Below are 72089 nucleotides of genomic sequence, written 5' to 3' on the forward strand. Positions count from 1 at the left end.
TGAATGGCATTATGGTTAACTAGTCACCAAGCTAGCATAATGGCCTACATTTTGACATTACATTCCCTAAGTATACACAGCGGATCATGGTTCCTTGGGTTAAAACAACTCTGCCAAGGTTATGGACACCTGTCGGCAGCAGAGCACTGTTAATGGTATTGAAGTCACATTATTTACACCAATAGGTGAGTTATTAACACCCTTTTGTTTCTTATACCTTAAATAATTAATCATATATCATTCTCCGAATTATATAATGCATGTAAATTTATTATCACCAACCATGGCAGAACAATTGACAATGACCGCAGGGGATTTAGAAAGTACGACAGATGTCTTATCCTCCCAGCCTCGCATCATATCACAACAGCCTCTTACGTAATACGCGATCTAACTATATGCCTCGATTTCGGTAATTTGTTGTTTTTCTAAACATGGCATATTTTTATACGCTATTCCTTTATGACTCTGTTTCAGAACAGGCGCTGCTCCTTTATTTAATGGCTGGTATAGCCTATCACATTGCGGGGGGGGGAGGTTAAGCTCATTATTCCCTGGATTACGTGTTAGCTCACTATTCGGGAAAGTTGTGTACTAGGGTATGGCATGGCTTAACGACATGCTATTTTTATTTTTTTGCACGAATTGCTGTTCATAAGCCATTTCTATGGTATACTCTGTTTTTTTGAACAAGTCTTGTGTCCATTAGCCTCTCTGTGTTTCAAACAGCACGAACAGTTGCAGTTCCATTGAGAATTCACAGTGAAACCATGGGAGGAAGAGCGATCCGGAGGGAACCGCAGGTGTGGACAGTCTCTGCTGCTGCCCGGGAAATCTTGGCAAAAGCAGGGTGGTTGACTTATCTCAACCGCTTGCAGGAGTCTAGTGAGACGGTGGCAATGGAATTCTTGTAGAATTTGCAAGAGGATTACTCCACAGTGAGGGGGAGACATATAGCAGTCACCGATAACATAATCGCAGAAGTCTCGGGACTACCAGCCACTGGACCCGTATGGACGTTAAAAAAGGAGAGATTACAGAAGATTATAGAAATCTTCCAGGACAAAGGCCAGAGCTTGGCAATTAAAGGAAAGGGAGTTCTGCGAGCAACGTTAGGAGAGCCCTGGGTAGAATTGGCAAGGACCGTTCAAAGCTACATCACCTGTGAAGGCAGAAAAGACATGGTAAGACCACGACATCTTAAACTCTTAGCTGTTCTAAAGCAGAAATTCTTTGTAAATTTACCTTCACTTTTGAATTCGTTAGTTCATGACGTTGCACGGAGCTTAAAAAAGGCACAACATGTAGAGTCAGTTGTTAGTCATCATGGGTTAATTCGGTTAATTGTCAGTCATAGCCTCACCCAACAGCAGAGCAGCTGGGAAGAGCTAATTGCAATGATAAATGGGGGGTTGACAACACCATCCCCAAAACGTAAGCATGCCACTAGTACACCTGAGCGTCCAGAAAAACGCAGAGAATTAGCAAAACAAAAACATGTCACCAGTACATTCAAGCGTCCAGAAAAACGCGAGGAATCGGCAAAGCGTAAGCATGGTCATAGCCTCACCCAGCAGCAGAGTAGCTGGGAAGAGCTAATTGCAATGATAAATGGGGGGTTGATAGCACCATCCCCAAAACGTAAGCATGCCACTAGTACACCTGAGCGTCTAGAAAAACATAGAGAATTAGCAAAACAAAAACATGTCACCAGTACATTCGAGCGTCCAGAAAAACGCAAGGAATCGGCAAAGCGTAAGCATCCCACCGGTACACCCAAACAACCAGAAAAATGTAGGAAATCGGTCCGGTTAGCACGAATACGAGGGATGCTGGAAAAGCTCCAGGAAAACACCAGCCGGCCAGTAGAAATTGAAGATGAGCAACCCTCACGTGCAGAAGAAGAGGCTGAGCAATCTAAAGGAGAAGAGAAAGAACAGGCCGAGCAATCTGAAGAGGAGGCCGAGCAATCCGAAGAAGAAAATGAGGAAGGAGCCGAGTAGTCTGAAACAGAAGCTGAGCATTCTGAAACAGAAGCCGACTAATCTGAGCAGGAGGAGGAAATGGAACAGTAGGAAGGTAGCCCATTGCAGGACCCAGTGGGAGAAGACGAATTGGCCGTAGTCTTGGCCAATATGGGCGAATATGGCCAACCTTCCAGCCCATCAAACCTCCATGACGAAACAAAACCCCAGGAGGAAAATGCACCTGAAAAACCACATGCAAAGGAGGAAGAAAATCTGCCTGTTCATGATAAAGAAACAATAGGAGATACTGAACAGGAATAATCCGTTCCTAACCAGAAGACACCGGAAGAAATTCTGGAGGAAGCAGGGGCAGAAAAAGAAGTTGCCCAAAAATTGACAGAACCAGTTAGGGTTCCTACCCTAGAATAGCCAGAGTAGAGTAATGAAGAAACACCCCAGAAGGAGGATCTAGGGACTAGTCACAGTCCAGGCCATAGTGAACAGCCTGCTGTTCCTTCTAAGGAAATTTTGGAAATTAAAGAATTGCGAAAGGAACAACAGAGATTATTGAACATAATAGTCCAACTCCACCAGCAGATTAGGATCCTGAAAGCAAGACAGAGGGTAAAAAGGACTTCAGGAAGGAAAAAGGTGACCACTTCAGCAAAACCCCGCAAGGCAAAAGGGCGGAGGATCAGAATTCGTCCTGTTGTTCAAAACCCTGTCGAAAACCAAGCTGCTGTTCCAAATGATGCTGAGGGACAGACTGTTGTTCCATTTGAAAAGGAACAGCAACAGACTGATATTCACGTTAAAATAGAAATGGACGACATGATCACCTGTGATAAGAAAATTCAGACGGAGGCACCATTTTCAGGAGTGATAAGGGTTTTGAACTCAAAGCAACACAATAGGAAAGTTCAGGTAAAACTCTCAGCCTCCACTGCTGCATGGAGAAGAGATCCAAAAATAGTAACCCTGCGAAAAGGGTTGAAGCAAGCTCAGTGAGAAGCAAAAAATCTTAGAGAGCAAACGATCCCTCGCGAAAAGTATGAAGAGCTATAGCAGCAGCTTAGGAATGTCAATCAGTCCGAAAGCTAGGCTTTTGAAGGTTGGCAGAAGGAACAAGAGAAAGTTGCAAAGGTAACTCGTAGGCTAGATATTGTTATCAAGCAGATGAATACCTTGTGTTCTTTATACAATGACGTCTTAGCATGTAGAGCCCCTGCCAAAAATTACACCCTGTTTTTACTGGAACGGTATTTGCAATTAAAAATAAAAGTTGTTAAAGCAGGTGCTCCCATACAAATTAACACTATCAATGATTTTATAGAATGTTGTAAGCACTACGGGGTAAAAGTCCAGAGACTGCTGTGTGAGTTCTATTTACATAACCTTCTACTAGACCATTAGACTGAGCTGAACCCTGGCCCCTTTGTTGGAGACATCCAATTGCAGGCATTCATCTCATTTGGGGTTAATCAGATTAAATGGCCTAAAGCCTATAATACTTTCCAGAGGCAAGAAAACGGCTTAGATCTGTGGGTAAGGGCTGAGCCTAGGAACCCAATACGGTTGTGGAAAGAACAAAGAAACCTCATGAAGACTCCGGGTGTCATTGAAACATTAGGACCCATGCATGAGGCACTCATTCGACAGGGATTAGAATAATTTCTTTCTATCAAAGACCTTGCCATTGATGCAGCTAAATTTCGGTATCAAATCTCTAATCCAAATATCCAGCTCAGGGAACGTTCAAGTATGAAAATTTTAAATTAGCTGCCAATCATTTGCACCTTTATGGCGAAAGCATTTTGAGAGCAGGGCCATCCTGGTTAGGATATAGGTTCCGGAGTCCAATTATTTGGCACCCTGAACCCGGATACCAAGCCCTTTATGAGATGCCCGAGAGTCAGACAGGCCATTTCTTTGACTACCTAGTTACTCATCATGGCTGTAGTCCTCCGCATGAGATTCCATTTCTAGCCTATTCTCTCACTGCCTTGCATGTCAACTACAACGTTTTCATGAGGGCATGAAACAGGGTAAGCAGGGGGGTGTGTGGAGTACTAAAAGAGGTATGTTTTTTATGATCATTTCAGTATCTTTTCAGTAGAACTTGCAAACCCTTTTGCATCATGAACTTGGAAAATGATAAAGAATTATAACAAAACATGTGAGATTAATATGCAAGACTAAAACGCTGACAATTGTCATTTCCTCATGCAGGAAGGAGTGAAAATGAGAAGTTGTCATTCCAAAGGAAAGGACAAGGACGAAATAACCGTTGTCCCTTTGACAGGAGACCAAATGCAAACGAGGCAAAGCAAATCAAAGCGAATCGGCCCAGAAAAGGAGGTGGAGATACCAGCTCGGCGCAGGAGAGAAAAGAAATGATTAAGGATTAACGGTTCGGCGAATCCCTCAGGATCCTTGATCCTGAGGGATCGTTGTTTTATCTATTTTTATACTTAGACATCTTCGCCATCACCCTTATAAAAGGGACAACACTATTAGCTCGAGAAAGAGTTAGATATGATTATGTTTTTATGTAATTTCTGTTAAGATCAAAACTTTGATCATCGAGTCTCGATAACAACTAGTTCATTGTAATCTTACTTCATGCATTAATACAAACTTGGTGATTACTTCATCTCTGAGTCTGGATTAACCTCAAGCGGTGTACCCCTGGAGGCTAATGGCCCAACCCTCGAGGACACTTGCTCTTGTATTATTACATTTGCCTTTTGCGTGGTTTGCTTATCGTCGTTATTTGGTAATCTGATGTGTTTTATAAGTTTACTTCACATGCTCTGTTATGTTTAATTCATTAAGGTTTCCACAAACAGAACTATTATATTAACTCTGCATCATATGATTGTTCCTTTCAGAGTTGATCTAATATCACTGGTCTTGATAGAATATTGTTACTATTCCATTTCAGAGCTGTTGTGTTGTACATTCACGTCACATAATTCATCTTGGGAGTTATGTTCTTCACGATTCTTAAATTGATGAACAATGCTGTTCTATTTTGAAATGTAGTCGTATTCCTTGTAACTGAGATTGATGCTTAGATCGGATTACTATTTAAGAGTGTTGTATATATATATGGCTTTCAAGCGTTGTTCCATAACCTATCAGTAATCAGTGTTGTTCCATTGGTGTGTGCTGTTTGACCTGCCTTAAGAGTGAAAGATTGTCGTTTGATTATGATTAATGCATTTTATTTGATAGCTTATGTTTGTTACTGCTTGTAAGACTTGGTTGTTATTCTATTTCTTAGCTGCTGTTCCATTTAAGAGATTGCTGTTCCATTTCGGATTTGTTGTTCCATTGTAGACTTGCTGTTCGATTTCTTATTTGTTGTTCCATTTTCTTATCTGCCGTTCCATTTACAGGCATTTGTTATTTTGGTGTGGGAGACGATCTAAGGCTGTAGTGAGCCGTGGCATTTACTATCTGGCTCCCAGATCCACGGTCTATTCTCTGATTTCCTTTTCCTTCAGTTTCCAAAGGGATGAGTTACCGCTATTGAACCCTTGACTAATAAAGTTGCTTAGTCTTTTGAATGTGTGATTTCCTCTTTTGAAGTAGTTAAGCTGTAGACAAGCATCCATTTACTCTTATATTTCTGAATGTTGTACTACTAGCATTACTCTGACAGATGATAACCTCAGACTGAGACACTCTTTCAAATAAAAAAATGCTCCCAGATTGACATATTAATGTGAGGTAATTAGAGGTGAAAGAGACCCTTTTTATAGCTCTACAACAGGCATCTGAATCGAAGTTTGAATTGTACGTCCAGACTGAGGTAAAGATGCTTGAGGAGTTGATGCAGGGACCATAGAAACCGGAGCTGCCGATACTCCAAAAGTAGGTGGGGTAGATTGAACAGATGTTGCAACAGTTGCAGCAGCCGTTTGAGGTGGAGTACGAGGTGTACTTGGCCCAGGCTGAGAAACTACACCAGGGGCAGAAGTTTGAGTAGTAGGCTGGACAGGTTGCTGGGGTGAACCAGAAACCAAAGGTTGTCCAGATTGAGATGACAACTGCACGTTCGGTTGCAAGATCTGTTGACATTGAGATGGATCCCACACTACATTCATTCTGGGGTATGGACCCATAGAAGTTTGAGCATATGAAGGACCATAACCAGGTTGAGGGTAGGGTTGGTAATTCAAAGGCACATTTCCAGCTCCTTGGACGAATGATTGACCTGAAGGTGGTTGGAAACCTTGGGTTGGGTACTGACCTTGAGGTTGATAAGCTTGAGGCATGTACTGATACTGGGGTTGACCTTGAGGTACATATTGATACTGGGGTTGACCTTGAGGTACATACTGAGTATGGGGTTGACCTTGAGGAATGTACTGTGTCTGGGGTTGACCTTGAGGAATGTACTGTCTCGTAGTATGTACTGTCCTTGAGGTTTCCCCCCAGGCGGTAATTGGGTACCTTGAGGTTTCCCCCCAGGTGATAATTGAGGACCTTGAGGCTGCCCCCCAGGCAGTAACTAGCCACCTTGAGGTTACGGATTTGGAATGGTACCTAACATCATAAGAATATCTTCTACACTCAATGGCTTAGTTCCGTTATTACCAGTTAATAATCCTTGTTCAACAGGTTGAGGAGATGCTCCCGAAAAAGTACCAGTAAGTGACTGATACCCAAAGGGAGCAGAAGGACCGTCATATAAAAATGTTTCTAGAGATTGAGAAAACATGGATGACTGTCTCGACATATTCAGAGGAGGATAATAACCCCTAGGTGTTGGATGAAAAGGAATGCGAGGTGGTGAAAAACTTAGTCCCAGGTTTTCCAAAAAATTCGTCAATGAAAGATACCAAGCGTCCCTCCTAGGTGGACTGTAAAAGATCGATTCATGCTCCCTAAGTTCTACATCTGGTTGATTTTCAGGGATAGGTTACCTTCTTTCGGAGTAACAAGTTATTCAATAGCAATAAGTCCAGAAGGAAGATTTTGGATAATGACTCTCTCTACCCTGGGTGAACCAGGACCACTGGAAGTTAGAGAGGAAAATCCTGATGATGGAGTAGCAGCAGGTTCAGATATTTCAGGTTCTTTGGCTAATTTACTAGTAGAAGAAAAACTACTAGTACCTTCGGAAAAAGAAACAGGTTCAATAATATACTTTGGTGCTTTCACTTGAAAATCAGAATGTATAACTAAAGAAGACTCTCCTTCTTCAGGCGACCCAAATCTATTGTCACTAGGAGTTACAAGGGCTCGTAGCCCTTCAAGCTGGCTTGGTGAAAACACAGGAGGTTGGCCCTGAAGTGTACGGGACTGCCTCGGTAATTCAGCCACGATTAAAAAATTTTAATTACTTCACACACAAACAAAGAAAAATCTCAAAGAAAACCACCTAAAGTCTCTAAAGAACCAAACAATTTTGAATCACATGCCTAAAGAATCTAGGAGGTCAAACCACACACAAACAATAACTTTCCGTACCGAAAACACTAGTTGGTGATGAAATCCAACGTCGAAGAATTCAATATAGAAATGGCAGTTGGAACAGTTACCCCAGCAACCTGCTTAATGAATAGACTGGCACAAGTTTCTCCACTAAACCGTCTCGAGTGAAGAGAACCCCCCAGAAAATCCAAGTGAGTCTAGCCGACGTCTACTCCAGGTACAGTGGGATCTTCCCTCCACTGTCACCTTAGGAAAGAATCCTATAGATTATGCTCACTATGGTTACGAACAGAAACAAATATACCTAGGGGAACATTATGTGATCCAATACACATGCAAGGGCAGAGTAGCAAGCTCAATCCCCTTGAAGGCTTCTTGACATAATCCAAGGTTTACCAACAAGTGACCCCAGGCTCCTCGACAATGGTTAATCCGAGGTTTACCATTTTTAATACGCGTATATCTGCTATCGTTCCCAATGAGGAAGGATTGGTTACCCCACTGGTTCGAATATGACCTCGTGCTTGACTCCTTTAAGAGGAGCTTCCCAGAGCATAGATGTAACAATTGGAATTTATCTCCTACCGCAAGATACAACTACTTGTTTGTTTTACTATCTTGGAGAGTTAATTACTCCCTACTCCAAGATACTAGCCTAAGCAATGTTGGTAATAAAGAGCCCTAGAATTAAAAAGATTACTAGATAGATTTTACTTTAAGCATTATTTTTATTGGCTTTTCTTAAGTCAAAAGGTGCAGAGATGAAACTTTATGGTGTGAAGACTCAACTCCAAAACACTAAAAATGCACTTAAGATGATAAACAATCCTTTTTCTTCAATGAACTTCTAGGTAAAGAAAAAGTTGAGAATGCAATTGCTTGAAAAACAAATCTTTCCTTAACAAACAAATAAAAAGAAGAACTTTTTTTGTCTTTTTCAATTAACTCAAAAACGAGACTGCTAATTATGCTCACGAAAAAATCCTTTTCTTTTCAAACACTCAAATACTACAAAAACAAACTTTTCAAAAGAGATTTTTTTTTCTAAATTTTATAAAACACTCAAAACTATTAAAAAATCTAATCTTGAGATCTATAAATTCTAAAAAACTAATTGAAGTAAAATCTTACAAAATTTCTTTTAAAGGATGTTTTACTTAGTTATGAAGAAACTAAGGACTAATTTTTCCAAAATCACAAATTAATCAAAAAACAACCAGCTTTTGTTTTCTTTTTTAAAAATAAAATCCAAAACTTTCAAAACAAGTTCTTTCAAAGCTTCACAAAGAGAAAAACAAGATGTATTCCTCAACAAAGGCAAATTTTACAAATCGGTCAGACTCATAAGAAAACTAGCAAAAACCAGGGTGATCTGAGGTTTCTAAGGCCTCTAAGCTCTGAGTTACTACAAAGACCAAACAAAAATCAAGCCAGGCACACAAAGCTTCTAGAAATTCACCTAAAACCTAAATGCCAATGGAATTAACCTACGAAAAATTTCTGACAAGACATGTGTAGATCTGGGCAGAGGCTAACACACATAAACAAATCCTAGGCTTAACTGAATGAAAAGATTTTAAGTTTTTCAAAATTTTGACAGGATCCGCAGGCCCCCAGTATACCCAGGTGTGGTACCGCTCTGTGTGTAAAGCAAAAGTGCGGGGATGTCGACACTGTACTACAAATAGAGGGTGCAGTCCCCTTCCAAAAGCGTGAAAAACAAAAAATAATTAAAAATCTAATGAACCTACCCAATCCCACACACATCAAGAAAAAACCAGAAACAAAGAAATAGTTTCTCATGTCAAAGTAAAAGCAAAGGCAAAAAACCAAAAAATTCAAGTCCCCAGTATGGTCGCCATTTTGTCGGGCGGATGAATCGTTCTTGCGAACAAGACCGATCTCCCTAGTATCTAATGATATCTAGCGACAAGCAAACCAAACAAATTCTATCTTTCTCTAAATATGCAATTTATAAATAAGGGCCAACAGGTGTTTTAGGCCTACCTCAGGTCCAGTGCTAGTTTGTGTAAGCCATGCTCCGTTGATCCAAATGAGCTCCCTTTTAAACAATCTGCAAACACAAACAAGCACATATATTAAATAGCACCTGCATAGCCAATATAATAAACCATACTTATCCTGATGATCAAGGAATTCATGAAATAAACGATAGAACACAATTTATTGAGAAAAATGAATCTGATTGTATTAACTTTAATCAAAGAATAACTTTACAACCTTGGTGCATTGATGCTGTACAAGCTCCTCCCAGGGTCCAGCAAGAATCTCCTCTACTTTGACAAGTTTCACTCTCTTCCCAAAGAAGCCAAAAGGTATGTAATCTCTCCTCTCAAGCTTAACTAGGAAGTCTCAATTCCAATAGCATTTACCCTAAAAAATGTTCAGCTTTCAAACTCCCTAGCAACTAGCCCAATGCCTCAATTTATAGTGCAGAGGAGGGAAGTTACTAGGTCCACCTTCAAGGGGATAGAGTCCTCCTTCAAAGGGATAAGCTCCTCTCATCAAGGGGTTAGCTCCTTTAGTTATGGGATGCATGAACCACCTAGGAGCGAACCAACCACGTCAAGATTCCTTCTAGAAGCATCCAGAATTAACCCAAAGTGAGTTTTTAAGAATAAACTTGCGCCTTTTTGACTTTCACAGGGGTCCACACCCACTGCTTTAGAGACAGAGCGAGTAGTTCCGCAGGTAACATGACCAAGGGATGTGGGACTGCAGGTAATGGTAAGAGAAAGTGCGGAACCAGAGTTTTATAGATTTTCAAAGACTTTCTCTCATTTTTAAAGCCTGACATGAAGAGATGCGGTTTGAGACTTGCAAAGGAGGATAGTATGAGTGGTGATAGACTCACACTGACTGCAGAAAGTCATGGTGACAATATTTTGTGTAACATGTACTTTCTTTAGTGTTGGGACATCTGTGACAGATCTAATTTTCTTTCTAAAATGGGTTTGTTTTTTTCACAGAGGATTCACTTAATGAACCATATCACGTGTGTTCATGGCATATTCAAAAATACCATAAATTTGACTAAATATTGGAAAATATCTCTAAAAATCAAATTATTTAACCCCTCCCAATATTAACCCAATACACCTTCCCAATTTAAAAACCCCTACTTTCACTACATATTGTAGATATCCAATTTTTCATTAACAATTTTTATGCCCCTTTATATTTTTTCATGAACTTTGGGCTCCATTTTTTATACCTACCAATATAAAAACCATCTACCCCCTATATATCCCCGAATATATTATGTCATTTTTTCCTCAATAACTATCCCCCAATATGAACCCACGTGATATGGTATTTCTCCCCCAATGAAGCCCCCATGGTTTTCTTGTTTGATTAGAAAACAAGTCTATCTTTTAGTTGGATATGGATATCTCAATGTGGTTACCAAGGCTATGATGTGTTTGACACATACACACTTGAATATAAACACAATTTTGTTTTGTCTTTTTAGGCATTAATGTGTTTGCAAAGGAGATCTATTCTTCTTCCTTGCTATAAGAATATGATTTTCTTCAAAATGGATGCCATGCATATTATTATTTCTTGAAATTTGGGAATCCTCCCATGTTCCTATTTCAAAGAGGCTTCAAACTTGTCTTGTTATTTTTTATGTCCTCCTTAAGTCTAATGCATCACGTTAAAACCTACATTTGATTGTTTATCTTCAAGATATATTATAATTTATGGGTTGGCCAAGCTACATGAAAAAATTTCAAGAATGGTTTGCTACAATTTGTAAAAACTTTGAAGATACATAAACAATGACTATGGATAGTTGGACCCAATCATTGGCTAGTTTGGTAGTAAGAATGAACCCTAAAGTAAACTTCTAACTACCACAACCAATTATTTGATTGTATATCATCAAACTCACCTTCATATGACTTTATGTATAGCTTTTCTTCCATATTAAAGAGGAAATGTGATTTATTCCTGATACTTGATATTGGTTTCTCCTTTTTGTGTCTTTTCTCAATCCCTTCTCAAGATCTTGTTCATCCCCTAATTTTACCTCCTATTTTACCTCTAGGTTGGAACCTTTGTCTCCTCCAATAAACCTGAAATTTTTGTTTAGGAGTAGCATGAGCCTATTCACATTATGTTTTATATCCATGACTTTCTCTCCCAACCATGTAAATCTCATTTATTCAAAATATTCTGGGTTACTTTGAATATAATCATTACCTATGGATGAGGTTTTACAACTTCATACTTAAAACTTATTTCTATATCCCATGAAACATCCAACAAAGGTCCCATAAGAAAACATTCTTTGGTACCAATATGATGTGCAAACTATTGTGGATATTCCATTGGATAGCTCATCACAACAAATTGATAAAGTAACAGTAAAATGTATACTATGAGGAAATTTTTTATTAGATTCTAAAATTTTCAATTCTTGTTTTTATACTCATGTATATGTAGTAGATAAAAAGTAGAAAATCTAAAACAATAAAATGCAAGCGCACACCAAACACAATGAACACAAAATATTCTCTATTAAATCCTTCTAATAGAGAGCCCAACTAGAATATGAGGGTGCTCTATTGTTTATCTCTCTGGAATGGAAATAAAGGAAATATTGAGGAGAAGGCATTGTTTCTAGTGTTTCCCAAGGCTTGTAGCCTTCTATGTTACTATAAAACACTAAACTCCCTCTACTATGCTCTCTCAATCCCAATCCGAAATTAATCTGATATCCTACATAACTAGCTACAATCGAATATAATGAAATCCCTTTTCCTCCTAGTGGCCTAGTTATAGCATATCTTTATAGCCAAGTAGGGGTTAGGTTTCACTCATTAAATTCTAAACTATATTCATAACTTTTCAATTCTAGAGTGCTCTTCACATTCCACATTTATCTAATTGTTATTGCATGAGAAGTGGGGGGTGATGTTGCATCCTTTCCAACCATCATGGTCAAACATGGTATTTCATTTTTTTGGGAATAAATTTTTCATCCAAACATTGATTAGAGAAAGTCTTACATGAGAGAAACAATATATGAGTGTAGAATAATGTCATAAGGTCCAACACTTAAGAAACAAAGGTTTATCACCAAAAGAACATCGTTTAAGGCCTAAAAAAGGTTCCAAAAGTTTTCATAATCCAATTTCTAAAAGTGAGACCCACTGATAAATCGACTCTTGCAAGATGATTCCTCCACTTTTTCCACTATAAAAGCATGAATATAAGTAAAAAATAATATAATTATCCAATACAAATTGTCTTTGTGTAATGGATTTCATTTAAATATTTTTGTTTTATTATGTTTAATTTAACTTAATAAATTTACCTAAACTAAGGAGATACGATCTTGGAGGAGCGAGACGGAGCAAAGCGAAGATCTTCAACAGTTAGGGTTAGGGTTTTCCATAGGGTTTTCCTCTAGCAGACCTGAGATTGGGGAAGGGTGTAGGTAAAGACTGTAACCACCTACATCAGATTAGGATAAGATAGAGTCACGGGCTGTTGGGGCAAGAGGACAGGCCTCAGGCTGGGCTGATAAAGAAATGATGGAACCGGTTGGGGGGGGGGAGCGATCCCCTCTACAAAAACGTAATGGTGGGCAAGGCAAGCAGGAATGGAATGACCGGATTAATAGGAAAACGAAGCAAGGATGCCCTAGTCATGGGGGCTCAATGGAAAGCTAGGTTGGGAAACAAACGTCCACCCCGAGCAATGAAAAAACCCAGGTTTGTAGTCCCAAACAACAAACTCGAAGAATATAGAGGATATATGAAAGACCATTCTCTGATTTGCAAGTTTATAGGGGTGTAGCCGTCAGAGAAAGAACTGACAAAATGGATACAACAGAGATGGCAACCTAAAGGACATATTGACCTAAAATTAGGCGCTAAAGGTTTCTTCTCGATCATTTTCTCTAACCTAGATGATAAGGAGAGGGTTTTCGATGACAGACCATATTTATTTAGCGATGCAAGTCTCTTTATGAGTCATTGGGAAGAATGCTACAACCCAGATATGGAGAAAATGTTGGCGGCACTAATATGGGTCTGGCTTTTCGGACTCCCAATTGAGTTTTGGGATCCAAAAATCCTGGAAGTTATTGGGAATTCAGTTGGGACCTTTGTCAAAGTAGCAGACAACACCAGGAAAGGCAGATACACCTCTTATGCAAGGATCTACATATACATGAACATCACAGAACCGCTCCCTTACTGTATTGAGGTGGAATACCATGGTGATGTATGACAGCAACCAGTGGATTATGAGCACATTCCATTCCGCTGCAGAAGATGTCACGAATACGACCACCTCTTCAGATCCTACCCATTGAATGGTGCTGGGTCACCACCGGAAACAGGGAAGGAGGAAGAAACGAGCAAGGATAGAGAGGATGTTTTTCAAAAGTGCACCGACAAAAAAATCTCGAAGAGGACCGACCAGTTTTAAAACACCTTCCAAGGAATCAGTCCAGGTAAATCAAAATAAGTTTGAGGCTCTACAGGAAGAGGAAATGGATGAAGAAGGGGAAGAAAGTGGTGAAAAACCAATAGAACCTAAAAATATAGATAAAGGGAAAAGTAAGGCACAAGATACGATAGGGCAGGAAAATGAAGGGGAAGAGATAGAAACCCAATAAGAGCAGATCCAAATGGAGATCGACCCTCAGAAAGACAATGGAAGTGAAGAAGAACAGGTCATGGAAAGACTACGACAATAATGGAGGCATCTGGATGAGAGGTTAATCCTAGAAGATCAGAAGTAATTATACAAAGACATGTTCCAATGATACTAGGAGAAATGTGGATCAATCATAGTTAGTCAGCCAGAGCACCTAGGATTGCAAGGGGGACAAGGCACAGAAACAGGAACTACAAGGAAAGGAGGAAGAAAACGGGGAAGAAGAACCATGAGCGAATCCATTCAGATGGTAGGAGAAATGCTGGTGAATTCAGGAAGAGTCATGCCTCTGTCAGAGGTATTCCAACAACCCATCAAATTGTTGAAATGATTATTACAACTTGGAATATTAGAGGGCTGAATAGTAAGGGGAAACAGAGATACCTGAAGGAGAGACTTAGGAAGGATAAACAGAATATAATGACAATCCATGAAATGAAGATCAGTGAACAGAAACTGAAAGAAATCATGGGAAAATTTAAACTGTATTACAAATTAGTAGCCCAAGATGCCACAGGAAGTGTTTGGGGCTTGGAAATACTCTGGAACCCCAAGGAGGTTCACTTTGAAGATTGGCTAAGTTTACCTAGAATTCTATCGGGGAAATTTAGGAACATTGGATCCCAGGAATGGGTCCTCATCACAGGAGTGTATGGGCTGCCTATACCCGGGGAGCATAGGATTTTCCTCCAGAACTTGGAGAAAACCCAGAGTCTTTTCTTAGATAACCCATGGATTGTAGGAGGAGACTTCAACATGTCACATCACTGAGTGAGAAAAGAGGAGGTCCCAGAAGGCTAGACATGAATATGGAAGCCTTCTGAGATATGATCAATGAACAAAAGTTGGTGGACATCTCAACGATAAATGGGACTCACACATGGAACAGCAAAAGAGGAGGCACCCATCAAATTGCTTCGCGGTTAGATAGATTCCTCATACCTGAATAGGTAATAAACCAGGACATTTTCATAGAATCCATTTCTCCTGGGAATGGGTTCCGATCACTGGCTGATCAAACTTGAATTTGACCTCAAATCTAGCCCCAAAAAGTGCCCTTTTAGGTTTGAGGCCTTCTGGCTTAGAGATTCGAAGTTCATGACGAAAGTAGAGGAATGGTGGAGACAAATTCAGCAGAGGGGTAGAAGCATAATGCAAACCTTCCAATTGAAATTAAAGGAAATGAAAGAGAAAATTAAAAAATGGAACAAAGAGGAATTAGGGAATATCTTCAAAGATCAGCAACAAATAGCCAAGAGAATGATGGGAATTCAACAAGAAGTCATAACAGCAGGAAGGAGCGAAGGACTAGCTAGAGAGGAAGGGGTCCTGATTAGCCAAATTGAAGGAAGAAGGATACAAGAAAAGATTCTATGAAGACAAAAATCAAGAGTGAATTGCTTAAAAGAGGGAGAAAGGAATACAAAGTTCTTCCATCAGGCTATGATCCAGCAGAGACAGAGAAACATAATCTTCTCTTTAAAGAATGCAGAAGGAAATCGCCTAACTCAGCATGAAGAGATGGAACACACCCTGGTCAACCACTTTAAAGACCTCCTTACTGAACCCCAAGAGGAACGAAAAGTAGCTATCAGTAGAGTCTGCAACAAGATTTCAAGCTTGATTACCAGAGATCAAAACCTTGCTCTAATGAGGGCAGCTATCCTGGAGGAAGTCAAAGAGATTGTGAAAGGGATGAAGAAGAATAAAGCCCCAGGACCTAATGGTTTCACAACGGAATTCTATCAAGAGGGTTGGAAATTCATGGGGCGAGACATTCTAGACGTGGTCGAAGAATCACAAAGAAACCAAAGGGTATGTCCTAGCTTAAACGCTACTCTTTTGTCTCTTATTCCTAAAACTATTAAATCTAAAGATCCCCAAGGTTTTAGACCTATTGCCCTCTGTAATGTGATTTATAAAATTATTGCAACCCTTTTGGCCAAAATACTTAAGCCCATTCTTTCCTTTATTATTTTTCCTGAGCAAACAGGATTTGTGGAAGGGCATCAAATTCTTGATGGTTTGATAACGTCAGAAGAAGTGGTGAACTCTTTGAAATAAAATAAAAAAACAGGGATGATGATCAAACTGGACCTTTCTAAGGCCTATGACCGTCTGAACTGGAAATACCTTAAATCAGTACTCGCTGCCTTTGGTTTCTATAACAGATGGATCGCTTGGGTATCAGATATGATCTCCACCTTGATTTTCTTCGTTCTCTTAAATGCAACTCCATCTACCACCTTCAATGCCTCTAGATTCTTGAGACAAGGGGATCCCCTATCTCCCTTCCTTTTCATCATTGCAGTGGAAGGGCTAGGGAGATATATTAAAGAGGAATTGTAGGAGGGCAAAATCAAAGGGCTCTAGATTTGGGGGAATGATCTACGGATCACCCACCAACAATTTGTAGACGACATTATGTTGTTCTACGTAGTATCCTTCACGAAAGTAAAAAGAGTGAAAGGTATCCTAGATCTCTTCATGGAAGCATCGGGTACTCAAATCAATAGGGAGAAATATTGCACCTACTCCTTTAACACAACTGGAAATGTCAAAACTTATCTGAAGGGGGATTAGGCTTAAGGTGTCCCTACACTGCAAACCAAATAATGGGGGCAAAGCTCTGGTGGAGATGTATGGCAGGAGGGGGTGACTTATGGAAAAGAATCTGGACGAAGAAATACAACATGCCAATAAACATAGCAGATATCTTAAGACAAAGGGAAATTCCAAGGGGCTCCTTAATTTGGAACCTGGCCACTCAGGACAGAGACATAATATCCAAGCATGCCTTCTTGGAAATAAGGGATGGAAGATCAGATAAATTCTAGGAAGAAGCCTGGCAACAGAGGGAGAAACCGAATGGAATACAGGGTCTAGGAAACACCTTTTAGATGTCAAAAGAGGTGAGTTCAAATTATGTAAGAGAGTTCTGGAAAGAAGAACACATGGAGGAGTATTGGAGAATATGGAAAAGCCTGGAAGAATGGGACCAGAAAATAGATGGGGAACAGAGGGAGCTGTATATGAAAGAAATGAAGACAAGGAAAATAGTTATTAGAAAGGGCCCAGATATGCTGAGATGGGGACATTCAACGAAAGGAACATTCACGATCAAGGAAGCCTATAACCTTACCATGGAGCAGGAACAAGATGACCTGAAACCCCTCTGGAAACAAATTTGGAAAGGAAATTGGTGGCTAAAAGTTGCCCACTTCCTCTGGCTAATGTGTAAGGGTCGAATTTTGACTTGAGACCAACTACAAAAACGAGGAATTCAGGCACCACCCTGCTGCAGTCTTTGTAAATGGGACCAGGAAACTACTGAACACCTTATGAACTCATGCCATTTTGCCCACAAACAATGGGAAGATATGCGGTGGGTCTTTGGAAGGATGAACAAAGATCCTCAGAACATCAAAGAAATAATCCATCAATGGGGACGCGGTCAATTCACCTGCCTAGTGGTGAATAGAGCATGGAGTCTAGCTGTTGGTTTGAATATGTGGATGATATGGAAGGAAAGAAACTGTAGAATCTTTCAAAACAAAGAACTAACTCAAGCACAGGTTTGGAGAAGAACCCTGGACCATATAAGAGAGACCATTATAGCGAAAACATGGAGTGAAGAGGACTGGAAGACAATTCCCAGTGAAGAACGGGCCTTGGCCAAACTAAACCTCGATCAAGGAATGGTAGCCCTCCAGAAATGGAAACCTTCAAACACAAACAGAGCAAGTCCTCACCATTTTTCATGCCCTATTTCTAGTTTTATTAAACTAAATTTCGATCGGTCCTCCAAAGGTAACCCGGGGTTGGTGGGGCTTAGAGGCATCTTCCGGGATGATCAAGGCAGAACAAGATGGGTATACTCAGCTCAGGGAGGGGTTATGAGCAATAACGAAGCAAAGCTTATGGCAGTTCGACAAGGTTTGGGAACAATGATAAGACTTGGATATAACCACCTAGAGGTGGAAGGAGACTCCCAACTAGTCATAGAAATGATGAGGAAACTAAATAACAGAAAGACCTGGGATAAGATTGCGAAAAGCTGGAGAACGGAAAGTCTGGTCCGAGACCTAGAATGCATGATAAAGCGATTCAAATATACATCATAAATCATGTAAAAAGGCAAGGTAACAGAGCGACAGATTTCCTAGCCAACTGGGGAAGCAATGAGCAAAGAGGCAATCTGGATAGTATCTAGCCATTACAAATTGAGGACCCCCGATTGGACCCCCTCAAGGCCATCCTAAACCAAGATAACCAAGATGCCATGAACTCAATATAGCAGGCATAGGGGACCCCTGATCAGGGTGATGAAGTGGGTTGGCATAGGCATAATGACTGACAAGGAGAGAGGATGTCCAGGACTGCCGACCATTGCCCACATGCTTGTACAGCAGGGCATGATGGCGTCCTACATGATCATGGGACAACCCAGCGAGAGAAGTGGCACAAGGCAGGCTATTATGAGGAGAGAGGGTGGCGAGAATAGTGGCGGCAGAAGGATGAGACGTAAGGTAGGTGTGAAGGGATATGTGAGGGTGGTAAGAGTTAGGAGAATGAATAGATCACAGAACAGGGAAGTCTGGAGTAGGGCAGCACAGATGTGGGGAGCTTCTTTGACTGAACATATTGAATCTAGGTATGTTTCCTCTCATTTCTTTCCTATAATTCCCACTGAGATTTATAGTATGTCGAGCGAGGATGGCGAGCTCGGGCACTTTGGGAAGGGGTTGCCAAAGGATAGGCCAGAGGATAGGGATGAGGGGTAAAGTGATAGCCTAGAACCATTGCATATTAGGAGTCAAGGCATAGGTGCGACCAGGGTGGGCAAATCTATGATAGAGGGTTCGCCCTAAGAAGCTAAGGATGGGAATTCTTAGGAGGAATGGAGGATAGACTGCATGGCCTCTTTCCTCAGACTATGGTGGGAGTGGGCCATGACATTCCAGAGCGATAGGGATGGGCTAAGTAGGGTGGGAATTCTTAGAACGAAAGAGATGCTGAAGGAATGGAAGGGTGAAGACTTTCCTGATCTAATGTTTTATGTTGATAACTATAAACAGGAGTTTGATAATGACACAATGGATCGCCTAGGCAAAGGCAAGGGCCATGGGGGTCGAGAGCGCTCGAGGCAGACAGCAAAAGAACCTAGCACCTCGGAGACCTCAAAGCCCAGAAAGGGTAGGAAACCCATCGTGGTGCTAGTCAATGTGGCGGCTAGAGCATATAAAGTTGGAACGGATGCCGACATCTGTAAGTTGATTTAGGAGATGGAAGATAGCTTAATGGAGGAAGACTGTGAACTGGAAATGGAAGAATGGGGGGAACTCGTCCATGACCCTGGGTCTACTAGGGGTAGGATGTCTCAATTTAAACAAACCTTGCACATATATTGGGTCATGAAGCGACTGCTAGCCAGAGCTCTGGAACAGGTGGCAGGGGAGATGGTGGAAATTTCCCGAGGCATGCCCAACCTCAAAAAAGATATGAAGAACATGCAAATTTTACTTTTCATGCAGGACAGAAAGCTGGATAGGATCCAGAACAGAATTATGGAGTTGTCTTCAGTGTCGGGCGACTCTGCTGCATCACCGGCCATCGTGGATTCTGAGAAAGATGATAACATGAGCTAGTATTTTACTTTCCAAGTTTTCCCAAACTATTTAGCAGATAGCCTTTACCTTTCTTGTCTTAATATTTATTTTCAAAACTTAAACTATGTTTCTAGTTGTGAAGTGTATCTAGCTTGATAGAAAGACTTGTTAAATTTTGCTACTTGATGGCATATAATAGTTTCAGGTGACCAACAAACTTGGTTTCCCATTTGGGCAAGTTGAGGCCACCCAGATTTTGTATATGGAACAACTTGCTTTATAAATAGAAAAAAGGATCCATCGTAGCTTACAAAAAAAAAAATTAGGTAAACTATTCTTAAAATGGTTTGTATTTAAATATATTTGGAAGATATTATATATGTATATGCTAGGGATTATTACATATATTATTTTAATTAAGGAGATTTCACACATCACTAAACATAAAGTTGTAGAATAATTTCTTTTGTTTGTTTACATAAAATAATCCTAGAAAAAAATCAAGTGAAATTTCACTACTCTTGGTTATTGATGGACATCATTTCTCTTGGATCAATGAATTTACTGATAGAAGATGTGTATTGTATAACTCATTATGCCAATTTTAATTATATGTAAGTAAACTATAATAATTTTATGTATATATATATATATATATATATATATATATATATATATATATATATATATATATATATATATATTTGTGTGTGTCTCTCTCTCTTAGTGTAATGACTATTATTAATGTTTGAAAATTTAACTAAGTGATTAAAATACATTTGTATAAGTGATCAAAAACTCCAATCATGTTAGGGTTTATATGACCAAATGCCTAAGCATATTAATTAAATGAGCAAGCTACCTAAGGATTCTTTATATGATACATGATTAATTAATAGAATTAAATGACATTTTTATGTATAATCTATTTTGTAATGAAATGCATAAGATAGTTGTATATGTCTATATATATACATATTATTTAAGATAATATATCATTAGTGTATATTCATCTTAATTTAGTATTTATTTATTTATTTTATTGTTTTGTAAACTAGGTTGAGCTTAGGCTAGGGAACACCCTAATGTTGTATGGAAGAAAGATCTTCCCTCCAATGAGATTCAGGATCAACTGAGCTTGGATGCCCCTTCGGATAATTTAATTTCCAAAATGATGACTCCCATTCTCAACCCATTCCCATGACAATTGAACCTAAGACATGGTGGGAACTAAACCCCACACAAACCAATTGGTCTATAGATCATAGATCCAATCTTGTATTTATAGTAGTATAAAGAGGGATCCAAATTAAAATTGAGATGGAAATATGTAGATATTTAAAACATCAAAAGTTAAGTAACGTTTATGATATAATGCTTTATAGATGAATAAATAAATACTAATATTGATGTCAAATATTTCTCTTTTAATGGTTTACAACATTCATCTGTGTGTGTGTTTGAATGAGTATTATTTTACTTAGATTATATTTGTTATTTTCATATTTTAGTCTTGTATAATATATTATATTATGTCAATTTATGTTGGCATTGACATCATGGATATCAACTAGACATTATAATCATTTAAATACTAGGATATAGAATATACCTTGCTTCTGGTAATGTAATGATAGTAACTAATTGATTGAATTTCATTAATGTTTTATATGAAACCTATTATACAATGAAATATGACTTATCTCAATGCAATAATAAGATACAAAAAGAATTAACTTAATAATTTGAGTGGTAAAAGCCAAGTTCATATAGAAATTCAATGGGGTCCAATCTTTATTCTACGTTGAGAACACCTACTTGAACGCATACAAATAATTTAAATCTCATCCATATATAAAATTCTTTTGCAATGAAAGCATCAAAATTTTGGAAGCATCTCAATGGAAATTATAGTATAAAGTTTTACAAAATATAGAGATTTTATAGATTACTCTAGAGTCTAAATAAGTTAGGGAAGTTAGATAGGGTAAAAAAATTCCAAAAAAAAATAATGGTTTTTATCCATATTGTGGCCTTTGAATTATTGCTAGTATTCTAATGAATTTTTTATTGCTTTAGCTTTTGCAAAATTTATATTTTTTTCTTTATAATTTATGATAATAAAATCATGAAAGAATTGTGGTTTGTAAATTTGATCACGCTTATGTTTTTTAACCTTTGAACAACCATGAAACATATTTAACTTAACACAATTTATGCTTCGAATTTTATAAAAACACTGAATAAAGATTTGGGAATGTGTATGTACAGATAAGATATATAAATCAATTCCTACCCATATTTTCTAATGTGTGGTGTGCTTCCTCATTTAGATGTGGAAAAAAATTGTAAATATATTTTTGTATAGAAAAGATAAAACTTTAGTAAAATTAAGAGGCTCCAATTCTAAATTTTAATCCTCAAACATGAAGCTACTTAAAGTATAGTGGCCTTCGCAGTAATGGTAATAGAGATCATAACTTTGAAGCTACCTTAGAGTGGCCTTAGCACTAATGGTAATATAGATCATAAATTTGGAACATTACAATTGAACCACGCAAAAACTATTAATGCCTCTTTGAATGAACGGCCATCCGTGTTTTTATTTTATAATGAAATGGTGAATTTCCTTCTAGTATTGGTTTTATCCTCAAAGAAGGGGTTCATTCCTTCTAAAGTAATAACAAATGAATACTAACATTCTATTGGTTGACTTGAGCTACTAGATCCCTTAAGGCCATAGCTCATAAAGATGTATGTTATCATGGAAATATATATTATATACCTTGTATCACTCTACAAACATATTTACAACCCATGTCATACATTATTGGGAGTTTACATTATTCAATTAAACTCATAATGTTACCTTAAGCTCGGACTATATTTACATTCTCAAAATAAATCCAATTTGTGTCATGTTAAGTTGTGCGTCTACTTTATTCAACCCGATTTTTAATAAAAACTTCAATTAATGATATCATTCCATTCTTAAAACCATTTTAATATAATTATTAGGGAAGGAATTAAGTCCATTATACAAAACCATGCATTCATCTTTGAAAATAAAAAATTCAAGTAGCATCTAAAAATAATATTTTTTTCTTAGTTATGCTAATTCTATTACTAAAAAAATATCGTACATTGATGCGTTAGCTTGTACCTATCCATGCCTGAGTAATGGAAAAAAATAGTAAAGTCTAGATCTAGACTACCAAAAAAGGGGAACGAGTCCATATCAAAAGTGATTTCAAAAATTAGCTTGCTACCCACACAGGGGAAACCAGCAAAGCACACATTTTGTTATCAGTTTTCATAATGAAACAAAATCCAGCTGAGGAGTCTAAAACCAGCAGTATTTTCCCTGGAACCCCATTGAAACAAAAACTAGAAAGCAAAGTTCCAAAAACCTGAGAGTAAAGACACGTGGCATGGTGAGTGACAAACATGTGGCAGACTGTGTGGCGGACACGCGACAATCAAAGTGGTTGACTAGGAGCAAGGTGAAGATGATGGGTGTTCCTCCACGATGAAACACCTATGCTCCTCTATGTCGTCAACTGCCCGTTGCGAGGTCTGCGTGTTCCCTGCCTGCTGCACTGGATTTTCTTCCTCAATGAAACAGCAATAAGCATCCATAACCTCGTCTGCGTGATGGTCCTTGTACACCTCCTTCCCTGCATGTCTCATCTCCTGCTCAGTGTTCCTCTTGCTTGCCTTGTGGGTGCTTCTCTGAGCAATGTCTAGTTCGGCTTTGGTGTGGCTGCATCCTTCTGTGGTGTGTCCACCACCCACAATGTCCTGTTCCCCCATTACTCTGGTGCTACCACCACCTATAGTGTCCTGCTCTGCAATTGCTCTGGTGTAACCAGCACCCTCTGTGGCCTATCCCTCAATGACCTACTTTGCCTCATGAAAGAAAATGGAGATAGTGGCTGTGCTAATGCGCTTGTTCAAGGAAAAACGAAAAGTGAATTGGGCATTCTAGGGTTGCAGTTGTGGATGAGGTGGAGTGCCTCTAGGAAACAAAGCAGAAATGGAAGGAAAGATACTGGGAGGCGAGGCAAGGGGCACCGAATGGAGGCAACCCCTTCCACTACGGGTATTTGGGTAACACCCGGGAGCCTGCTCGGCTAAGGAGGAAGTGGTGTCCGAGATTGGAGAATGCTAGGGGCGAATCAGGCTTCCTCTACTTCCACCCCTGTGGCTGCACATACGGTGTCGCATTCTTGGCATGTGGTCTACAAGAGTATGAGAATTCCTTCCGAAATTGGGCTCATTGTGATGTAGAGACACAATTGAACTTGCAGACTGCTCAGTGGAGGGATTAACAGCAAAGGCAGAAAGGAAGACAAAGTGGCAATCCAAGCTCTCGGTGAAGTGAATTCTGGGGCCGAAGTAAATGCATCATAGGAGGTGGCAGCATCTCCTAATGGTTGTGCAGGAGCTGGGTGCTATAGCGGCTTGAGGGTAGAGGCATTGCAGTGGAAGAGGTTGATAGACATGTGGAGAGGTGAAATTATCCCGGGGATTAATGTTTGCACAGAGCCGAAGTGGGTGGCGGTTAACGGGTTGGAGATGGCACCCTCTTAAAGTGCATTTATGGCTGTTGTGAATGCCTATTTTAGACCATTGTGGCAGTCTACGAAAGTCCATGTGGTCTAGCCACACGCCAAACCAATCAATCGCCACCTCATTGTCCTTGTTGATCACCCGCATCCGAGAGATGTGCTTCCTTGTGCACTAGGTCAGTGCATGGTTTTAATTGAGCTTGGTCATGTAAAATATTGGTTGTGCCAGATTGTAGGACCTGATCATGTTCAACTCCTAAATTTGCCAAGAGATCAACTATCTTATTGTTTTCCATTTTGACGTGAATGAATGTGGTAGCTCGTCTATTTTTCATCCATTGCTCTATTAGTTCAAGCTTGGCCGCTAGTTTCCAGCTGGTAGCGACTCTCGAAGCTATGATTCCTGATTGTATTTGGGTAACCATATGTATCACAATTTGGGAGTCCCCTTCTATGATAATAGGATGCAAATTATGTTGGTGCGCTAAGTTCATACCTTGCCAGAGTCCTTCCATTTTAGTAGAATTATTCGTGTCCCATCAAATTGAGCCAAAGTATATTAGCAGAGATCGACCTTCATGATCTCTGAAGATTCCACCATGTCCTGCTTTGCCTGGGTTGCCCTTTGAGGCCCCATCAAAATTTAGCTTCATCACATTTTTTGGAGGGGGACTCCAATGTGAGGGCTGCTTGTTGATAGTGCTTACTCTGTTGGGATCAATTTGTACCTGTGGGAGCTTTAATTTCCAGTTGTCCCATATGCTCTATTCTTGTGCCTGGGTGGGAAAGTCCTCAACACTCCACTATTGGAGAGCTAGGGTTTCTTGTATATTCTGACATAAAATGGTCCAGATGATCTCCAAATTAGTGCTTTGATTTTTGAAAATTCTTTTGTTTCTTTCCTTCCAGATTGTCCAGAAAAGGAAGCCCGATAGAATTGTCCATAGCGCATTTAGAATTTTTCTATTATATGGCTCAGGAGTCCAATTGCAAATGGTGCCTTTTATATCCCCTAAGATTCTGCAGGGTCACTGACATCTGAAAGTAAGTTTTCCCATAATTGGTTAGCCATGTGGCAGGAGTCCATGAGGTGCTGAATAGTTTCTTCATGTTTTTGACAATTAGGACAGTAGGAGGGTCCCTGGAATCCTCTTTTAATTAAGTTGTCCCAAGTGAGAATTCTTTGATGATAGAGCAACCATGTGAAAGTAGAGATTTTGGGCCATATTCCTGTAGTCCATATACGATTCCAAGTAGGATCAACTGGTTCCCGCATTTGGAGCATCAGCTTATATGCTTCTTTTGTTGGGTAAGTTCCTCTAGGAGTATATCCCCATCTCAGAACATCTTTTCCAGTGGCACATCTAATTTTCCTACTGGTGAGCTCTTTGTGTAGCTCTGAGTTATAGGCTTCAGTTCTAGAAGTATTATCTGTGTAGTAGGTTTCCATTGCCTGAAGCCTTGACTGGTACTTTGAGTCTAGTATTGTGCTACATGGTCAGTCTGGTTGATGTTGTTTCTATTATGATTTGTAAAGGGCAAGATTTCTATAATTTTTGGCCTCTGTGGCCGAGAATCCATCCAGAAACGCACAATTCTCCCTTCGCGTATCTCCCAGAAGCTATGCTTTTGTATTAGCTCTCTATGTTGTTTTGTTGCATTCCAGATTAGAGATCCTATGTCCGTGGTGGTGATTCTTATCAACTCTTCCTACGGATGATTGTTCGCATATTTTGTAGTCCATATTTGTGCCCATGGCTTCTATGGGCTTGAAACCCACTGCCACCATATTCGTGCTCCCATTAATGTGTTGTTGTGTTATGGGTCTCACAATCCTAAACCTCCTTGCTTTTTTGGTGCACAGACCATGTCCCATCTTACTAATGCCCATCTACGCTTTTGCCCTGTCGAGCCCCATAAAAAGTTGCGTTGCAAATTTTTGATCTTTTTGAGCACCCATTTCGGAGCTGCAAGAATAGAGAAAAGATAGAGAGGCATGGATTGTAAAACTGCATTTATCAAAATGAGCCTTCTTGCCATGTTGAGAGTTCTGTAAGTCCAGGACGATAGGCGGCTTTCAATTTTCTTAATGAGTTGTTGCGAGGATGCATGTTTTAAAGTTGAATCTATCACTGGAGTGCCCAAATATTTAGATAGAAGTTTAGCCTATGAGAATCCTATGATTCTAGTGATTATTCTTTGAGTGGCTGGAGGAGTGTGGAAAAAGAAAATTTGAGATTTGGCAGTATTAATAGTGGTTCCTGAGGCTCTTGAAAAGGTTTCTAGCAGAGCTTTGAAGGTGCGGGCTTCACTGACAGAAGGGTGTCCGAATAGCATATTGTCATCAACAAATTGTTGATGCGTTATCACAGAGGTTCCATGGGCAGAGATGCCTCTAAGGTCATGAGATTGAACAACATTCTTTATAAGGCGACCCAGACCTTCTGCCATAATAATAAAGAGGAAGGGGGATAAAGGGTCACCTTGACGAATTCCTCTGGATGGGTAGTAGGGATTGGAGGGGATTCCATTAACTAGGATGGAGCAGAAGGGGGAGGATATGAGATTCATAAGCCATCCAGCCCAGGTCGGGCTAAATCCTGTTGTGTGTGGAGCATGATTGTTCAGAGGTATTTGTTTCAGCCGGATGTATACCCCAGGAAGTTTGTACACCCCTCCACGTGGGGGGGTGCGGGGGGGACTTTTCCACCCTGCGGGGGTCCGGGGGGCCGATCCCCCCCGGCTGGGGGGTCCAGGGGCCAGCGGTCCCCCGGAAGGGGCTCGGGGGTAGCGCCCCCGAAGCTAAAAACAAATGTAAAATTGCCTTGTAAAAGTATATTAATTTCTAGTCAATCTGGGCCGTTCATTAGGCAGATGATCTGACGGTAGAACTTATGTTTAGTTTAGGGTTTTTTTGCCCTAGAAGGCAACCCCCTCTCTTTGTATGAGGGCATTGTATTTGAGGTTGAGATATAGATGTGTATTCTGTGAGCAAGAAACTGAGAGGTGAGACTGTGAGAGAAAGCAGAGGATATTACAGCGGATTTGCTATAGGTTGTGTCTGTTCATTTTGCTGGATAATAGAAAGGAAGGACTGGCTATTCAGGGTGGACGTAGCCCAAACTGGGTGAACCACGTATATCTGTGTCTCTCTTGTTTTATGTGTTCTCTGTGTTTATATTTCCGCAATATTTTATCTGTTCCATTGCTCCGTAATATATAATTTTCTAACAAAGCCAAAGGCACTCAGCATGTGTTTTATATAGGGCTAGCTAAGTTTGTCAAAAGCTTTAGAAAGTTTGATTTTCAGAAGCATACCGGCCTGTTTGTTTCTCTTTGAGTGAATGATTTCATGAGTCAAAATGATGCCGTCAAAGATTTGACGTCCTTCAACATATCCATATTGTTTCAGTGAAATGAGAAGAGGAAGGAGCGGTTTGAGGCGATTGGCAATGACTTTCGAAATAATTGTGTATATGACATTGCATAGAGCAATGGGCCTGAACTTCTCCAGAGTACTCAGCTGAGCTTCTTTGGGGATGAGAGCTATGAATGTCGCATTGAGAGATGGAAGTAGCCAATGCATAGCTCGTGATTCTTCTACCACATTCTAAAGTTCTTCTTTGATTAAATCCGAAAAGTGATGGTAGAAGTTGGAGGTGAAGCCATCAGGTCCTAGAGCTTTCCCATCTTTCAATTGATTTGAAGCTGCTTCTACTTCCATCAAAGCAACCAATCGCAGCAAGAGCTGATTGTGCTCCTCTATTATAATTCTAGGAATATGTTGGAGTATTTCGTTTATTGCAGGCTATTTATCTGTAGCCGTCTCTTAATGTACTGTTTTGAAGTGATTAGTGAGCTCTTTCTCAATATCTTCCTATTTCTCCATTCTGTCTCCCTGTGGATTTTGAATATGCAAGATGGTATTATTCATTCTTCTTTGGATAGTTGTGCGGTGAAAGAATTTCATATTTCTTTCCCCTTCTTTTAGCCATCTGATTCTTGACTTTTGTTTCCAGAGCATTTCCTCTTGTTTCCTTCTTTCTTCCAATTGTGTGAGAAGTGCTTGTTCTTGACTTTCTAGGTTCTCAGTTCTACCTTCTGTAATGATCTTCTGTTGTAGCTCTCTCATACTTTGCTCGAGCACTTTTTTATCTTGAAAGATATCATCTAATGTGGTGTGATTCCAGGTCTTGATTTTCCTTTTGATATGCTTCAATCTCTACTGGAATTTATACATAGTTGAGCCGCCATTGGGAATAAATCTCTCCCACACTGATTTGACCATATTTTTGAACTCAGGGTGAGTGAGCCAAAAATTCTCAAATTTAAATGGTTTCATGTTTGAATTTCTAGGATCCTTCTATCCAACCTGGATGAGATTTGTTGAGAGCCCATCCTTTTATTGTTCCATGTGAAAGTACCATTATCAAATGGTAAGCCAATTATCCAGTTGCTTTGAATGTATTCTTTCAAGTTATTGCTTTCACTGTCCAGCTTCCTTCTGCCTCCTAGTTTTTCCTCCAGTGGAATGATCATATTGAAGTCACTGCCTGTGATCCAGAGTGGATGTGTTCTTGTAGAATAAGGAATTTCCAATGATTTTAGCAACGTATTCTTTTGCATATTATCTTGGGGGAAGTATACATTTGTCAAGTGATCATGTATATTGGTTCCAATGAGGTGGAAAGTGGCTTGGATAAAATGATGAAAAGCATGGAAATCTGTAAGAGAGACATGTTGCATATTACACGCTATTGCAAGCCCCCCCAAAGCTCTTGTTGCATCTACCATAATAGTCTGGCAACCCAACCAGGCTTTGGATAAGATGGAATCTAAAGTGCTAGTATTACATTTTATTTCCTGCATAAATAAAATATGTGGTCGTTCTTGTTGAATCATGTTCTTTATCATCCTGTATTTCCCGGGACTATTAAGTCCTCGAACATTCCATGAGATGAGCTTCATGGTTGACCAGTAGGTAAGGAACTGTAGTATTTAGTCAACTTGGAGCACCTTCCGGACTCCACTAGCATTTCCCCATTAAGGATGGTGCATTGTAGATTTGTCTTTCTGCCTCTTTTCTTCACATATTTGGTAATGTGTTTCCCATCCCATCTACTTCCTTGTTGTATGCTCAATGTGTTGTGCTGATGCACTCTTGAGAGTACTACTTCTAGATTTTCAAGTTGCCTGTCTGGTATTTTGTCGAACTCTTTCCTCTTGCATGCTTGTTCTACACTGAAAATGTCTTGGTCCCCTAGATCAAAGCTTTCAGGTTCTTCTTCCATTAGAATCTGTTGACTTCCCTCATCCATGTGGTGTGTTGAATTGAGAGGGTCTGTCAATAAATTATCAATGTCCACTCCTTTTGCGGACCAAAGGTCTTTGTGGTGATCTTGAAGGGGAAGGGGTTGCGAGGTTGTTGGTTGTGGATCAGAGTTATTTGCTAATGATGGTTGACTAGCCTCATGATGGTTAGGTACAACAAAAAGTTTTTTGGATGGCACAGAGGTTGTCTTAGCTATCTTGGAAGGATCTGATTCGGGCATGTCTAGGTTTGATAGAATGTCAAAACTGTTGCTTGAGGATGGCGCATTAGAGGATGGTATTAACTTTTTTGGTTCTGTAGGAGGTTTTTTATTATGCTTCTTTCAACTAGCAACTTTGGTAAACCCTTCTGCATTAGATTTTCCCCCATTGTCAGTAGATTTAGCAGGGGAATTTAAAGGATAGTCACGGAATAGATGTCCATGGGCGTGGCATTTCCTGCATCTAAAAGGCACATGTTCATAGTCTATGGGTTGAATCCATTCAAAATCATCGTGAAGGAGACTTATCGAGTTTGTGAGTGCCTTGCCAAGTTTCATGTAAACACAGATGCCAGTATGTGAGGTGTACTGGCGAAGCTTTGTTTCCTCTATAGTGTTTATGAATTCTCCTAACCCATTGCCAATAACTTTAAGTGATTCTTCATCCCAGTATTCCAGAGGTAAGGAATACATGTAAATCCATACTGGTGCCCATCTGAAGTCTTCCTTGTCTAGATTGAATCCTTCTATCTAGTCTCATAGATATAGACCCGCTGCATTAAAGAAATAGGATCCTCCATCTACGACGCGATTTCTGTCTTCAATGCAGTTGAAGATGGCCGTAAAAAAGCTTTTGGGGCCTAGCTGTAGGGTAACATGTCCCTTCGGCTTCCACTTTGAGGTTATCCGTCCTTGCAGAGCTTTTTCAGTGGGCCAATAGCATGTAAATTTACCTATTAGTGCATGGTCTTTCATATATTGTATTTGTGCATTGATTCTGTGACTGGGTAACTCAATCTTGGGTCGTTTTGTTGCAATGGGCTTGCAGGTGGATAACGATGCCTTCTTTGGTTGCTCAGATGCTACAGGGTTATTTCCTGTTTCATTATTCAGATCTGCCTATTCGTTCTTCTCCTGCTACTGCTCAGGCTGTACTGTTGGCCGCTCTGTGCTTCGAGTTGAGGTCTTCTCATTTCCGTCTTCAAGTGGCTGGTCTCCATTGTTAAAAGCTTTAGAAGAAGTCTCTTTCTCAGTGAGTGAACTAAAAAAATTTGAAGGCACTTGATCTAAATGTCAATGTGATTGGTCTCATTTATCTATGTCTTCAACCTCAAAGGACTTCAAAACTCTCTCTCTCTCTCTCTCTCTCTCTCTCTCTCTCTCTCTCTATATATATATATATATATATATATATATATATATTACTAGAGGGAGGATGTTGATGAGATTAAGACATTTTTTAGATGGATATTTCTTGTGTTTCCTTGAAGTCAATGGAAAGAGGAAAGGAGGAGAGTTGTAGAAATAAAAAGACTATCTTCTCCTCCACGAACAAGAAGATTAAAACAGCAAAGTAAAAGACCCTCAAAATTTTGTAGTTCTTGCGGTCTTTAAGGGTCATTACCTACAAAATCTTAGAACTATTTTGGGTTTGTATCATCTTGTGTAAGCAATTTGTAACAATCTATTTCTACCCTAAAGAAGCAATAGGCTCAAGTCTCATGCTCTTCTTCTTTTGTCGAGAAAAAGATAATTCTATGAGATCATTAATAAAAATTCCTTATAATTTTTATAGTATTATAACTTATATAAATTTTAAAACCACAAATTTTTACATAATACCAAATTATTTTTCACTTAAAAAAAATAAATAATATTTTCTGAACTTTCTTTACTTTAATATAAAATTAATTCTGATAATAAAAATTCTATACTTAAAATATTTAATGTTTTTCCAAAAACAAACAACTATATTAAAAAATATTTCTTTAATTGTGTTTGATAATACATACATTTTGAATATATCCATCTAGATTCGTTGGTAGATTTTATTCTACTGTCAATGTTCTTTCACAATAAGCCTTAAGCCCTTTGAATGTACATGCTCCCACACCTATAATTAAAATTTAAGTTATCCATATAAAAGTAAAAAATTCCTGCCAAACACTCATAAAGTGGGAATATAATAATATGCCAACATTGTTTTCTTCTACTAAAATAAAATAACAGCACACCATTGAGATGAATATAAGGCTAACTATCTCATGTGCTTTCTTTCGTGACATGATTTGTTTCAATAATTTCTTCCTAAACGAGGTATTCATTATTGACATTTTCCGAACTCCTTTCTCTGATTTTAGGAAATGCATATAAACAAATTAATTAGTCAGACCAATTCATTCGATTATTTTCTTTCTTTCTTAACCCCTTAATTCTCAAAATTATATGACCAGGTTCTACTACTATTAAATTTCTGTGGTGGATATCGAATGCCCACTATGCGGATTTCAAATGAGACATTCATTAAATTGGAAGTTGTCAGTTGGAATATACTTTTTATTTTTATTATATATAAATATCTTTAATTTGTTTTCAAATTTTCATTAATAGGAGTTTTTCCCTTTGAAATTTATGTGTGTATATATAAACAAAATGAGACCAGAGAAAAGGTCAAATGTGGGCCTTTACCTTTTTCATTTTAGTATTATATATACCTCATTCAATGTGGGCCATTTATAACATGAAGGCACGTCGCCTGTTCAATGTGGGCCATTTATACCTCATTCATGCCATTTATAACATGGCACGTCGCCTGTTAAACGCCAAGTCTCGCTGGAAATGACTATTAATATGGTAAGTTCAATTTTAATCACTATCATTTATAAAATAACAAAAAAAATTTAGAATAAAAAATTTAAAAAACACTTTATCACTCAATAATTATTTTAGATAATAAGGTTTGCCAAATAAACTATCGTAAACAAGGAAAAGAATTAGTTTGATATAACTGTCAACCCACCTAATATTTATTGATAAAATAATTCGTATTATAAAACTTTAAAATCAATATAAAATCAACCATTAACGTAAAAAGTTTAAATAAAATAAATTAAAAATGATTAATTAAATAAAAATCTAAACAATAATTGAAATTGGATACAACATTATTTTTAAATTATTTAATAAATACATTTATAAATAAATCATAATAACTTTAGATAATAAAGCTGGCCAAATAAATCATTTCAAAGAAGAAAGAAAATGAGTTTGATATAAATTTCAATCTACCTAACTTTTATTAATAAAATAATTTATATACAACGTTATTTTTAAATTATTTAATAAATACATTTATAAACAAATGATAATAACTTTAGATAATAAAGCTGGCCAAATAAATCATTTCAAAGAAGAAAGAAAATGAGTTTGATATAAATTTCAATCCACTTAACTTTTATTAATAAAATAATTTATATTTTGAAATTTCAATATCAATATAAAATCAACGATTAACATAAAAAATTTAAATAAAATAAATTAAAAATATTAATTAATTAAAAGTTCAAACAATGGTTGAAATTGAACATTATTATTATTCTTTTTAGATATTATATATATATAAGATAATAATTATAAATAATAAGACCGGTAAAATAAACTATCTCAAAAAAAGAAAATTAGTTTTAATTCACCTAATTTTTATTAATAAAATAATTTATACTATCAAATTTCAAAATCAATATAAAATCGACTATTAACAATTTTTTAAATAAAATAAATTAAAAATGATTAATTAAATAAAACTCCAAACAACCATTGAAATTGAACATTATTATTATTTAATAAATAAATATATTTATAAATAAATAATAATAATTTTAGATAATAAGACTGGCCAAATAAACTAGGCTAAAAAAGAAAGAAAATTAGTTTGATATAAGTGTCAATCTACCTAATTTTTATTAATAAAATAATTTATATTATGAAATTTCAAAATCAATATAAAATTAACCATTAACATAAAAAATTTAAATAAAATAAATTAAAAATAATTAATTAAATAAAAGTCTAAATACCCTGCGTATTATTATTATTTTTATAGGTATTTAATAAATAAATAATAATAAAATCAAATCTATCTATTTCTAACTTCTTATTTATAAAATACTTAGAAAGATAAAGAAAGTATAAATTAAAACACTAATTGACTATTTCGCGAGCTTTTTTCACTGACTCACCTTGATGGTTTTCGCTAAAATTTTAAACGTGAGATCATTCACTCCTTTCACTCAAATACATAACATATATTTGTCTGAGGGTCTAGGTTTCAAAAAGAAAAAATAACTATCCGTGTCTTTACATATCATTCTCATACAATCTACGGGCCAGGTTTCCTAAGGAAAAAGTATTAAATTATAAAAATAGAAAGTGGAATAGGATGATGAAAATTTGATTTTACAGACTAACAATTACTATTAATGGGACAAATGAGCTTTCAAAAAGTCAATTAATTAAAAAAAATGAAATAGGTTAATAGACATCATTTTCGGAAGCGATGCTTAAGTCCTCTGACGCGGGCGGGGTTTTAAGGGTCTGACCCATTCGAGATTTCCTGCCTTGTGACACCCGAGGTTTTCTTGAAGAATGAGGTTATTGGGGCATACGTTTTACTAATGGTATTTTCAAATATCCAAGTGTCTATTGAGCTGATTTTTCTATCCATTAAAAGTGGTTGGAATTTACAAATTTTGCAGTATTAATGTTTAGTAATATTTGAATCATATTTATGATGGTGGAAATAGATTCAGCACCATCAAAAACATCTGAGGCACCCAAAACCTTGAAGTTTGACAGCTATACCCTAGATTTACAAAAATCCTTGCTAGAATTTATCAAAATTTTGCGGGAATTTCCATGATTTTTATGGCAAAAACATAGTCTGGGTGAGGTACTAAACTTTTTAAATGTAAATGTCACTAATAACTATTATATAAACTAAACTAATAATGTGAATGTGACTTAAAAATTTATCATATATAAAAGCAATTGCATATAAAATTATAGATAACAAAAGAAGTTAATGATCTTATTGGCCAAGTATCTCTAAGGGACACCCACAATACAAAGACTTTAAAATGAGACATCATGACAAGCATAGACTGTCCAAATAAAGTTGAGACTTCAAGATAAGCATTGATTCACTCTTAATAGATGTGTTAAATTATTAAAAAAAGATTATTTCTCTCTTCACTCACACTATGCAATCTTGCATTGTACACAATTACTGCTAAAGCATGAATATTGCAGTCTAAAGCACATTGCAGTCTAAAGCTTAAGTGCTCTCCAACCAAGTATGAAAGAGATGTAATGTAATGTCATTTCCGTCTTATTAAACATCTTGACTTGGTCAAATTACATTTAAAAAAATGAAATTGAAAAAAGAAAAAAATGATTATCATTATAATTATTAATAAAACATTTTGAGTGGTCTAATTACATAACAATGAAACTAAAAATAAAATAAAAAAAAATAGTAATTGGGCACGAGCTCTTTAGCGAGTATGGCAGAGATGTGTAATAATGTAAAAATTTGCAGTCCATCAAAATAAAATATAAATATAAAATTTCTCTCCATAATAGAGATGTTGTAACATAATGCAATCTGAGTTAAACATTTTAAGTCAAAATAAAATAAAATAAAAGTAAAAATAACCTGGAAGAAACAAAATAATAATAAAAAGAAAAATGGTTCATGTTATTGACACAATATATTTAAAACTCATGGTATTCTTGTGAAATATAGCCTATTTAAGGGGGATTAAACTTTCTAGATTTGTATGATCCTTGCATACCCTTGCGTCATTGGAGGGTTGAGCATGATCTTCAATGACATCCAAACCTAGGTGAGCTAGCTAATTTATACATTTGCAACAGAAAGTAAACAAAATCCGTGAATTATGCCTTATTTGAGAGAAATGTTATGATTTTAATTTAATGAGTACTACTCCATTCGCTGATGTGAACAAAATGATTTTCAACAAGATTTTATTTACCTATTTGAATTTAGATTTCATTGTTTTGTCTATCTTATTTACAAATTTTAAAATTAAATTTTTCAAATTACAGAAAAATGAATTTTATTGGTATGATTAGTGAAACAATGCATTATTTGAAAGAAATTATATCACTTTAATTTAAAGCGTAAGTCTCCGATCAATCATCATAACGAGAATATGATTGGATATGACTTAATTTACCTTAGTGAATTTGAATTTCGTTATTTTTTTTAATCTTATTGAGGGATAAAAGTTTGTAAATAGATTTTTTTTTTTTAATATGAATTATATAATTGATTTGAACGAAATCTCTAAGAAAATAAACAAAGCTAAGATGGTTGTTGTTGTGATTGCTTTCTCTCAAGGTCACCCTCAACACAGAATTGGGATCTTACATGGATACACAACAATAGAATGCACTATTGCTTGAATTATTAGCGACGCTAACAGAGAATAAAGTTGTTAGATGAGAAAAAACAATGGAAGTCCATGCCAGGTTTCCCTTGATCCGCAACTGCACTCAACGCGATCCACGCAGTTACTCCCTCGAATTTTGAGAGACAGATTGAGCTCCAATGCGATCACAGTTATTGCCTCAAATTCTCACATATAGATTGAGCCCTGTTACGGTCTCGAATTCTGACAAACAGATTGAGCTCTAACGTAAAGTGAGTCTGTTGGAATTTAAGGAGGGTCAGTTTTATATTTATCCGAGTTTAATGTTTTTAGAAGACGATAATCATTAATCATATTTTTTATAGTTTAATTTGAAATTGGTTATATATATATATATATATAATTATAATTTATGATTTTGTTTTTGGTTTTGAAGTTCAATATGCAGGCATTGAGCTTTGAATAATCACATGGCTTATCTCTATCATTATTGTTTTATGATCTTCTTATATTCTTTTAGTTTAATCTTATGTGTTACTGTTATGTGTCACGGAGGTTTCCGTCTTACAAGTTTAATTCCAAACAATTATATGAAAGTGTCAAGTGTTATATTTTTTATTTTTTTGAATTATGACTTCAAAATATTGTTATAAAACAGATTCATAAGATTTTATCAATAAAAATTATGAATTAAAATTTATGTTATTGTATATATATTTGTCTTATTTATTTTAGTGGCTTTGATTTTAATTAATGAGTTTACCAAGAATATTATTTTTCCATTAAAATAGATGGACATAGTATATATTATGATTTATTTTCAATTAAGTAGATGACATACTATAAAATAGATATTATCTTATTGATAAAGTTTTAAATACTAAGGTTTAATTCTCAATATTATATTATTTGTAGTTTAAATAATTATAATCATTTTCTCAAATATCATATTGTAATGAATTTTACAAATCAGCGTCGATCCATCTAAAGTCCATATTTATCAAGTCTCTAGAGGATCAAATATTTCATGGTGCAAATCTCTTTTTCTACTACAGAACTTGACGAAAGGTTTGCACCTCCAGATATTTAATGTCTGTCAATGCTTGATAGGTCTAGAGTTTAGATAGATCTATGTTCACATATAAAACACTAACTAAATTTTCTTGTTTATTTGGTTAAAATACTAATATTAGGTTTGATTTTGGAGTTATATGTAGTTTCTTTAGTGTTGGGACATTTGTGACAGATCTAATTTTCTTTATAAAATGGGTTTGTTTTTTCACACAGGATTCACTCAATGAACCATATCACATGTGTTCGTGGCATATTAAACAATACCATAAATTTGACTAAATATTGGAAAATATCTATAAAAATCAAATTATTTAACCCCCTCCCCTTATGAACCCAATACACCTTCCCAATTTAAAAACCCCTACTTTCACTACATATTGTAGGTATTCATTTTTTTATTAACAATTTTTATACCCCTTTATATTTTTTCATGAACTTTGGGCTCCATTTTTTATACCTACCAATATAAAAACCCTCTACCCCCTATATATCCCTAAATATATTATGTCATTTTTTCCTAAATAACTATCCCACAATATCAACCCACGTGATATGGTATTTCTCCCCTAATGAAGCCCCCGTGGTTTTTTTGTTCGATTAGAAAACAAGTCTATCTTTTAGTTGGATATGGAAATCTCAATGTGGTTACCAAGGCTAGGACATGTTTGACACATACACACTTGAATCTAAACACAATTGTGTTTTGTCATTTTAGGCATTAATGTGTTTGCAAAGGAGATCTATTCTTCTTCCTTGCTATAAGAATATGATTTTCTTCAAAATGGATGCCATGCATATTATTATTTCTTGAAATTTGGGAATCCTCCCATGTTCCTATTTAAAAGAGGCTTCAAACTTGTCTTGTTATTTTTTATGTCCTCCTTAAGTCTAATGCATCACGTTAAAAACTAAATTTGATTGTTTATCTTCAAGATATATTATAATCTATGGGTTTGACCAAGCTACATGAAAACATTTCAAGAATGGTTTGCTATAATTTGTAAAAACCTTGAAGATACATAAATAATGACTATGGATAGTTGGACCCAATCATTGGCTAGTTTGGTAGTAAGAATGAACCCTAAAGTAAACTTCTAACTACCACAACCAATTATTTGATTTTATATCATCAAACTCACCTTCATATGACTTTACGTCTAGCTTTTCTTCCATATTAAAAAGGAAATGTGTTTAATTCCTGATACTTGATATTGGTTTCTCCTTTTTGTGTCTTTTCTCAATCCCTTCTCAAGATATTGTTCATCCCCTAATTTTACCTCCTATTTTTCCTCTAGGTTGGAACCTTTGTCTCCTCCAATAAACCTAAAATTTTTGTTTAGGATTAGCATGAGCCTATTCACATTATGTTTTATATCCATGACTTTCTCTACCAACCATGTAAATCTCATGTATTCAAAATATTCAGGGTTACTTTGAATATTATCATTACCTATGGATGGGGTTTTACAACATCATACTTAAAACTGATTTTTATATCCCATGAAACATCCAACAAAGTTCCCATAAGAAAACATTCTTTGGTACCAATATGATGTGCAAACTATTGTGGATATTCCATTGGATATTTCATCACAACAAATTGATAAAGTAACAACAAAATGTATACTATGAGGAAATTTTTATTAGATTCTAAAATTTTCAATTCTTGTTTTTATACTCATGTATATGTAGTAGATAAAAAGTAGAAAATCTAAAACAATAAAATGCAATCGCACACCAAACACAATGAACACAAAATATTCTCTATTAAACCATTCTAAGAGAGAGCCCAACTGGAATATGAGGGTGCTCTATTGTTTATCTCTCTGGAATGGAAATAAAGGAAATATTGAGGAGAAGGCATTATTTCTAGTGTTTCCCAAGGCTTGTAGCCTTCTATGTTACTATAAAACACTAAACTCCCTCTACCATGCTCTCTCAATCCCAATCCCAAATTAATATGATATCCTACATAACTAGCTACAATCGAATATAATGAAATCCCTTTTCCTCCTAGTGGCCTAGTTATAGCATATCTTTATAGCCAAGTAGGGGTTAGGTTTCACTCATTAAATTCTAAACTATATTTATAACTTTTCAATTCTAGAGTGCTCTTCACATTCCACATTTATCTAATCGTTATTGCATGAGAAGTGGGGGGTGATGTTGCATCCTTTCCAACCATCATGGTCAAACATGGTATTTCATTTTTTGGGGAATAAATTTTGCATCCAAACATTGATTAGAGAAACTCTTAGATGAGAGAAACAATATATGAATGTAGAATAATTTCGTAAGTTCCAACACTTAAGAAACAGAGGGTTATCACCAAAAGAACATCGCTTAAGGCCTCAAAAAGGTTCCAAAAGGATTCATAATCCAATTTCTAAAACTGAGACCCACTGATAAATTGACTCTTGCAAGATGATTCCTCCACTTTTTCCGCTATAAAAGCATGAATATAAATAACAAATAATATAGTTATCCAATAAAAATTGTCTTTGTTATATGGATTTCATTTAAATATTTTTGTTTTATTATGTTTAATTTAACTTAATAAATTTACCTAAACTAAGGAGATACGATCTTGGAGGAGCGAGATGGAGGGAAGCGATGATGTTCAACAGTTACAGTTAGGGTTTTCCGTAGGGCTTTCCTCTAGAACACCTAAGATTGGGAAAGGGTGCAGGTAAAGACTGCAACCACCTGCATTAGATCAGGATAAGATAGAGTCATGGGCTATTGGGGCAAGAGGACAGGCCTTAGGCTGGGCTGACAAAGAAATGACGGAACCGGCTGGGGGGGGGAGCGATCCCCTCCTACAAAAATGTAACGGCGGGTGAGGCAAGCAGGAATGGAATGACCGGATTCACAGGAAAACGAAGCAAGGATGCCCCAGTCATGGGGGCTCGATGGCAAGCTAGGTTGGGAAACAAATGTCTACCTCAAGCAACGAAAAAACCCAGGTTTGTAGTCCTAAATAACAAACTAGAAGAATATAGAGGATATATTAAAGACCATGCTCTGATTTGCAAGTTTATAGGGGTGTAGCCGTTAGAGAAAGAACTGAAAAAATGGATACGATAGAGATGGAAACCTAAAGGACATATTGACCTAAAATTAGGCGCTAAAGGTTTCTTCTCGGTCATTTTCTCTAACCTAGGTGATAAGGAGAGGGTTTTTGATGACATAGCGTATTTCTTCAAAAATGCAAGTCTCTTTATGAGGCATTGGGAAGAATGCTACAACCCATATATGGAGAAAATGTTGGCGGCACTAATTTGGGTCCGGATTTTCGGACTCCCAATTGAGTTTTGGGATCCAAAAATCGTGGAAGGTATTGCAAATTCAGTTGGGACCTTTGTCAAAGTAGCAGACACCACCAGGAAAGGTAGATACACCTCCTATGTGAGGATCTGCATATACATGAACATCACAGAACCGCTCCCTTACTGTATTGAGGTGGAATACCATGATGATGTATGGTAGCAACCAGTGGATTATGAGCACATTCCATTCCGTTGCAGAAGATGTCATGAATACAACCACCTATTCAGATCCTACCCATTGAATGGTGTTGGGTCACCACCGAAAACGAGGGAGGAAGAATTGAGGAAGGAGGAAGAAACAGGCAAGGATAGAGAGGATGGCTTTTCAAAAGTGCACTAACAAAAAAAATCTCAAAGAGGACCGACCAATTTTAAAACACCTTCCAAGGAATTAGTCCAGGTAAATCAAAATAAGTTTGAGGCTCTACAGGAAGACGAAATGGATGAAGAAGGGGAAGAAAGTGGCGAAGAACCAATAGAACCTAAAAATATAGATAAAGGGAAAAGTAAGGCACAAGCTATGATAGGGCAGGAAAATGAAGGGGAAGAGACAGAAACCCAATAACAGCAGATCCAAATGGAGATCGACCCTCAGAAAGACAATGGCAGTGAAGAAGAACAGGTCACTACTACAAGAATGGAGGCATCTAGATGAGAGGTTCATCCTAGAAGATCAGAAGTAATTATACAAAGACATGTTCCAATGATACCAAGAGAAATGTGGATCAATCATAGTTAGTCAGCTAGATTACAAGGATCACAAGGGGGACAAAGCACAGAAACAAGAACTACAGGGAAAGGAGGAAGAAAACGGGGAAGAAGAACCATGAGTGAATCCATTCAGATGGTAGCAAAAATGCTGGTGAATTAAGGAAGAGTCGTGCCTCTGCCAGAGGTATTCCAACAACCCATCAAATTGTTGAAATAATTATTACAACTTGGAATATTATGGGGATGAATAGTAAGGGGAAATAGAGATACTTGAAGGAGAGACTTAGGGAGGATAAACATAATATAATGATAATCCACGAAACGAAGATCAATGAACAGAAACTAAAATAAATCATGGGAAAATTTAAACCGTATTACAAAATAGTAGCCCAGGATGCCACAGGAAGTGTTTGGGGCTTGGAAGTACTCTGGAACCCCGAGGAGGTTCACTTTGAAGATTGGCTAAGTTTACCTAGAATTCTATCGGGGAAATTCAGGAACATTGGATCCCAGGAATGGGTCCTCATCACAGGAGTGTATGGGCTGCCTATACCTGGGGAGCATAGGATTTTCCTCTAGAGCTTGGAAAAAACCCGGAGTCTTTTCCTGGACAACCCATGGATTGTAGGAGGATACCTCAACATGATCACATCACTGAGTGAGAAAAGAGGAGGTCTCATAATGCTAGACATGGATATGGAAGCCTTCCGAGATATGATCAATGAACAAAATTTGGTGGACATCCCCACGATAAATGGGACTCACACATGGAACAAAAAAAGAGGAGGCACCCACCAAATTGCCTCGCGGCTAGATAGATTCCTCATATCTAAACAGGTAATAAACTGGGACATTTTCATAGAATCCATGATTCTCCCGGGAATGGGTTCCGATCACTGGCCGATCAAACTTGAAATTGACCTCAAATCTAGCCCCAAAAAGTTCCCTTTCAGGTTTGAGGCCTTTTGGCTCAGAGATTCGAAGTGTTAGATGAAAGTAGAGGAATGGTGGAGACAAAGTCAGCAGAGGGAGAGAAGTAGAATGCAAACCTTCCAATTGAAATTAAAGGAAATAAAAGAGAAAATTAAAAAATGGAACAAAGAGGAATTCGGGAATATCTTCAAAGATCAGCAGCAATTAGCCCAGAGAATGATGAGAATTCAACAAGAAATCATAACAGCAGGAAGGAGCAAAGAAATAGCTAGAGAGGAAGGGGTCCTGATTAGCCAAATTGAAGAATGAAGGATACAAGAAAAGATTCTATGGAGACAAAGTCAAGAGTGAATTGGTTAAAAGAGGGATAAAGGAATACAAAGTTCTTCCATCAGGCTATGATCTAGTAGAGACAGGGAAACATAATCTTCTCTATAAAGAATGCAGAAGGAAATCGCCTAACTCAGCATGAAGAGATGGAACACACCCTCGTCAACCACTTTAAAGACCTCCTTACTAAACCCCAAGAGGAATGACAAGTAGCTATCAGGAGAGTCTGCAACAAGATTTCAAGGTTGATTACCAGAGATCAAAACCTTTCTCTAATGAGGGTAGTATCCTGGACGAAGTCAAAGATATTGTGAAAGGGATGAAGAAGAATAAAGCCCCAGGACCTAATGGTTTCACAACAGAATTCTATCAAGCGGGTTGGAAATTCATGGGGTAAGACATTCTGGACGTGGTCGAAGAATCATGAAGAAACCAAAAGGTATGTCCTGGCTTAAACGCTACTCTTTTGTCTCTTATTCCTAAAACTGCTAAAGATAAAGATCCCCAAGGTTTTAGACCTATTGCCCTCTGTAATGTGATTTATAAAATTATTGCAACCCTTTTGGCCAAAATACTTAAGCCCATTCTTTCCACTATTATTTCTCCTGAGCAAACAGGATTTGTGGAAGGGTGTCAAATTCTTGATGGTTTGATAGCGTCAGAAGAAGTGGTGCACTCTTTGAAATAAAATGAAAAATAGGGATGATTATCAAACTGGACCTTTCTAAGGCCTATGATCGTCTGAACTGGAAATACCTTAAATTAGTATTGGCTGCCATTGGTTTCTATAACAGATGGATCGCTTGGGTATCAAATACGATCTCCACCTCGATTTTCTCCATTCTCTTAAATGGAACTCCAACTACCACCTTCAATGCCTCTAGATGCTTGAGACAAGGGGATCCCCTATCTCCCTTCCTTTTCATCATTGCGGAGGAAGGTCTAGGGAGATATATTAAAAAGGAATTGCAGGAGGGCAAAATCAAAGGGCTCCAGATTTGGGGGAATGATCTACCAATCACCCACAAACAATTTGTAGACGACATTATGTTGTTCTATGTAGTATCTTTCACGGAAGTAAAAAGAGTGAAAGATATCCTAGATCTCTTCATGGAAGCATCAGGTACTCAAATCAATAGGGAGAAATATTGCACCTACTTCTTCAACACAACTGGAAATGTCAAAACTTATCTGAAGGAGGATTAGGCTTAAGGGATCCCTACACTGCAAACCAAATAATGGGGGAAAATCTCTGGTGGAGATGGATAGTGGGAGGGGGTGACCTATGGAAAAGAGTCTGGACGAAGAAATACAACATGCTAGTAAACACAGCAGATATCTTAAGACACAGGGAAATTCCAAGGGGCTCTTCGATTTGGAACCTGGCCAGTCTAAACAGAGACATAATATCCATGCATTCCTTCTGGGAAATAAGGGATGGAAGATTAGATAAATTCTAGGAAGAAGCTTGGCAACAGAGGGAGAAACTGAATGGAATACGGGGTCTAGGAAACACCTTTCAGATGTCAAAAGAGGTGAGTTTAAATTATGTAAGAGAGATCTGGAAGGAAGAACACATGGAGGAGTACTAGAGAATATGGAAAAGCCCGGAAGAATGGGACCAAACAATGGATGGGGAACAGAGGGAGATGTATATGAAAGAAATGAAGACAAGGAAAATAGTTATTAGAACATGCTCATATATGCTGAGATGGGGACATTCAACGAAAGGAACATTCATGATCAAGGAAGCCTATAACCTTACCATGGAGCAGGAACAAGATAACCTGAAACCCCTCTGGAAACAAATTTTGAAAGTAAATTTGTCGCTAAAAGTTGCCCACTTCCTCTGGCTAATGTGCAAGGGCCGAATTTTGACTTGGGACCAACTACAAAAACGAGGAATTCAGGGACCACCCTGCTGCAGTCTTTGTAAATAGGACTAGGAAACTATTGAACACCTTATGAACCCATGCCATTTTGCCCAAAAGCAATGGGAAGATATGTGGTGGGTCTTTGGAAGGATGAACAGAGATCCTCAGAACATCAAAGAAATAATCCATCAATGGGGACACGGTCAATTCACCTGCCCAGTGGTGAATAGAGCATGGAGTTTAGCTGTCAGTTTGAAAATGTGGATGGTATGGAAGGAAAGAAACCGTAGAATCTTTCAAAACAAAGAACTAACTCAAGCGCAGGTTTGGAGAAGAACCCTGGACCATATAAGAGAGACCATTCTAGCGAAAACATGGAGTCAAGAGGACTAGAAGACAATGCCCAGTGAAGAACGGGCCTTGGCCAAACTAAACCTTGATCAAGGAATGGTAAACCCCCAGAAATGGAAACCTTCAGAAACAAACAGAGCAAGTCCTCACCGTTTTTCATGCCCTATTGTTAGTTTTATTAAACTAAATTTTGATGGGTCCTCCAAAGGTAACCCGGGGTTGGCGGAGCTTAGAGGCATCTTCCGGGATGATCAAGGAAGAACAAGATGGGTATACTCAGCTCAGGGAGGGGTTATGAGCAATAACGAAGCAAAGCTTATGGCAGTTCGACAAGGTTTGGGAACAGTGATAAGACTTGGATATAACCACCTAGAGGTGGAAGGAGACTCCCAACTAGTCAAAGAAATGATGAGGAAACTAAATAACAGAAAGACCTGGGATAGGATTGCGAAAAGTTGGAGAACGGCAAGTCTGGTCCAAGACCTGGAAGGCATAATAAAGCGATTCTAATATACATCATAAATCATGTAAAAAGGGAAGGTAACAGAGTGGTAGATTTCCTAGCCAACTGGGAAAGCAATGAGAAAAGAGGCAATCTGGACAGTATCTAGCCATTACAAATTGAGGACCCCCGATTGGACCCCCTCAAGGCCATCCTAAACTAAGATAACCAAGATGCCATGAACTCAATATAGCAGGCACAGGGGACCCCTGATCGGGGTGATGAAGTGGGTTGGCATAGGCATAATGACTGATAGGGGGAGAGGATGACTAGGACTACCGACCGCTGCCCACATGCTTGTACATCAAGGCATGATGGCATCCTGCATGATCATGGGACAACCCAATGAGAGAAGTGGCACAAGGTGGGCTATTATGATGAGAGAGGGTGACGAGAACAGTGGCGGCAGAAGGATGAGATGTAAGGTAGGTGTGAAGGGATATGTGAGGGTGGTAAGAGTTGGGAGAATGAATAGATCACAGAACAGGGATGTCGGGAGCAGGGTAGCACAGACGTGGTGAGCTTCTTTGACTGAACATATTGAATCTAGGTATGTTTCCTCTCATTTCTTTCCTGTAATTCCCACTGATATTTACAGTATTTCGAGTGAGGATGGTGAGCTCGGGCACTTTGGGAAGGGGTTGCGAAAGGATAGGCCAGAGGATAGGGATGAGGGGCAGAGTGATAGCCTAGAACCATTGCATATTAGGAGTCAAGGCATAGGTGCGACCAGGGAGGGAAAATCTATGATATAGGGTTGGCCCTGAGAAGCTAAGGATGGGAATTCTTAGGAGGAATAAAGGCTAGAATGCACGGCCTCTTTCCTCAGACTGTGGTGGGAGTGGGCCATGACATTCCAGAGCAATAGGGATGGGCTAAGCAGGGGGGGCTTTTTAGAATGAAAGAGATGCTGAGGGAATGGAAGGGTGAAGACTTTCCTGATCTAATGTTTTATGTTGATAACTATAAAGATGAGTTTCATAATGACACGATGGCTCGCCTAGGCAAAGGCAAGGGCCATGGGGGTCGAGAGCGCTCGAGCCAGGCAACAAAAGAACCTAGCACCTCGGAGACCGCAAAGCCCAGAAAGGGTAGGAAACCCATCGCGATGGTAGTCAATGAGGTGGCCAGAGCATATAAAGTTGGAACATATACCAGCATCTGCAAGTTGATTTAGGAGATGGAGGACATCATAATGGAGGAAGACTTTGAACTGGAAATGGAAGAATGGGTGGAACTCGTCCCTGACCCTAGGTATACTAGGGGCAGGATGTCTCAATTTAAACAAACCTTGCACATATATTGGGTCATGAAGCGACTGCTAGCCAGAGCTCTGGAACAAGTCACAGGGGAGATGGTGGAAATTGCTCGGGGCATGCCCAACCTCAAAAAAGATATGAAGAACATGCAAATTCTTCTTTTTATGCAGGACAGTAAGCTGGATAGGATCCAGAACAGAATTATGGAGTTGTCCCCGACGCCGGGCGACTCTGTTGCATCACCGACCATCGTGGATTCTGAGAAAGATGATAACAAGAACTAGTATTTTACTTTCCAAGTTTTCCCAAACTATTTAGCAGATACCCTTTACCTTTCTTGTCTTAATATGTATTTTCAAACCTTAAACTATGTTTATAGTTGTGAAGTGTATCTAGCTTGGATAGAAAGACTTGTTAAATTTTGCTACTTGATGGCATATAATAGTTTCAGGTGACCAAAAGACTTGGTTTCCCATTTGGGCAAGTTGAGGCCACCCATATTTTTTATATGGAACAACTTGCTTTAAAAATAGAAAAAAGGATCCACTGTAGCTTACAAAAGAAAAATTAGGTAAACTATTCTTAAAATGGTTTGTATTTAAATATATTTGGAAGATATTATATATGTATATGCTAGCGATTATTACGTATATTACTTTAATTAAGGAGATTTCACACATCACTAAACATAAAGTTGTAGAATAATTTCTTTTGTTTGTTTACATAAAATAATCCTAGAAAAAAATCAAGTGAAATTTCACTAGTCTTGGTTATTGATGGACATCATTTCTCTTGGATCAATGAATTTACTGATAGAAGATGTGTATTGTATAACTCATTATGCCAATTTTAATTATATGTAAGTAAACTATAATAATTTTATGTATATATATATATATATATATATATATATATATATATATATATATATCTGTTTGTGTGTCTCTCTCTCTTAGTGTAATGACTATTATTAATGTTTGAAAATTTAACTAAGTGATTAAAATACATTTGTATAAGTGATCAAACAATCCAATCATGTTAGGGTTTATATGACCAAATGCCTAAGCATATTAATTAAATGAGCAAGCTACCTAAGGATTCTTTATATGATACATGATTAATAAATAGAATTGCATGAGCATTTTATGTATAATCTATTTTGTAATGAAATGCATAAGATAGTTGTATATGTCTATATATATACATATTATTTAAGATAATATAGCATTAGTGTATATTCATCTTAATTTAGTATTTATTTATTTATTTTATTGTTTTGTAAACTAGGTTGAGCTTAGTGGAAAACCCTAATGTTGTATGGAAGAAAGATCTTCCCTCCAATGAGATTCAGGATCAATTGAGCTTGGATGCCCCTTTGGATAATTTAATTTCCAAAATGATGACTCCCATTCTCAACCCATTCCCATGACAATTGAACCTAAGACATGGTGGGAACTAAACCCCACACAAACCAATTAGTCTATAGATCATAGATCTAATCTTGTACTTATAGTAGTATAAAGAGGGATCCAAATTAAAATTGAGAGGAAATATGTAGATATTTAAAACATCAAAAGTTAAGAAAGGTTTATGATATAATGCTTTATAGATGAATAAATAAATACTAATATTCATGTCAAATATTTCTCTTTTAATGGTTTACAACATTCATCTGTGTGTGTGTTTGAATGAGCATTATTTTACTTAGATTATATTTGTTATTTTCATATTTTAGTCTTGTATAATATATTATATTATGTCAATTTATGTTGGCATTGACATCATGGATATGAACTAGACATTATAATCATTTAAATACTAGGATATAGAATATACCTTGCTTCTGGTAATGTAATGATAGTAACTAATTGATTGAATTTCATTAATGTTTTATATGAAACCTATTATACAATGAAATATGACTTATCTCAATGCAATAATAGGATACAAAAAGAATTAACTTAATAATTTGAGTGGTAAAAGCCAAGTTCATATAGAAATTCAATGGGGTCCAATCTTTATTCTATGTTGAGAACAACTACTTGAACGCATACAAATAATTTAAATCTCATCCATATATAAAATTCTTTTGCAATGAAAGCATCAATATTTTGGACGCATCTCAATGGCAATTATAGTATAAAGTTTTACAAAATATAGAGATTTTATAGATTACTCTAGAGTCTAAATAAATTAGGGAAGTTAGATAGGGTAAAAAAATTTCACAAAAGAAAATAATGGTTTTTATCCATATTGTGGCCTTTGAATTATTGCTAGTATTCTAATGAATTTTTTATTGCTTTAGCTTTTGCAAAATTTATACTTTTTTTCTTTATAATCTATGATAATAAATTCATGAAAGAATTGTTGTTTGTAAATTTGATCACACTTATGTTTTTTTAACCTTTGAACAACCATGAAACATATTTAACTTAACACAATTTATGCTTCGAATTTTATAAAAACACTGAATAATGATTTGGGAATGTGTATATACAGATAAGATATATAAATCAATTCCTACCCATATTTTCTAATGTGTGGTGTGCTTCCTCATTTAGATGTGGAAAAAAATTGTGAATATATTTTTGTATAGAAAAGATAAAACTTTATTAAATTAAGAGGCTCCAATTCTAAATTTTAATCCTCAAACATGAAGCTACTTAAAGTAGAGTGGCCTTCCCAGTAATGGTAATAGAGATCATAACTTTGAAGCTACCTTAGAGTGGCCTTAGCACTAATGGTAATATAGATCATAACTTTGGACCATTACAATTGAACCCCACAAAAACTATTAATGCCTCTTTGAATGAACGGCCATCCGTGTTTTTATTTTATAACGAAATGGTGAATTTCCTTCTAGTATTGGTTTTATCCTCAAAGAAGGGGTTCATTCCTTCTAAAGTAATAACAAATGAATACTAACATTCTATTGGTTGACTTGAGCTACTAGAACCCTTAAGGCCATAGCTCATAAAGATGTATGTTATCATGGAAATATATATTATATACCTTGTATCACTCTACAAACATATTTACAACCCATGTCATACATTATTGGGAGTTTACATTATTCAATTAATCTCATAATGTTACCTTAAGCTCCGACTATATTTACATTCTCAAAATCAATCCAATTTGTGTCATGTTAAGTTGTGCGTCTACTTTATTCAACCCGATTTTTAATACAAACTCCAATTAGTGATATCCTTCCATTCTTAAAACCATTTTAATATAATTATTAGGGAAGGAATTAAGTCCATTATACAAAAACCATGCATTCATCTTTGAAAATAAAAAATTCAAGTAGCATCTAAAAATAATATTTTTTTTTTCAATGTTATGCTAATTCTATTACTAAAAAAATATCGTACATTGATGCCTTAGCTTGTACCTATCCATGCCTAAGTAATGGAAAAAAACAGTAAAATCTAGATCTACAATGTGCAAAAAGGGAAACTAGTCCATATCAAAAGTGATTTCAAAAATTAGCTCGCTGCCCACGTAGGGGAAACCAGCAAAGAACACAGTTTGTTATCAATTTTCATAATGAAATAAAATCTAGTTGAAGAGTCTAAAACCAGCAGTCTTTTCCTTGGAACCCCATTGAAACAAAAACTAGAAAGAAAAGTTCCAGAAACCTGAGAGTAAAGACACATGGCATGCTGAGTGACAAACATGTGGCAGACTGTGTGGCGGACACGTGGAAATCAAAGTGGTTGACTAGGAGCAAGGTGAAGATGATGGGTGTTCCTCCACGATGAAACACCTCTGCTCCTCAATGTCGTCACCTGCCTGTTGTGAGGTCTCCGTGTTCCCTGCCTACTGCACTGGATGTTCTTCCTCAATGAAACAACAATAAGGGTCCATAACCTCGTCTGCATGTTGGTCCTTGTACACCTCCTTCCCTGCACGTCTCATCTCCTGCTCAGTGTTCCTCTTGCTTGCCTTGTGGGTGCTCATCTGAGCAATGTCTGGTTCGGCTTTGGTGTGGCTGCATCCTTCTGTGGTGCGTCCACCACCCGCAATGTCTTGTTCCCCCATTACTCTGGTGCTACCACCACCTATAGTGTCCTGCTCTGCAATTGCTCTGGTGTGACCACCACACTATGTGGCCTGTCCCTCAATGACCCGCTTCACCTCATGAAAGAAAATGGAGATAGTGGCTGTGATAATGTGCCTGTTCAAGGTAGAACAGAATGTGAATTGGGCATTCTAGGGTTGAAGTTGTGGATGAGGTGGAGTGCCTCTAGGAAACAAAGCAGAAATGGAAGGAAAGCTACTGGGAGGTGAGGCAAGGGGCACCGAATGGAGCCGACCAGTTCCACTATGGGTATTTGGGTAATGCCCAGGAGCCTTCTCGGCTAGGGAGGAAGTGGTGTCCGAGATTGCAGAATGCTAGGGGTGAATCAGGCTTCCTCTACTTCCACCCTTGTGGCTGCACATACGGTGTCGCATTCTTGGCATGTTGTCTACAGGAGTATGAGAATTCCTTCCGGAATTGGGCTTATTGTGATGTAGAGATGCAATTGAACTTGCAGACTAATCAGTGGAGGGATTAATAGCAAAGGCCGAATGGAAGACAAAACAGCAATCCAGGCTCTCTGTGAAGTGAATTCTGGGGCCGAAATCAATGCAACATAGGAGGTGGCAGCGTCTCTTGGTGGTTGTGCAAGAGCTAGGTGCTGTAGCAGCTTGAGGGCAGAGGCATTACAGTGGTAGAGGTTGATGGATAGGTGGAGAGGTGAAATTGTCCCAGGGATTCATGTTTGCACAGAGCCGAAGTGGGTGGCGGTTAAAAAGTTGGAGATGGCACCCTCTTAAAGTGCATTTATGGCTATTGTGAATGCCTATTTTAGACCATTGTTCCAGTCTACGGAAGGTCGTGTGGTCTAGCCACATGCCAACCCAATCGACCGCCACCTCATTGTCCTTGTTGATCACCCGCATCTGAGAGATGTGCTTCCTTGTGCACCAGGTCAGTGCATGCTTGTAATTGAGCTTGGTCATGTAAAATATTGATTGTGCCAGATTGTAGGACCTGATCATGTTCAACTCCTAAATTTTCCAAGAGATTGACTATCTTGTTGTTTTCCATTTTGACATGAATGAATGTGGTAGCTCGTCTGTTTTTCATCTATTGCTCTATTAGTTCAAGCTTGGCCGCTAGTTTCCAACTAGTAGCGACTCTCGAAGCTATGATTCCTGATTGTATTTGGGTGCTGAATAGTTTCTTCATGTTTTTGACAATTAGGATAGTAAGAGGGTCCCTGGAATCCTCTTTTAATTAAGTTGTCCCAAGTGAAAATTCTTTGATGATAGAGCAGCCATGTGAAAGTAGAGATTTTGGGCCATATTCCTGTAGTCCATATACGATTCCAAGCAGGATCAACTGGTTCTTTCATTTGGAGCATCAGCTTATATGCTTCTTTTGTTGGGTAAGTTCCTCTAGGAGTATATCCCCATCTCAAAACATATTTTCCAGTGGCACATTTGATTTTCCTGCTAGTGAGCTCTTTGTGTAGCTCCGAGTTATAGGCTTCAGTTCTTGATGTATTATCTGTTTAGTAGGTTTCCATTGCCTAAAGCTTTGATTGGTACTTTGAGTCCAGTATTGTGCTACATGGTCAATTTGGTTGATGTTGTTTCTATTATGATTTGTAAAGGGTAGGATTTCTATAATATTTGGCCTCTATGGCCGAGAATCCATCCAGAAATGCACAGTTCTCCCTTTTCATATCTCCCAGAAGCTATGCTTTTGTATTAGCTATCTATGTTGTTTTGTTGCATTCCATATTAAAGATCCTGTGTCCATGGTGGTGATTCTTATCAGCTCTTCCTGCAGACGATTGTTCGCATATTTTGCAGTCCATATTTGTGCCGATGGCTTCTATGGGCTTGAAACCCACTGCCACCATATCCGTGCTCCCATTAATGTGTTGCTGTGTTGTGGGTCTTGCAATCCTAGACCTCCTTGCTTTTTTGGTGCGTAGACCATGTCCCATTTTACTAATTCCCATCTACGGTTTTACACTGTCGAGCCCCATAAAAAGTTGTGTTGCAAATTTTTTATCTTTTTGAGCACCCATTTTGGTGCTGCGAGAACAAAGAAGAGATAGAGAGGCATGGATTGTAAAACTGCCTTTATCAAAATGAGCCTGCTTGCCATGTTGAGAGTTCTATAGGTCCAGGATGATAGGTGGCTTTCAATTTTCTTAATGAGTTGTTGCGAGGATGCATGTTTTAAGTCTGAAAATATCAGTGGAGAGCCCAAATATTTATATATAAGTTTAGCCTATGAGAATCCTATGATTCTAGTGATTATTCTTTGAGCGGCTGGAGGAGGGTGGAAAAAGAAAATTTTAGATTTGGTAGTATTAATAGTGGTTCCTGAGGCTCTTGAAAAGGTTTCTAGTAGAGCTTTGAAGGTGCGGGCTTCACTGACAGAAGGGTGTCTGAATAGCATATTGTCATCAACATATTGATGATGCATTATCACAGAGGTTCCATGTGCAGAGATGCCTCTAAGATCGTGAGATTGAACAACATTCTTTATAAGGCGACCCAGACCTTCTGCCACAATAATAAAGAGGAAGGGGGATAAAGGGTCACCTTAACGAATTCCTCTGGATGGGTAGTAGGGATTGGAAGGGATTCCATTAACTAGGATGGAGCAGAAGGGGGAGGATATGAGATTCATAAGCCATCTAACCCAGGTCGGGCTACAGCCAAAGGCATTCAGCATGTGTTTTATATAGGGTTAGCTAAGTTTGTCAAAAGCTTTAGAAAGTTCGATTTTAAGAAGCATACCAGCCTATTTGTTTCTCTTTAAGGAGTGAATGATTTCATGAGTCAAAATGATGCCTTCCAAGATTTGACGTCCTTCAACATAGCCAAATTGTTCCGGTGAAATGAGAAGAGGAAGGAGCGGTTTGAGGCGATTGGCAATGACTTTCGAAATAATTTTTTATATGACATTGCATAGAGAAATGGGCCTGAACTTCTCCAGAGTACTCGACTGAGCTTCTTTGGGGATGAGAGCTATGAATGTCGCATTGAGAGATGGAAGTAGCCAATGCATAGCTTGTGATTCTTCTACCACATTCCAAACTTCTTCTTTGATTAAATCCCAAAAGTGATGGTAGAAGTTGGAGGTGAAGCCATCAGGTCCTAGAGCTTTCCCATCTTTCAATTGATTTGAAGCCACTTCTACTTCCATCAAAGTAACCGATCGCAGCAAGAGCTGATTATGCTCCTCTATTATAATTCTGGGAATATGTTGGAGTATTTCGTTTATTGTAGGTTGTTTATCTGTAGCCGGCTCTTAATGTACTGTTTTGAAGTGATTAGTGAGCTCTTTCTTAATATCTTCCTATTTCTCCATTTTGTCTCCCTATGGATTTTGAATATGTGAGATAGTATTATTCATTCTTCTTTGGATAGTTGTGCCGTGAAATAATTTCGTATTTCTCTCCCCTTCTTTTAGCCATCTGATTCTTGACTTTTGTTTCTAGAGCATTTGCTCTTGTTTCCTTCTTTCTTCCAATTGTGTGAGAAGAGCTTGTTCTTGACTTGCTAGGTTCTCAGTTTTGCCTCTTGTAATGATCTTCTGCTGTAGCTCTCTCATACTTTGCTCGAGCACTTTTTTATCTTGAAAGATATTATCTAATGTGGTGTGATTCCAGGTCTTGATTTGCCTTTTGATATGCTTCAATCTCTACTATAATTTATACATAGTTGAGCTGCCATTGGGAATAAAGCTCTCCGACACTGATTTGACCATATTTTTGAACTCAGGGTGAGTGAGCTAAAAAGTCTCAAATTTAAATGGTTTCATGTTTGAATTTCTAGGATCCTTCTATCCAACCTGGATGAGATTTGTTGAGAGCCCATCCTTTTATTGCTCCATGTGAAAGTACCATTATCAAATGGTAAGCCAATTATCCAGTTGTTTTGAATGTATTCTTTGAAGTTGTTGCTTTCACTGTCCAGCTTCCTTCTGCCTCCTAGTTTTTCCTCCGGCGGAGTGATCATATTGAAGTCACCGCCTGTGATCCAGAGAGGATGTGTTCTTGTAGAATAAGGAATTTCCAGTGATTTTAACAACATATTCATTTGCATAGTATCTTGGGGGAAGTATACATTTGTCAAGTGATCATGTATATTGGTTCAAATGAGGTGGAAAGTGGTTTGGATAAAATGATGACAAGCATGGAAATCTGTAAGAGAGACATGTTGCATATTACAGGCTATTGCAAGCCCCCCCAAAGCTCCTGTTGCATCTACCATAACAGTCTCGTATCCCAACTAGGATTTGGATAAGATGGAAGCTAAAGTGCTAGTATTACATTTTATTTCCTGCATAAATAAAATATGAGGTCATTCTTGTTGAATCATGTTCTTTATCATCCTTTATTTCCCGGGACTATTAAGTTCTCGAACATTCCATGAGATGAGCTTCATGGTTGACCAGTAGCTAAGGAACTATAGTATTTAGTCAACTTGGAGCACCTTCCGGACTCCATTAGCATTTCCCCATTGAGGATGGTGCATTGTAGATCTGTCTTTCTGCCTCTTTTCTTCACATCTTTGGTAATGTGTTTCCCATTCCATGTACTTCCTTGTTGTATGTTCAATGTGCTGTGCTGATGCACTCTTGAGAGTACTACTTCTAGATTTTCAAGTTGCTTGTCTGGTATTTTGTCGAACTCTTTCCTCTTGCATGCTTGTTCTACACTGAAAATGTCTTGCTCCCCTAGATCAAAGCTTTCAGGTTCTTCTTCCATTAGACTCTGTTGACTGCAGTCATCCATGTGGTGTGTTGAATTGAGAGGGTCTGTCAATAAGTTATCAATGTCCATTCCTTTTGTAGACCAAAGGTCTTTGTGGTGATCTTGAAGGGGAATAGGTTGCAAGGTTGTTGGTTGTGGATCAGAGTTATTTGATAATGATGGTTGACTGGCCTCATGATGGTTAGGTATAGCAAAACTTTTGGTGGATGGCGCAGAGGTTGTCTTAGCTAGCTTGGAAGGATCTGATTTGGGCATATCTAGGTTTCATAGAATGTCAAAACTGTTGCTTGAGGATGGCGCATTAGAGGATGGTATTACATTTTTTGGTGTTGTAGGAGGTTTTTTATTATGCTTCTTTCTACTAGCAACTTTGGTAAACCCCTCTGCATCAGATTTCCCCCATTGTCTGTAGATTTAGCAGGGGCATTTAAAGAACAGTCATGGAATAGATGTCCATGGGCGTGGCATTTCCTACATCTAAAAGGCACATGTTCATAGTCTATTGGTTGAATCCATTGAAAGTCATCGTGAAGGAGACTTATCGAGTTCGTGAGTGCCTTGCCAAGTTTCATGTAAACACAGATGCCAGCATGTGAGGTGTACTGGCGAAGCTTTGTTTCCTCTACAGTGTTTATGAATTCTCCTAACCCATTGCCAATAACTTTAAGTGATTCTTCATCCCAGTATTCGAGAGGTAAGGAATACATGCGAGTCCATACTGGTCCCCATCTGAAGTCTTCCTTGTCTGGATTGAATCCTTCTATCTAGTCTCATAGATATAGACCCGCTGCATTAAAGAAATAGGATCCTCCATCTACGACGTGATTTTTGTCTTCAATGCAGTTGAAGATGGCCGTAAAAAAGCTTTTGGGGCCTAGCTATAGGGTAACATGTCCCTTGGGCTTCCACTTTGATGTTATCCATCCTTGCAGAGCTTTTTCAGTGGGCCAATAGCCTATAAATTTACCTATCAGTGCATGGTCTTTCATTTATTATATTTGTGCATTGATTCTGTGACTGGGTAACTCAATCTTGGGTCGTTTTGTTGCAATGGGCTTGCAGGTGGACAACGATGCTTTCTTTGGTTGCTCAGATGCTGCAGGGTTATTTCCTGTTTCATTATTCAGATCTGCCTGTTCGTTCTTCTCCTGCTGCTGCTCAGGTTGTACTGTTGGCTGCTCTATGCTTCCAGTTGAGGTCTTCTCATTTTTGTCTTCAGGTGTTCAGCCTCCATTGTTGCGGCCTGTGGTGGGGGTGGGGCTGTTGCCTCCCCCATCAGGATGTTCATTGGTTGTTGCTACCCGATCCGCCAAACCCACACTGGCAGTAGTACTGCTTAGTCCTGAGAGACTGCTTGCTCTGTCTCTGTGCCGTGTAAGGGTTTGTCAGAAACCCTAGTCCGCCATTTTCCTCTGCCTCGAGCTAAACAGAATGGAAATCGGTATTGTATAGGAACAAATTAACCCCTGGAAGGTAGAGCAAAAGAGTTGATTTTAACTAAAAATAATATTATTATATTAAAAAATTAGTAATTTATGTTATTTAAATATTTATATATTTTCAATTTTCGTATTTTTAAAAGAGAAGAAGTGCAAGGAAGGAATTTTTCTTTTTCCAACTTCTTGTTCTTTCTCATTTCAAGGAGGATTTTTGTTAAAAGCTTTAGAAGAAGTCTCTTTCTCAGTGAGTGAACTAAATTTTTTTGAAGGCACTTGATCTAAATGTCAATGTGATTGGTCTCATTTATCTATGTCTTCAACCTCAAAGGACTTCAAAACTCTCTCTCTCTCTCTCTCTCTCTCTCTCTCTCTCTATATATATATATATATATATATATATATATATATATATATATATATATATATTACTGCAGGGAGGATGTTGATGAGATTAAGACATTTTTTAGATGGATATTTCTTGTGTTTCCTTGAAACTATTTTGAATACTTTGAGACAATGGAAAAAGGAAAGGTGGAGAGTTCTAGAAATAAAAAAAATATCTTCTCCTCCATGAACAAGAAGATTAAAACAGCAAAGTAAAAGACCCTCAAAATTTTGTAGTTCTTGCAGTCTTTAAGGATCATTACCTACAAAATCTTAGAACTATTTTGAGTTTGTATCATCTTGTGTAAGCAATTTGTAAAAATCTATTTGTACTCTAAAGAAGGGATAGACTCAAGTCTCATGCTCTTCTTCTTTTGTCGAGAAAAAGATAATTCTGTGAGATCATTAAAAAAAATTCCTTATAATTTTTATAGTATTATAACTTATATAAATTTTAAAACCACAAATTTTTACATAATACCAAATTATTTTTCACTTAAAAAAATAAATAATATTTTCTGAACTTTCTTTACTTTAATATAAAATTAATTCTCATAATATAAATTCTATACTCAAAATATTTAATGTTTTTCCAAAAACAACTATATTAAAAAATATTTCTTTAATTGTGTTTGATAATACATACATTTTGAATATATCCGTCTAGATTCGTTGGTAGATTTTATTCTACTGTCAATGTCCCTTCACAATAAGCCTTAAGCCCATTCAATGTCCATGCGCCACACCTATAATTAAAATTTAATTTATCCCTATAAAAGTAAAAAATTCCTTCCAAACACTCATGAAGTGGGAATATAATAATATGCCAACATTGTTTTCTTCTACTAAAATAAAATAACAGCACAGCATTGAGATGAATATAAGGGTAACTATCTCGTGTCCTCTGTTTCGTGACTTGATTTGTTTCAATATTGACATTTTCCGAACACCTTTCGCTGATTTTAGGAAATGCATATAAACAAATTAATTAGTCAGACCAACTCATTCGATTATTTTCTTTGTTTTTTAACCCCTTAATTCTCATAATTATATTAGCAGGTTCTACTATTATATAATATATTAAATTTCTGTGGTGGATATCGAATGCCCACTATGCGAATTTCAAATGAGACATTCATTAAATTGGAAGTTGTCAGTTGGAATATACTTTGTATTTTTATTGTATATAAATATCTTTAATTTGTTTTCAAATTTTCATTGATAGGAGTTTTTCGCTTTGAAATTTATGTGTGTATACATAAACAAAATGAGACCAGAGAAAAGGTCAAATGTGGGCCTTTACCTTTTTCATTTTAGTATTATATATACCTCATTCAATGTGGACCATTTATAACATGAAGGCACGTCGCCTGTTAAACACCAAGTCTTGCTGGAAATGACTATTAATATAGTAAGTTCAATTTTAATCACTATCATTGTTAAAATAACAAAAAAATTTAGAATAAAAAATTAAAAAAAATACTTTATCACTCAATAATTTTAGATAATAAGGTTTGCCAAATAAACTATCGTAAACCAAGAAAAGGATTCGTTTTTTTTCCGAAGGTGGCAAAACCTATCAAACTCAGGTGTCAAACCAACAGTGAGGACAGCATATAACTGTCAATTCACCTAATTTTTATTGATAAAATAATTTATATTATAAAACTTTAAAATCAATATAAAATCAACCATTAACATAAAAAAGCTTAAATTAAATAAATTAAAAATGACTAATTAAATAAAAATCTAAACAATAATTAAAATTGGATACAACATTATTTTTAAATTATTTAATAAATACATTTATAAATAAATAATAATAACTTTAGATAATGAAGCTGGCCAAATAAACCATTTCAAAGAAGAAAGAAAATGAGTTTGATATAAATTTCAATCCACCTAATTTTTATTAATAAAATAATTTTTATTTTGAAATTTCAATATCAATACAAAATCAACCATTAACATAAAAATTTTAAATAAAATAAATTAAAAATATTAATTAAATAAAAGTTCAAACAATCGTTGAAATTGAACATTATTATTTTTTTAGATATTTAATATATATTTATATATTTATATATATAATAATAATAATTATAGATAATAAGACCTGTAAAATAAACTATCTCAAAAAAAAATTAGTTTCAATTTACCTTATTTTTATTAATAAAATAATTTATATTATCAAATTTCAAAATCAATAGAAAATTGACCATTAACAATTTTTTTTAAATAAAATAAATTAAAAATGATTAATCAAATAAAAATCCAAACAACCATTGAAATTGAACATTAGTGTTATTTAATAAATAAATATATTTATAAATAAATAATAATAATTTTAGATAATAAGGCTGGCCAAATAAACTAGGCAAAAAAAAGAAAATTAGTTTGATATAAGTGTCAATCTACTTAATTTTTATTAATAAAATAATTTATATTATGAAATCTCAAAATCAATATAAAATTAACCATTAACATAAAAATCTTAAATAAAATAAATTAAAAATAATTATTTAAATAAAAATCTAAATAACCTGCACATTATTATTATTATTATTATTATTGATATTTAATAAATAAATATATTTATAAATAAATAATAATAAAATCAAATCTATCTATTTCTAACTTCTTATTTATAAAATATTTAGAAAGATAAAGGAAGTATAAATTAAAACACAAATTGACTATTTCGGGAGCTTTTTTCACTGACTCACCTTGATGGTTTTTGCTAAAATTTTAAAAGTGAGATCATTCACTCCTTCCACTCAAATACATAATATATATTTGTCTGAGGGTCTAGGTTTCAAAAAGAAAAAATAACTATCCATGTCTTTACATATCATTCTCATACAATCTAAGGGCCAGGTTTCCTGAGGAAAAAGTATTAAATTATAAAAATAGAAATTATAAAAATAGAAAGTGGAATAGGGTGATGAAGATTTGATTTTACAGAATAACAATTATTATTAATGGGACAAATGAGCTTTCAGAAAGTCAATTAATTAAAAAAAAAAATGAAATAGGTTAATAGACATCATTTTCGGAAGCGATGCTTAAGTCCTCTGACGCGGGCGGGGTTTTAAGGTCTGACCCCTTCGAGATTTCCTGCCTTGTGACATCCGAGGTTTTCTTGAAGAATGAGGCTATTGGGGCATACGTTTTACTAATGGTATTGTCAAATATCCAAGTGTCTATTGAGGTGATTTTTTTATCGGTTAAAAATGGTTGGAATTTACAAATTTTGCAGTAGCAATGTTTAGCAATGTTTGAATCATGTTTATGATGGTGGAAATAAATTCAGCACCATCAAAAACATCTGAGGCACCTAAAACTTTGAAGTTTGACAGCTATACCCTAGATTTACAAAAATCCTTGCTAGAATTTATCAAAATTTTGCGGGAATTTCCATGATTTTTATGGCAAAAACATAGTCTGGGTGAGGTACTAAACTTTTTAAATGTGAATGTCACTAATAACTATTATATAAACTAAACTAATAATGTGAATGCGACTTAAAAATTTATCATATATAAAAGCAATTGCATATAAAATTATAGATAACAAAAGAAGTTAATGATCTTATTGGCCAAGTATCTCTAAGGGACACCCACAATACAAAGACTTTAAAATGAGACATCATGATAAGCATAGACTGTCCAAATAAAGTTGAGACTTCAAGATAAGCATTGATTCACCCTTAATAAATCTGTTAGATTATTATAAAAAGATTATTTCTCTCTTCACTCACACCATGCAATCCTGCATTGTACACAATTACTACTAAAGCATGAACATTGCAGTCTAAAGCTTAAGCGCTCTCCAGCCAAGTATGAAAGAGATGTAATGTAATGTCATTTCCAGTCTTGTTAAACATCTTGACTTCGTCAAATTACATTTAAAAAAGTGAAATTGAAAAAAAGAAAAAAATGATTATAATTATAATTATTAATAAAAAAATTTGAGTGGTCTAATTACATAAAAATGAAACTAAAAATAAAATAAAAAAATAGTAATTGGGCACGAGCTCTTTAGCCAGTATGGCATAGATGTGTAATAATGTAAAAATTTGCATTCCATCAAAATAGAATAAAAATATAAAATTGCTCTCCATAATAGAGATGTTGTAACATAATGCAATCTGAGTTAAACATTTCAAGTCAAAATAAAATAAAATAAAAGTAAAAATAACCTGGAAGAAACAAAATAATAATAAAAATAAAAATGGCTCATGGTATTGACACAATATATTTAAAACCCATAGTATTCTTGTGAAATATAGCCTATTTAAGGGGGATTAAACCTTTTGGATTTGTATGATCGTTGCATACCCTTGCGTCATTGGAGGGTTGAGCATGATCTTCAATGACATCCAAACCTAGGTGAGCTAGCTAATTTATACATTTGCAATAGAAAGTAAACAAAATCGGTGAATTATGCCTTATTTGAGAGAAATGTTATGATTTTAATTTAATAAGTACTACTCCATTCACTGATGTAAACAAAATGATTTTCAACAAGATTTTATTTACCTATCTGAATTTAGATTTCATTGTTTTGTCAATCTTATTTACAAATTTTAATTAAATTAAATCTTTTAAATTACAGAAAAATGAATTTTATTGGTATGATTAGTGAAACAATACATTATTTGAAAGAAATTATATCACTTTAATTTAAAGTGTAAGTCTCCAATCAATCATCATAACGAGAATATGATTGGATATGATTTGATTTTTTTAGTGAATTTCGTTATTTTTTTTAATGTTATTTAGGGATAAAAGTGTGTAAATAGATTTTTTTTTTTTTTTTTGTAAATATGAATTATTTAATTGATTTGAACAAAATCTCAAGAAAATAAACAAAGCTAAGATGGTTGTTGTTGTGATTGCTTTTTCTCAAGGTCACCCTCAACACAGAATTGGGATCTTACATGGATACACAACAATAGAATGCAATATTGATTGATATTTATGAGACATTGCCCGAATTATTAGCGACGCTAACATAGAATAAAGTTGTTAGATGAAAAAAAACAATGGAAGTACATGCCAGGTTTCCCTTGATCCGCAACTGCACTCAACGCGATCCACGCAGTTACTCCCTCGAATTTTGAGAGACAGATTGAGCTCCAATGCGATCCACACAGTTATTGCCTCAAATTCTCACATATAGATTGAGCCCTGTTACGGTCTCGAATTCTGACAAACAGATTGAGCTCTAATGTAAAGTGAGTCTGTTTGGAATTTAAGGAGGGTCAGTTTTATATTTATCCGAGTTTAATGTTTTTAGAAGATGATAATCATTAATCATATTTTTTATAGTTTAATTTGAAATTGTTATATATATATATATATATATATATTATAATTATAATTTATGATTTTGTTTTTGGTTTTGAAGTTCAATATGCAGGCATTGAGCTTTGAATAATCACATGGCTTATCTCTATCATTATTGTTTTATGATCTTCTTATATTCTTTTAGTTTAATCTTATGTGTTACTGTTATGTGTCACGGAGGTTTCCGTCTTACAAGTTTAATTCCAAACAATTATATGAAAGTGTCAAGTGTTATATTTTTTATTTTTTTGAATTATGACTTCAAAATATTGTTATAAAACAGATTCATAAGATTTTATCAATAAAAATTATGAATTAAAATTCATGTTATTGTATATATATTTGTCTTATTTATTTTAGTGGCTTTGATTTTAATTAATGAGTTTACCAAGAATATTATTTTTTCGTTAAAATAGATAGACATGGTATATATTATGATTTATTTTCAATTAAGTAGATGACATATTATAAATAGAAATTTATCTTATTAATAAAGTTTTAAATACTAAGGTTTATATTCTCAATATTATACTATTGTAGTTTAACTAATTATAACCATTTTCTCAAATATCATATTGTAATGAATTTTATAAATTAGCGTCCATTCATCTAAACTCCATATTTATCAACTCTCTAGAGGATCAAATATCTCATGGTGCAAACCTCATTTTCTACTACAAAACTTGACGAAAGGTTTGCACCTCCAGATATTTAATGTCTGTCAATGCTTGATAGGTCTAGAGTTTAGATAGATCTATGCTCACATATAAAACACTAACTAAATTTTCTTGTTTATTTGGGTAAAATACTAATATTAGGTTTGATTTTGGAGTTATATGTAGTTTCTTTAGTGTTGGGACATTTGTGACAGATCTAATTTTCTTTATAAAATGGGTTTGTTTTTTCACAGAGGATTCACTCAATGAACCATATCACATGTGTTCGTGGCATATTAAACAATACCATAAATTTGACTAAATATTGAAAAATATCTATTAAAATCAAATTATTTAACCCACTCCCATTATGAACCCAATACACCTTCCCAATTTAAAAACCGCTACTTTCACTACATATTGTAGGTATCCATTTTTTCATTAACAATTTTTATACCCCTTTATATTTTTTCATGAACTTTGGGCTCCATTTTTTATACCTACCAATATAAAAACCCTCTACCCCTTATATATCCCCGAATATATTATGTCATTTTTTCCTAAATAACTATCCCCCAATATCAACCCACGTGATATTGTATTTCTCCCCTAACGAAGCCCCCTTGGTTTTTTTGTTCGATTAGAAAACAAGTCTATCTTTTAGTTGGATATGGAAATCTCAATGTGGTTACCAAGGCTATGACATGTTTGACACATACACACTTGAATCTAAACACAATTGTGTTTTTTCATTTTAGGCATTAATGCGTTTGCAAAGGAGATCTATACTTCTTCCTTACTATAAGAATATGATTTTCTTCAAAATGGATGCCATGCATATTATTATTTCTTGAAATTTGGGAATCCTCCCATGTTCCCATTTAAAAGAGGCTTCAAACTTATCTTATTATTTTTTATTTCCTCCTTAAGTCTAATGCATCACGTTAAAAACTACATTTGATTGTTTATCTTCAAGATATATTATAATTTTGTGTCTTTGCCCAAGTTACATGAAAACATTTCAAGAATGGTTTACTATAATTTCTAAAATATTTGAGGATACATAAATAATGACTATGGATAGTTGGACCCAATCATTGGCTAGTTTGGTAGTAGGAATGAACCCTAAAGTAAACTTCTAACTACCACAACCAATTATTTGATTTTATATCATCAAACTCACCTTCATATAACTTTATGTCTAGCTTTTCTTCCATATTAAAGAGGAAATGTGATTAATTCCCGATACTTGATATTGGTTTCTCCTTTTTGTGTCTTTACTCAATCCCTTCTCAAGATCTTGTTCATCCCCTAATTTTACCTCCTATTTGACCTCTAAGTTGGAACCTTTGTCTCCTCCAATAAACCTAAAATTTTTGTTTAGGACTAGCATGAGCATGTTCACATTATGTTTTATATCCATGACTTTCTCTCCCAACCATGTAAATCTCATCTATTCAGAATATTCAAGGTTACTTTGAATATAATCATTACCTATGGATGGGGTTTTACAACTTCATACTTGAAACTTATTTCTATATCCCATGCAACATCCAACAAAGTTCCCATAAGAAAACATTCTTTGGTACCAATATGATCTGCAAACTATCTTGGATATTCCATTGGATAGTTCATCACAACAAATTGATAAAGTAAGAGTAAAATGTATACTGTGAGGAAATATTTTATTAGATTCTAAAATTTTCAATTCTTGTTTTTATACACATGTATATGTAGTAGAACAAAAGTAGAAAATCTAAAACAATAAAATGAAATCACACACCAAACAAAATGAACACAAAATATTCTCTAGTAAACCCTTCTAGGAGAGAGCTCAAATGGAATATGAGGGTGCTCTATTTTGTATCTCTCTGGAATGTAAATAAAGGAAATACTGAGGAGAAGGCATTATTTCTAGTGTTTCCGAAGGCTTGTAGCCTTCTATGTTACTATAAAACACTAAACTCCCTCTAATATGCTCTCTCAACCCCAATCCCAAATTAATCTGATATCCTACATAACTAGCTACAATCAAATATAATGAAATCCCTTTTCCTCCTAGTGGCCTAGTTATAGCATATCTTCATAGCCAAGTAGGGGTTAGGTTTCACTCATTAAATTGTAAACTATGTTTATAACTTTTCAATTCTAGTGTGCTCTTCACATTCCACATTTATCTAATCGTTATTGCATGAGAAGTGGGGGATGATGTTGCATCCTTTCCAACCATCATGGTCAAACATGGTATTTCATTTCTTTGGGAATAAATTTTGCATCCAAACATTGATTAGAGAAGCTCCTACATGAGAGAAACAATATATGAGTGTAGAATAATGTCATAAGGTCCAACAGTTAAGCAACATAGGTTTATCACCAAAATAACATCATTTAAGGCCTCAAAAAGGTTCCAAAAGGTTTCATAATTCAATTTCTCGAAGTGAGACCCACTGATAAATCGTGATGCAGGAGCATCGACATTAGCCAGCAATGTGGAGGATTGTCCACATGTTGTGGCTAATCACAGTTAAATTCATTTACTGTTACCAAGAAGGATGACTTCTCAAATTGTTAGTTATTGTAATAAATAAGGCATTGTTTTATTTAGATTGGGGATAAGTTTTGTTAGCTTAGGTGTGCATGAAAGCTAAGAGATAGAAGATTGATGTTAGATCTCTTAGAAATAGAATATTATTGTTAGATTTTGTTAGAGAAATTATGGAGTTAAAAAGGGGAAAATATAATCGTGTACGAGGGGGAGAGTGAGGCTGGGTGTGGAGCGAAAAGCTCAAAGTGTATTTTGGATTGTATCAAAACAGAGGTCATCACTATAGTGTAATCTGGCAAGGCCGAGACCCTGTATTTTATATATGAAATAATCCAGTGTTTGTGCAATGCTTTGTTTATGCGGCCATGAAGGCTTTGTATGTTGATTGTTTTTTGTTCTCCATACAATGCAATCTGCTTGTATTGTTATTAATAAATTGTAAAGAATTCTTGTGCTCAAAGCAAATCCAAGTTAATTAGAGTCCGCGAACGGAAAGGCCCATTTACACAGTGAATTGACACTGGAACCCCCTTAGCGGAGTACTGGGCGGACTTGAAAGATTATTCAGATTGATTATGGACCAAGTCGGGTCTAGAATTACCATCGCATCGGCATATCGGCGATGACAGAGCGATATCATATCGGAACCTTTAAGCGATGAGTGCGGGCCCAATATAATATATATCGGGTTGAATTGCTAGATCGGGTCCGGATCTATATCGGCAGACGCATATATGTGTATAGCGCGTCGAGCGATCGCTGATCGCGACGAAATATTATTGGGCGGAGGCGGATGCGATAGAACCATTAACTGTGGCAAAGTGGAGATCAGGTCCACAACCTCATCGGAGACATCGGGACCGTGACATGTGTTTATGGTTGTAACAGCCGATATCAGACCTAGCGAAAATTGCAAAGGTATATATATAATTTGAAGTCCGAGCATTTTAAAAAAAAAAGCGGGTTTTTGTATGTTTCCATATAGTTTTATATATATGTGGGCGCGGGTGTAGAAAGGGGTTTTATATATATATGATTCCCATGTATTTATGATGGGTCATTCCCGATTCATGTAATATGGTGCTTGCGAGCTTTAAAGCTTAGGTGGTGGCTTTCGATGGGTGATTAAGAGCGTCGATAAAAAGGTGGCTTTGATTCCTCATATGTCCATGGTCATAAAAGGCTTAAAGCCTTAAACGCTTCCGATAAAGCCTGTAGGTTGTTACCACAGGTCAAGGGCCGATTTTTATTAAGAAAAGGGGATTTTGGGTAATATCCAAGACTACCTTTTCATCAATTTTTGGTATCAGAGCAGAAGAGATAGTTTTTACAGTAAAGATGCCGCCAAGGAGAGGAATTGGTCGAGGGAGACCAGAACCAAATGCAGTTTTGATAGAAGAAGTGCGGAGTTTGCGTGCATGAATGGAGGCAATGGAGACAGCCCAAAGAAGGGCGCCTGACGAGGGAGCTGAGAGTCCTGCAGAAGAATCTGATACAGATGTGGAAGCAGAAGAAGAGAATGAAAATATCAAAATCTTGAAGATGCTGGCAAAGGTTGGAGGCAAACCTAAAATGGAGATTCCTATGTATGAAGGGAGTCTGAATGCCGAGGAGCTCATGGATTGGATCAGATCCATAGATCAGTACTTCGATTATGAAGAGGTTGAAGAGAACAAGAAGGTAAAATTTGCAGTCACTAGATTGAAAGGTCATGCAGCCATCTGGTGGGACGAGGTACAGACATCAAGAACGAGAAAAGGGAAATCTAAGATCAAGCAGTGGGATAAAATGGTAAGTAAACTGAAAGCCAAGTTTTTGCCGAAAGATTATCATTTGAATCTTTTTAAGCAGATGCAAAATCTGAAGTAAAAAGGAATGTCTGTTAAAGAATATACTGAAGAATTTTACAGATTAAGTATCAGAACAGGGCATGTAGAGGATGATTTGGAAAAAGTAGCTAGATATGTTAATGGGCTAAGGTATGAGATCCAAGATGAGATTGGTCTGTTAAGTCTGAAAACTGTTGAGGATGCCTATCAAGCAGGATTGAAGGCAGAAGAGAAGATATTAAGAAAACAAAGTCAAAGGAACAGAGGAAAGAGCTCAGCAAGAGGTAGAGGAGCTGGCCAATCTAGAGGAACACAGCATCAAATTGACACAGGGAGTTCAAGCAGCAGATCACCACAGATGGGTGAATCTAGTAGAGGGAGATTCACGCCCAGAGGAAGAGGGCGAGGAAGAGATGTTAGGTGATATACCTGTGGAGAATGGGGACATATGTCACGAGACTGTCCTCGTAACAAGTTAGCAAGCCAGAGGGGTGCAAATGTGGCTGAGGCAGAGCCGGAACCACCTCGACTTGTAGAAGAACCATCGGAAGAAGGTGAAACATTGCTGCTTAGAAGAACTTTGTTAAGATCAGAAAAGGAGATTGGAGAACCTGCGCAAAGGAAGAACTTGTTCAGGACTACATGCAAGTCAAAGGGTAAGTGTTGTAAGGTTATAATTGATAGCGGGAGTACTGACAATCTTGTGTCTACAGAGATGGCGGAAAAGCTCGGATTAACAAGGAAAGCGCATCCTGCACCTTACAAAGTATCTTGGCTACAAAAGGGTCATCAAGTCATTGTGACAGAGCAGTCTAATGTGGAAATGCAGATCGACACATACAAAGACGTGATCTTATGTGACATAATGCCCATGGATGTATGTCATGTGTTATTGGGAAGACCGTGGCAATTTGACAGGAAGGCGATTCATGATGGGAGAAGGAATACATATACCATAGAGAAGGACGGAGTTAAACATACTTTGCTGCCAGTAAAGAATGATGTTGACAAAGAGCTGCCTGAAAATAGTATTATGTTGATGAATGGCAAGGAACTGCTACAAGAGGTTGATAAAAGCGAAGAGGTGCATTTCGCTATCGTAGGAAGGCCAAAGGTAATTTTAACCTCCACCAATTTAAATGATTTGCCTGAAGAAATTCAATCTGTGTTAAATAGTTACATGGATATCATTGTGGATGAATTTCCAAATGAATTACCACCGATTAGGAGTATAAGTCACCATATCGACTTAATACCAGGATCAAGTCTACCTAATAAAGCTGCCTATAAATTAACTCCTCAGGAAAATGCAGAGGTTGCAAGACAGGTTCAAGAGCTGATGGACAAGGGACTGATCCGAGAAAGTCTGAGTTCGTGTGCTGTGCCAACGGTGCTTAGTCCAAAAAAGGGAGGAGAATGGCGCATGTGCACCGATTCCAGAGCTATCAATAAGATAATAGTCAGGTATAGATTTCCTTTGCCCAGAATGGATGATTTAATGGACTGTTTAAGTGGATCCAGGTATTTTACAAAGATAGATTTAAAAAGTGGGTATCATCAGATTAGAATTCAGGAAGGCGATGAATGGAAGACAGCATTCAAAACAAATAGTGGATTGTATGAGTGGTTAGTGATGCCTTTTGGGCTCACTAATGCGCCCAACACATTCATGAGACTAATGAACGAGGTCCTGAAAGAATATACAGTTAAATTTGTTGTTGTTTACCTTGATGATATTCTGGTTTTCAGCAAAAGTAAAGAGGAATATTTGGAACATTTGAAGTTAGTCTTGAAAGAACTGCAGAAGGAAAAACTACTAATTAACTTGAAGAAATGTAGTTTCATGAAAGAGGAGCTGGTATATTTGGGGTTTGTGATTTCCAGAGAAGGTTTAAAAATGGATCCGGAAAAGGTACAAGCTATCAGAAACTGGCCTACTCCCAGGAGTGTATTCGAGGTAAGAAGTTTCCATGGACTTGCTAGTTTTTACAGGAAGTTTATAAAAGGGTTCAGTCAAGTTTGTGCACCAATCCTTGAGACCATCAGGGAGGTCAATTAGCCATTTCAATGGACAGAAGCAGCCGATAGGAATTTTAATTTGTTGAAAAGAAAAATAACAGAAAAGCCTATTCTAGCATTGCCAGATTTCGAGAAAGTCTTTCAAGTGGAAACTGATGCAAGTGGGGAAGCAATTGGAGCGGTGTTGAGCCAAGAGCAAAGACCGATAGCATATTTTAGCGAGAAACTAAATGATGCGAAAAGGAGGTATTCTTCCTATGACAAAGAATTCTACGCTATTGTGCAGGCGATAAAAAAATGGAGGCATTACTTACTGCCAAAGGAATTCATTTTATATTCAGATAATCATGCTTTGCAGTTCATTAATAATCAGCCAAAGTTAAATCAGAAGCATGCCAAGTGGGTAGAATTTCTACAAAGTTTCACTTTTGTAATAAAGCACAAAAGCGGTAAGTCTAATAAAGTGGCGGATGCGTTGAGCAGGGTAAGTTTTCTTTTGCAAGAATTCAAAGTGGGTGTTGTAGGGTTTGATGAGATGATAGAAATGTATCATGATGATGAGGATTTTAGGGATATCTACACGACAGTGCAGAATCCAATGAGCCATAACAGAAGTCAATGGATGGACTACCTTATTCAAGGAGGCCTGTTATTTAAGAGCAACAAATTATGCATTCCTAAATGTTCAATGAGAGAAAACATCATTAAAGAAAAGCACAATGGAGGATTGTCTGGTCATTTTGGACAAGACAAGACTTTCGCTCAAGTAAATGATTTTTATTATTGGCCCAAAATGCAAACTAATGTTAAAAAGTTTGTTGAGAAATGCAGGGTATGTCAGTATGCCAAAGGAAGGAGTCAAAATACAGGTCTATATCAACCATTGCCCATACCAGATCGACCATGGGATGCAGTGAGTATGGACTTTGTTCTGGGTTTACCAAAAACTCAGAGAGGAAATGATTCTATATATGTTGTTGTAGACATATTTTCAAAAATGGCCCATTTTATTGCTTGTAAGAAGACTAGCGATGCCACACACATAGCCAATTTGTTCTTTTCTGAGATTGTAAGATTGCATGGTTTACCTGTGAGCATTGTATCAGATCGGGATACAAAATTTGTAGGGCATTTCTGGAGAACACTTTGGAAGAAGCTGGGAACTAAACTCAGTTTTAGTTCAGCCTACCATCCTCAGACCGATGGACAAACTGAAGTTGTGAACAGAAGCTTGGGAAATATATTACGAACCTTGGTTCATCAGAATCCCAAACAGTGGGATTTAACATTAGCTCAAGCTGAATTTGCTTACAATGACACACCAAACCGGGGCACAGGAATGAGCCCATTCTAAATTGTCTTTGGGATGCATCCAAGAGGAGTATATGAACTCAGAGATTTGGGAAAACAGGAAGCCAAAAGTGCAAGTGCTGAAGATTTTGCTGAACAAATGCAAAAGCTACAAGAAGAAGTCAAAGATAAATTACAGGAAAGCAGCAGAAGATATAAACAAAGAGCAGATCTGAAAAGGAGAGAAAAAGAATTTCATGTAGGAGATTTAGTCATGACATATTTGAGGAAGGAGAGATTTCCTACAAGGACTTATAATAAACTGAAACTGAAGAAAATAGGACCCTGTAAAATCAAAAGGAAATTTTCAGCTAATACATATGAGATTGAGCTACCAGAAGGGATCGAAATATCCCCCATTTTTAATATTGCAGACTTGTATCCATTCAGAGAGGCAGAAACAGAGTTGCAGAAAGAAGTCACAGGTGGTGAAATTCAAACTGTGGATTGGGGGGAACAAGTACCAAAAGCATCTCAAAAAGAAGTTGAAGCTATTTTAGACCGAAGAGTATCTAAGAAAACCAGAGGGCAGACATATTTCCAATATCTAGTCAAGTGGAAGGAGCAGCCAATGGAAGATTCCAGTTGGTTGACAACAGCTGAACTACAAAAATATGGAGTGAGTCCTGAAGGTTTGAAGGACAAATCTTTTCTTCCCCGGGAGTCTGATGCAGGAGCATTGACATTAGCCAGCAATGTGGAGGATTGTCCACATGTTGTGGCTAATCATAGTTAAATTCATTTATTGTTACCGAGAAGGATGACTTCTCAAATTCTTAGTTATTGTAATAAATAAGGCATTGTTTTATTTAGACTGGGGATAAGATTTGTTAGCTTAGGTGTGCATGAAAGCTAAGAGATAGAAGATTGTTGTTAGATCTCTTAGAAATAGAATATTATTGTTAGATTTTGTTAGAGAAATTATGGAGTTAAAAAGGGGAAAATATAATCGTGTACGAGGGGGAGAGTGAGGCTGGGTGTGGAGCGAAAAGCTCAAAGTGTATTTTGGATTGTATCAAAATAGAGGTCATCACTACAGTGTAATCTGGCAAGGTCGAGACCCTGTATTTTATATATGAAATAATCCAGTGTTTGTGCAATGCTTTGTTTATGCGGCCGTGAAGGCTTTGTATGTTGATTGTTTTTTGTTCTCCATACAATGCGATCTGCTTGTATTGTTATTAATAAATTGTAAAGAATTCTTGTGCTCAAAGCAAATCCAAGTTAATTATAGTCCGCGAACGAAAAGGCCCATTTACACAGCGAATTGACGCCGGAACCCCCTTAGCGGAGTACTGGGCGGACTTGA

Source organism: Pinus tabuliformis, chromosome 2_1 (assembly GCF_031772625.1).
Source record: "Pinus tabuliformis cultivar Carrire ecotype Pingquan chromosome 2_1, CPIR1, whole genome shotgun sequence".
Classification (NCBI taxonomy): domain Eukaryota; kingdom Viridiplantae; phylum Streptophyta; class Pinopsida; order Pinales; family Pinaceae; genus Pinus; species Pinus tabuliformis.